The sequence below is a fragment of the Petromyzon marinus genome, unplaced genomic scaffold (assembly GCF_048934315.1).
Source record: "Petromyzon marinus isolate PM22_M1 ecotype Great Lakes invasive population unplaced genomic scaffold, UKy_Petmar_22M1.pri1.0 PM_Scaffold_15, whole genome shotgun sequence".
NCBI lineage: Eukaryota > Metazoa > Chordata > Hyperoartia > Petromyzontiformes > Petromyzontidae > Petromyzon > Petromyzon marinus.
The window spans coordinates 85,519-157,607 of NW_027423113.1; positions in this window are offsets into that span (position 1 = coordinate 85,519).

Genomic DNA, 72,089 nt, shown 5'->3' on the forward strand with positions numbered 1-72,089 from the left:
TGTGACTCGGTATTTTGTCTCCAAGCATTGTTTTAACAGTAAAAGTATTAAAGGTGAAAATCATTTGATAGCGAATTATTGGATAATAATTCACTGATGTATCTGGTGGCCTGGTCTTGATTGGAGTGAGCGCGAGGACCGCTAACTTTAGCTAATTCTTGTTATTGCATTTTAAATTTGAACCGTTGTTTTAAAAAAAAAATAGTTTAACCCGTGGGCGTCCTCATTTCTGGCTTGCGGAGGGCTTCCCTCTGCGTGACCTCCCTTAGGGCACATCAAACTCTTGTTCATCTGGAGATTTTCGCCGATAGCTGTTACATCCTCGCCTTGAGAGTTTTATTATTTCTTTATATATATGGCCTGTTTATGACCGACATCTGGTTTTTCGTGTATCTGGCTTACGGGTTTGATTCATTACAAAAATATATATATTGTTTGTCACGAAAGAAAGGAAAAAGAAATCTAGGTGTATGCATCCGTAAATATTCTTATGGATATTAATTGTGGAAAAAGGGCCGTATACAACAGCAGTACCACAACCATTCAATTCGTGGTTACGTCTGCTATGTGGTGGACATGTGCAGTACAGGCCAACACAGTAGGCCAGCAGTTGCCGCTGTCAGACGTCACCCGCGCATTCGACGCAGTTGTGAGTCGATGGTGCTGCGGTGTCCTGGCGTTAGTGCCAAGCGCGGTTGGCTGCAATGAAGCCGTGAAGACACCGCACAGTGCCACTGCTGCTGTTAGCGCGCCAGGCACTGCAGTTGTACCATGTGACCACACGGTGGCGATACAGCACCATGTTGGTTAAGTTATTTAGCGAGTGTCCATAATGGTTAGGTTATTTAGCGAGTGTACATGTTGGTTAAGTTGTTTTAGCGAGTGTCCATGTTGGGTAGGTTATTTAGCGAGTGTCCATGTTGGTTAGGTTATTTAGCGAGTGTCTGGTGGCCTGGTCTTGATTGGAGTGAGCGCGAGGACCGCTAACTTTAGCTAATTCTTGTTATTGCATTTTAAATTTGAACCGTTGTTTTAAAAAAAAAATAGTTTAACCCGTGGGCGTCCTCATTTCTGGCTTGCGGAGGGCTTCCCTCTGCGTGACCTCCCTTAGGGCACATCAAACTCTTGTTCATCTGGAGATTTTCGCCGATAGCTGTTACATCCTCGCCTTGAGAGTTTTATTATTTCTTTATATATATATGGCCTGTTTATGACCGACATCTGGTTTTTCGTGTTTCTGGCTTACGGGTTTGATTCATTAAAAAAAAATATATATATTGTTTGTCACGAAAGAAAGGAAAAAGAAATCTAGGTGTATGCATCCGTAAATATTCTTATGGATATTAATTGTGGAAAAAGGGCCGTATACAACAGCAGTACCACAACCATTCAATTCGTGGTTACGTCTGCTATGTGGTGGACATGTGCAGTACAGGCCAACACAGTAGGCCAGCAGTTGCCGCTGTCAGACGTCACCCGCGCATTCGACGCAGTTGTGAGTCGATGGTGCTGCGGTGTCCTGGCGTTAGTGCCAAGCGCGGTTGGCTGCAATGAAGCCGTGAAGACACCGCACAGTGCCACTGCTGCTGTTAGCGCGCCAGGCACTGCAGTTGTACCATGTGACCACACGGTGGCGATACAGCACCATGTTGGTTAAGTTGTTTAGCGAGTGTCCATAATGGTTAGGTTATTTAGCGAGTGTACATGTTGGTTAAGTTGTTTTAGCGAGTGTCCATGTTGGTTAGGTTATTTAGCGAGTGTCCATGTTGGTTAGGTTATTTAGCGAGTGTCCATGTTGGTCAGGTTATTTAGCGAGTGTCCATGTTGGTTAGGTTATTTAGCGAGTGTCCATGTTGGTTAGGTTATTTAGCGAGTGTCCATGTTGGTTAGGTTATTTAGTGAGTCTCCATGTTGGTTAGGTTATTTATTGAGTGTCCATGATGGTGAGGTTATTTAGCGAGTGTCCATGATGGTGAGGTCATTAAGCGAGTGTCCATGTTGGTTAGGTTATTTAGCGAGTTTCCATGTTGGTTAGGTTATTTAGCGAGTGTCCGTGATGGTTAGGTTTTTTAGCGAGTGTCCATGTTGGTGTGTATGTTGAACTTCTTTCAAACCGTACAGAGCCAACTATGCTCATCGAAGGACAACTTACTAAGCTCAAAAAGCAGTTCTAAAGAAAATTTATTTTCAATATAGATTTTAAAAATGCGTAGCTCCAGTGACTTCCTAATATAGGAAGGAAAAACATTCCAGATGGATGCAAAAGTGCATCTGAAAGCGTGCAATGCAGAGACCGTCTTTATTCGATGACTAGCCAAAAGGTGCCGCGAGGATGACCAGAGTTTGCGTGATAATGTCAGCAAGGTATTGAGGTTCATTTGTGGCAAGCGCTTTGTATGTAATGAGTGCAACCTTATAATTCATAATAAAGGCTTTTGGGTTAGATCGCGTTATTTATAAATGTGTCGTAACCCTCCACCACCCGACACGGCCAATCAGCAAAAAAGTGTCACGTTGACAAAAGACAAATAGTTCACTACTATAGCAAACCGGTATGTTGAAGAGTGAATCCACAAGATCTACAGTTTTAGTACGACGTTTCACTGGTAATTACATCCAGCATCAGTCGATGCTGGGTGTGATTGTTGCCGATTTGTAGCGCACTGTTTGGGAATGCAGCGCGTTTCACTACTTCAGCACCGATGTTCACCAAATATTCAACAGAGGAAACGTATGGGACAGCTTGGTATGTCAATGCAGTAGTTTGTTACTTGAAAATCCGTGAAAAAAATTAAGAATTGCAGTGCAAATCGGCCAGTTTCGTTTTTATTACCGGCGCTTGACGTGTTACTTGTGCCCTCTGGTGGACAAGTGCAGTACCACAAGCATTCAATTAGTGGTTACGTCTGCTATGTGGTGGACATGTGCAGTACAGGCCAACACAGTAGGCCAGCAGTTGCCGCTGTCAGGCGTCACCCGCGCATTCCCCGCAGTTGTGAGTCGCTGGTGCTGCGGTGTCCTGGCGTTAGTGCCAAGCGCGGTTGGCTGCAATGAAACTGTGAAGACACCGCACAGTGCCACTGCTGCTGTTACCGCGCCGAGGCACTGCAGTTGTACCATATGCCCACACGGTGGCGATACAGTACCATGTTGGTTAAATTGTTTAGCGAGCGTCCATAATGGTTAGGTTATTTAGCGAGTGTCCATATTGGTTAAGTTGTTTTAGCAAGTGTCCATGATAGGTTATTTAGCGAGTGTCCATGATGGTTAGGTTATTTAGCGAGTGTCCATGATGGTTAGGTTATTTAGCGAGTGTCCATGATGGTTAGGTTATTTAGCGAGTGTCCATGATAGTTAGTTTATTTAGCGAGTGTCCATGATGAATCCTTGCAGTCACGAAAGCTTTAAATCGAAATTTAACCGCCTCTACGGGGAGGGATTCCGCACAACCTTAAGATCATTCAACAGACTCCGGGATAAGAAGGCTCAACTAATCGAGTCTCTCACCTTTCTGAAGAGATGCCGCGACTCTAAGGTAATACCAACCGCATTTACACTAACCTCTGCTGCTGCAACTTCTCTCAATGCAAAACAAATTCTAGCTAGAACTAGCTTCGCTCTTATCTCGGAAAAAATCAGACTTACACGCACCGAACTCGATCAGTTAGACAAGACACTCTACAAATCACACTTAACATTGACAGCAACAATGTCTACATCGGATTGGGAACATGTAGACAATATGACTACCTCTTCGGCTGCCACTATGTCGACCAAATGTAGGGACAATTTGATTTCCAAATTCAATCACCTCTCCAACAAAAAATCGGATCCACACACCGAAAAGATAGATGTCAACAAAGTCGTAATTAATCGCAGTAACAGTTTCATTTCTGATGGTCTGAAATCCGTTTTAGCTAAAGGTCTAAACTTTGCTGTCACACCGAGACACTTAACGGTTAATTATATAATTTCCCATGTCGACGTTGCACTCAAGGACTTGAGTCACATCTCTGCAGACGTAGCAAGATCTGCAATCGCTGCAACCCTCAAAAACGCTAAGTTGCCACCCAGCAACATCAGCAAAGACGAACGTTTTGAATTATCTCAATTAAAAAAGAGAGATGATATTGTCGTCCTCTCAGCCGACAAGGGCAATGCCACTGTCATCATGGACAAAACAGAATATAACAACAAAATTCAAGAACTACTCAACGATGGCAGCTATACAAAAATAAAAAGAGATCCCACCAACAGCCTGGTTACCAAAACGAACAAAATCATCTCTGATTCAACAGCATTAATTGATGAGACCAAACAGTTCTCGTTGAAACCCTCTGCTGCCAGACCACCAAGATTATATGGCCTTCCAGATACACAAAGAAGATACACCCCTTCATCCCATCGTCTCTACTATCAACTCCCCCACCTATAAACTGGCACGTTTTCTTGCTGATATACTGCGACCTTTCACTGGAAAAAACACCTCTGCGGTACTAAATTCTACTCACCTGGTATCGACAATCACAGGCATTTCCCTGTCTCCAGACGACCTGCTTGTCAGTTTTGATGTGCTGTCCTTGTTCACCAAAGTCCCGGTACCTGACACCTTCGCTATCATTGAAGACCTGGTTCATCAAGGACTGCATACTGATGTACCCCCCCTGGTGAGACACTTAACCAACACATTCTTCACCTGGAATGGAACTTTCTACAAACAAACTGAGGGCACCCCAATGGGCTCCCCCCTATCTCCGGTTGTAGCCAACGTATTCATGGAAAAATTTGAAACTGACACCATCCAGACTGCCACTCTACGCCCGACCTTATGGAAGAGGTACGTGGATGACACCTTTGTCATCTGGCCACATGGCCAGCCTGCTCTAGACCAATTCCGCGACCACATCAATTCCATACACCCAGCCATCAGATTTACCATGGAGGTCGAAAAAGATGGCAAACTACCCTTTTTGGATGTCTTAATTAAAAGGAGACATGATGGTTCAATGAGCCACTCTGTCTACAGGAAAGCTACCCATACAGATGCTTACTTGAAACCGGATTCCCACCACCATCCATCCCAGAAGAATTCCCTCATCAAGACTCTATACCATAGAGCCCAATGCATTTCCGACCAGGAACACATTACCAGTGAACTCAAGCACGTACACCAGGCTCTCAGGGCTAATGGTTACTCTGACTACATTCCGCAAAGCCATCACTCCAGTCATAAAGAAGGATCCTCTTGTGGAGCCACTCAAAACCATCACCTTACCCTACATTGCAGGGGTCACTAAAAGATCTCCAAAATCCTGAATAAACACAAGATCCAGGTCCGATTCAACACAGTACATAAAATCCGTGATCTAGTTCCATCTGTAAAAGATGCTGTTCCAGACATACAGTACCCAGGCGTTTACAAACTAATGTGCCTCTGTGGTAGTAGCTACATTGGAGAAACCAAACGACATATCCCGGACCGCATCTGCGAACGTAAAGCAGACTTGAAACATGGTAGAACGAACTCCTCTGCCGTGGCAGATCACTGTTATAATTCAGTGGGCTCACATGACATTGACTTCTCCAAGGCGGAGGTTCTTTGCAAACCAACCGGCTACCATGAGAGATTCGTTCATGAGGCCATTCACATATACAAGCACAGAGACAATTTCAACCGAGAAGATGGATTCTGGCTTAGTAACCATTGGAAAGATGTTTTAAACCATTTCCATTCTTAATTAATTGTATTTTACGATGACCTTCAGACCGCAGCTCTTTCGCTGGCATTGACTCTTAATACCTCTCACACCACGGTTAATGGTATGGTTTACAACATGGAGTATAACAGCGCCTCGCAGCTGTCTCTCTCCCCCTCCTCTGTTCCGACCATGGATGAACTCGTCCGTCTGATCGGGGCCCGTTAGCTATCCGTGTTGCTAAAGTTGAGGGTAAGAATCCACCCATTTTTTCGCCATATAGCATTGTGATATATAACGACTTATTGTTGGTAGCTTAGCTGATTGGAGAATATATAGAGTTTATTGATAACATTGAGGTAATTTATATTTTAGTTTTTTATTGTTTTTTATTGGTTCACTATATAGTATTCATTATATATTGTAGTGTATACCCAGTTACTGTGAATAGCTCAGATGTGTAGGCCTTGACTTCAACATAGCCATTTCTGAGACCAGTCACAAGCTAATCACTCAGTTATTTCAATGCTAAATTCGCCTAAATATTTCAATGCTAAATTATCCTGTTTGATTTGTACAAGGTGCCTCTGTGAATGTGTAAGCTCTGACTTTAACATAGCTATTTCTGTGACCAGTTACAAGCTAATCACTCAGCTATTTCAATGCTAAATTCTATGCTAATTCCTTTGTCAAGGGGTGCCTCTGCGGATGTGTATGCTTTAACTTAGCTATTTCAATGCTAAATTCTATGCTAATTCCTTTGTCAAGGGGTGCCTCTGCGGATGTGTATGCTTTAACTTTAACATAGCCATTTCTGTGACCAGTCACAAGCTAATCACTCAGCCATTTCAATGTTAAATTCAATGCTAATTCCTTTGTCAAGGCGCTTTGTTTCTTCTCGCACAGCTTAAAGGTCGCGATCTGAGCGTGGCTTTTTCACTCCAATGCTGTCCTCCAGACAGTCTCGTCCCTTCACCTGATGAAGGCCGCTTGTGTTGTGGCCGAAACGTCGTGAGAATATTATTGTGTTATTTTATTTTATCAATTTATTATTTTATTCTCATTCTACGTGACTTTACCGAAAGAACCAAAGAAGACGAATCCTTGCAGTCACGAAAGCTTTAAATCGAAATTTAATCTGAATTCTGTCAACATCCATCCCTGGATTTTTCATTCAAAGTGACGCCGAAACCCCCGGTAGAGGAAAAGCCAACAAAGCCAGCTCCTGAAGAGAGTGGCGCTCCGCCTCAAGAACCAACTGCACCGAAGGACAAGACACCCCCACCTCCAACCTCCGGCAACAAGGAGCCAGAACCTTCACCCTCAGGAGGGCCAGGTGTGTTTCGTTTGCAAGTTTTTTTAATGTACATATGTTTATACCGGCCATATAGTTCTTATGAACAAAATAGCGCAGAATGCGCGTATATTTCTCAGATCTCAGAAATGAAATAGGGTTGTCCTGGAAGTCAGGAATGGTTGCCCACATCCGTAATATGCGTTATAGATTGCATGTTATAGGCTGCAGAGGGCAGGATACCACATTTCTTTATTTTGCTGTACTTACATGTCCCCAAGTCAATGCAATGTACATTCTGTGAACACCCAATGCCTGGCTTTTCTTTCAAAAAAACACCGAAACCTCCGGTAGAGGAAAAGCCAACAAAGTGATCTCCTGAAGAGAGTGGCGCTCCGCCTCAAGAACCAACTGCACCGAAGGACAAGACACCCCCACCTCCAACCTTTGGCAACAAGGAGCCAGAACCCTCACCCTCAGGAGGGCCAGGTGTGTTCATGTTGTTAGATTACATATATGCAGGAAGTATACTGCTTAGGATCAAAGCAAATAATGTGACTTAATTGGTTAGATTCCATCAACTAATTAGACTTGCGCCTGGATGAGATTTAGATGGGGGACAATCTGTTTAACATGCCATCGGCTGCATATTTATAATGTGGACTACAGAGGGAAGAATGCCACACCTCTTTATTGTGATGTACTTCCATGCTCCCTCATCCCACGTTCACTAAACCGCACTGAAGAGCATGATGAAGGATGGGGAAACAACCCCCCCAACCCAGACACCGTTGGGAGGCTTTAATTAATCAGTGTATTGGCAAAGAGCTTGACGTTATTTAGTCTCACCTTTCAGTAACTTATTTGTAATGCAGATTGAAAGTATTGTCTGAAGGTTGCTTACAACATTTTACAAGGTTCAACTGGAAATGTATGAGTAATCTGAATTCTGTCAACATCCATCCCTTGCCATTTCTTTCAAAGTGACACCGAAACCCCCAGGAGAGGAAAAGCCAACAAAGCCAGCTCCGGCTGAGAGTGGCGCTCCTCCTCAAGAACCAACTGGACCGAAGGACAAGACACCCCCACCTCCAACCTCCAGCGGCAAGGAGCCAGAACCATCACCCCCAGAAGGGCCAGGTGTGTTCATTTTATAAGATTATATATACAGGAAGTATACTGCTTATGATCAAATCAAACAATGTGACTTAATTTGTTAGATCTTAGAAACTAATTAGGACTTGCTTATGGATAGGTGTTGGATAGCTGACAATCTGTGCAACAGATGTCATAGGCTGAATATTTACAACATAGACTTCACAGAGCAGAATGCCACACCTCTTAATTGTGATGTACTTCCATGCTCCCTCATCGGACGTTCAATAAACTCCAATGAATAGCATGATGAAGGATGGTAAAATAACCCCCCCCCCAGCGCAGACACCGTGAGGAGGATTTAATTGAGCAGTGTATTGGGAAACAGCTATACATGATTTAGTATAACTTTCAAGTAAATTATTCGAAATGCCAATTGAAAATATCGACTGAAGGTTGCTTACAACATTTTACAAGGTTCAACTGAAAATTCAAGAGCAATCTAAATTCTGTCAACATCCATCCCTTGCTTTTCTTTAAAAGTGACACCCAAACCCCCGGTTGAGGAAAAGCCAACAAAGCCAGCTCCTGAAGAGAGTGGTGCTCCTCCTCAAGAACCAACTGGAGCGAAGGACAAGACACACCCACCTCCAACCTCCAGCAACATGGCGCCAGAACCATCACCCCCAACACCAGGCCCAGGTATCATATTGGAATTAGTTGCAAAAACAAATATGGATAATATATTAAATGCAATCAAATGTTCAATTCAAGCAACCATATGCTCTGGTAGGGTCGGGACATTGCCGGTTACAAAAATCTATCGAAGGGTCCTGAATAATTGTAAAAGTGTGATTTTGTCCTGCTTTATAGTCTTCTGGTCCCATACTTGGCTCATTATACTGGAACAGGGTGGGACTAATGAACTCTAGGCTGGGTTCGTAGCGGAATAGGAGTAAATTACTGAGCAGTAGGTCAGCTTGTTTCCGCGTGAAACTACCAACGATGTGGGCAGTGCTGGTGATTAAGGCAGCGTATCTATTTAAAAGTGGGTCATGCTAACAGAAGGAGTTGGCAGCTCACTATTCTTTAGCTTTGAGCCTCCACAACATTCTAAAGGTTTACGTGCGGTTAATTCAGGATGAAGAGACTCATTGTATACTTCCTGTGCAAAGTTTTTTGTACGCTCATAGCAATGGAGCATTCATAGTTTTGAAAAAAAAATTAGCTTTCAGAACATTATCGTGGAGAAACAGGAGTTGATATATATTGTTATCGTTTGAAGACTGATTAAGAATGTATCTTTGCAGAAGACTGTACTCCAGGCTGGTCTGACTGGTACCATGAGCAATATCCTGATGAAGAAAATGGCGGAGATGAGGAATCTTACCAGAAGGTCATAGCCTCAGGGAAAGTGGTTTGTCTGCCTGACTCACCGGTGCAAAACATTGAATGCAAAGCCGAGAGATTCCCCAATACCCCATGGCAGGAATTGGGCCAGACAATAACTTGTGACAAGAGTAAAGGACTGAAATGTGTCAATGAGGATCAAGGAGGACTGCCATGTTACAACTACAAGATCAGATTCTGCTGCTCCACAGCAGGTGGACCCCCTGCACCAACTCCATCTAAAGCAAGCCCAGGTACCATTCTGGAATTAGTTGCAAAATCACATGGATAATATATTAAATGCCATCATTTTTTTTGTTGGATCAGGTAAATGTGTACTTAAATGCACCACCACCTGGCACAGCCAATCAGTGAGGTTTGCACTCTTCCTACAGAACCAACTGCATCGAAGGACAAGACACCCCCACCTCCAACCTCCGGCATCAATGAGCCAGAACCATCACCTCCAGAAGGGCCAGGTGTGTTCATTTTGTAAGATTATATATATACTAGCGGTAAGTACCCGGCGTAGCCCGGGTAAAAAAATCTATTTCAAAACTTCTCTTTAAAACCGTACATTTACATACACAGATAGTAAGCTGTTATGAAAGCCCTGTGGGCCGTTTGTCCATTTCTGCACCAACGAAATTATAAGAAGCTTGCACAAGTCCAGAAAGTTATAGAAAGTGGGGGGTAAATAGTTTATCTAAAAGGTTTCTGAAAATTGTCGACCCCCCCCTCAAAAATATCTTTACCCCTGCGTAGGTATATATACCCTACATAAAACAGAGGAAGTAGTATCTGTTGACTCTGTAGTTGTATCTAATGACTGTATCTACTGAGCCAGTAGTAGCTACTGACTGTGTAGTAGTATTTAGTGACTGTAATAACTACTGACCGTAGCAGTATTTACTGGGCCTACAGTAGTATCTACCAACTCTACAGCAGTAACGACTGTCTAGTAGTATCTGCTGACTCTATAGTAGTATCCACTGACTATAGTAGTAACTACTAACTCTAAAGCAGTATCTACTAAATGTATAGGAGTAACAATTGACTCTATAGCAGTAGTTACTGACCGTAGTAGTATCTACTGACTGTGTAGTAGTATTTGCTAACTGTAGCAGTATTTAATGACTGTAGTGGTATATACCGACTGTTTTAGTATCTACTAACTCGATATAGCAGTATCTACCAACTCGATAGCAGTATCTACTATCACTACAGCACTGCATACTGTGGTGCTACCTGCTATGATTACAGCAGTGCATACCGACTGGTGGTACCTGCTATTATTATAGCAGTGCATACTGCTGTGGTGGTACCTGCTATGATTACAGCAGTGCATACTCCTGTTGTGGTACCTGCTATAATTACAGCACTGCATACTGCTGTTGTGGTACCTGCTATGATTTCAGCAGTGCATACTGCTGTGGTGGCACCTGCTATGATTACAGCAGTGCATACTGCTGTGGTGGTACCTGCTATTACAGCATTGCATACTGCTGTGGTGGTACCTGCTATGACTACAGCATTGCATGCTGACTGTAGTGGTATCCTGCTATGACTACAGCAGTGCATACCGACTATGGTGGTTCCTGCTATGATTACAGCTTTCACTACACTAGTACATGCTGACTCTATCTATCTTATATATGAAAGGAAAAGTTGTGAATATGTGTCTGTTCGAAATGTCTGTTCCTTTCACCTGAAGACGGCCGCTTGCATTGTGGCCGAAACGTCGTGAGAATTTTATCGTGTTATTTTATTATTTTATTCTCATTCTACATGACTTTACCGAAAGAACCAAAGAAGATGTTTAGCATACTTGCCGACAACATAGGGTTAATCTATCTTATGGTTGGTATTGTTTCACTTGCATCACACTGGGATTTGAGCATACAGCGTTGTAATACTTTTTTTAAGATTTGCTGGTTTATCCATTATGTGATCTCTGTGATCTCACTGTGATCTCTACATTGGGTCAAACTTAACATCTCTTAATGTTCGATGGCTTGTGCACCAGATCTTATTTATTCACGATGTACTTACAAAAAATTCCGCAGACTACCTACTGGATCTCCTCTCTGTTTCAAAGAACAAATTTGACCTCAGGTCTTCGCTCATTTACCAGCTTCACATTCACTATTGCCGTACAAAAACTGGAGGAAGGGCCTTTGCTATTGATGCCCCCAGGGTCTGGAATGTTATTGCCAATAAACTGCAACTTGAATCACTACCTATGAGATCTTCACTCAAAACTGCTCTAGAGGAGTTGTACAACCCTAGCTGCCACTGCTATTCAGTGGCCTAAAATATGGCTCTAGATTTTGGTGTTATAATTTATTTATGTAGTTTATTGTTAAAAATTCGGTCACAGTCCCTATGATCACTGTTTCATTGGATTTATGGCTTTTATTTTGGTGATTTCGAAAAGTTTTTTTTTTGGCCATGTTTTTGTTTATTGTAGTACGGAGTTAGACTGATGGCCTTAATCTTAGTTGTCTTGTGGTTGTTGTTGTTATTTGACTTGCATCCCACTGGGATTTTTGCACACAGCGTTGGTGTACGGTGCTATTTCAGGAATATTTTGATATTTTTTTCCTGTATTTTCTGTTTTCACAGTCACATAATCACTTTAAGATGTTTTCTTGTTCATGTTTTTTGTTTGTTGCGGTTGCACCCGATTCAAGAGCCGAATGGCTCACAGGGCTATACCAAATAAATGAACTATGAACTATGATATTCTTAGTTTTTACGGTAAAGTCACGTTGAAGAGAAACAACAAAATAACAAATTATATATAAAACAATAAAACATTCTCACGACGTTTCGACCATAACTCAAACGGTCATCATCAGGTGTGTCGGTTTGCATAAATTTATTTTTAAAACGGCACATTTATTTATTTATAAAAAACGTTGGCGTCACGCGCAGCGATTGGCAGTTTGCCCAGGACTAGTCCATCTATTTTTTTTTAAAAGAGGAGGGGGGAGACGAATTTTTTTTTTTATAATGTATGCTGTCTGAAAGCCACTGTAAGCGTGAACAATCAATCAAGAACTGAAATGATTTATCAAATCTTTCCAATGATTGCTAAGATAGAATCCATCTTCTCGGTTGAAATTGTCTCTGTGCTTGTATATGTGGATAGCCTCATGAACGAATCTCTCATGGAAGCCAGATGGCTTACAAAGAACCTCCATCTTGGAAAAGTCAATGGCATGTGAGCCTACTGAATTAGAACAATGATCTGCTACGGCCGAGGTGTTAGGTCCTACCGTGTTTAAGGTCTGCTTTATGTTCACGAATGCGGTCCGAGACATGGCGTTTGGTTTCTCCAATGTAACTACTACCACAGAGGCAACTTAGTTTGTAGACACCAGGGTATTGTATGTCCGGAATCACATCTTTTACAGATGGAACCAGATCACGGATTTTATGTAATGTGTTGAAACGGACCTGGATCTTGTGTTTATTCAAGATTTTGGAGATCTTTTTTGTGATCCCAGCAATGTAGGGTAAAGTGATGGTTTTGAAAGGCTCCTCAAGAGGGTTCTTCTTCATGGTTTGAGTGATAGCTTTGCGGATTGTATAGTCGGAGTAACCATTAGCCCTAAGAGCTTGGTGTACGTGCTTGAGTTCACTGCTTATGTGTTCCTGGTCGGATATGCATTGGGCTCTATGATACAGAGTCTTGATGAGAGAATTCTTCTGTGATGGATGGTGGTGGGAATCCGGTTTCAGATAAGCATCCGTATGGGTAGCTTTCCTGTAGACAGAGTGGTTCATTGAACCATCAGGTCTCTTTTTAATTAGGACATCCAAAAAAGGTATCTTGCCATCTATTTCGACTTCCATGGTAAATCTGATGGCTGGGTGTATGGAATTGATGTGGTCGAAGAATTGGTCTAGAGCAGGCCGGCCATGTGGCTAGATGACAAAAGTGTCATCCATGTACCTCTTCCATAAGGTTGGGCGCAGAGTGGCAGTCTGGATGGCGTCAGTCTCAAATTTCTCCATGAAAATGTTAGCTATAACTGGAGAAAGGGGGGAGCCCATTGGGGTGCCCTCAGTTTGTTTGTAGAAAGTTCCATTCCAAGTGAAGTATGTATTGGTTAAACAGTGTCTCACCAGGGGGGGTACCTCAGTGTTTAGTCCTTGATGAACCAAGTCTTCAATGATTGCAATGGTGTCAGGTACAGGAACCTTGGTGAATAAGGAAACTACATCAAAACTGACAAGCAGGTCGTCTGGGGACAGGGAAATACCCTTGATTGTTGATACCAGGTGAGTAGAATTTTGTACCGCAGAGGTGGTCTTTCCAGTGAAAGGACGCAGGATTTCAGACAAAAAACGAGCTAGTTTGTAGGTGGGGGTGCTGATAGTAGAGACTATGGGACGAAGAGGTGTATCAACTTTATGTATTTTTGGTAAGCCGTATAATCTTGGTGGCCTGGCAGCAGAAGGTTTCAACGAAAACTGTTTAGATTGATCAATTAATGCGGTTGAATCAGAAATTATTTTGTTGGTTTGTGTGACGAGGCTGTTGGTGGGATCTCTTTTTATTTTTGTATAACTACCATCGTCGAGTAATTCTTTAATTTTGTTGTTGTATTCTATTTTATCCATGATGACAGTAGCATTGCCTTTGTCAGCTGAGAGAACTACAATATCATTCCTCTTTTTTAATTTATATAATTCAAAACGCTCATCTTTGTTGAGGTTGCTAGCTGGCATCTTAGCGTTTTTGAGGGTTGCAGCGATTTCAGATCTTGCTACGTCTGCAGCGATGTGACCCAGGCCCCTGAGAGCAACGTCTACTTGGGCAATTATATCATTAACTGGTATGTGTTTAGGTGTGACTGCAAAGTTTAGACCTTTAGCTAAAACGGATTTCAGACCATCGGAAATAGAACTGTTACTGCGATTTATTACGACTTTATTAACGTCTAACTTTTTGGTGTGTGGGTCCGGTCTTTTGTTGAAGAGGAGGTTAAATTTGGAAATCAGGTTTTCCTTACATTTGGTCGACATAGTAGCAGCTGAAGAGGCAGTCATATTGTCTACATGTTCCCAATCCGATGTGGACATTATTGCCGTCAATGATAAGTGTGATTTGTAGAGTGTCTTGTCTAACTGATCTAGTTCTGTGCGTATAAGTCTGATTTTTTCTGAGATAAGAGCTAAGCTAGTTTTGAAAAGAATTCGTTTCGCATTAGAAGAAGTTACAGCAGCAGAGATCAGTGTAAATGCGATTGGTATTACCCCAGAGTCGCGGCATCTCTTCAGGAAGGTGAGAGACTCGATCAGCTGAGCTTTTTTATCCCGGAGTTTGTTGAAGGATCTTAAAGTTATGTGAAAACCATCCCCGTAGAGGTGATTAAATTTTGATTTAAAGCTTTCGTGACTGCAGTAATTCATATTCTTAGTTTTTTCGGTAAAGTCACGTTGAAGAGAAACAACAAAATAACAAATTATATATAAAACAATAAAAAATTCTCACGACGTTTCGACCATAACTCAAACGGTCATCATCAGGTGTGTCGGTTTGCATAAATTTATTTTTAAAACGGCACATTTATTTATTTATAAAAAAACGTTGGCGTCACGCGCAGCGATTGGCAGTTTGCCCAGGACTAGTCCATCTATTTTTTTGAAAAGAGGAGGGGGGAGACGAAATTTTTTTTTTATAATGTATGCTGTCTGAAAGCCACTGTAAGCGTGAACAATCAATCAAGAACTGAAATGATTTATCAAATCTTTCCAATGATTGCTAAGATAGAATCCATCTTCTCGGTTGAAATTGTCTCTGTGCTTGTATATGTGGATAGCCTCATGAACGAATCTCTCATGGAAGCCAGATGGCTTACAAAGAACCTCCGTCTTGGAAAAGTCAATGGCATGTGAGCCTACTGAATTAGAACAATGATCTGCTACGGCCGAGGTGTTGGTCCTACCGTGTTTAAGGTCTGCTTTATGTTCACGAATGCGGTCCGAGACATGGCGTTTGGTTTCTCCAATGTAACTACTACCACAGAGGCAACTTAGTTTGTAGACACCAGGGTATTGTATGTCCGGAATCACATCTTTTACAGATGGAACCAGATCACGGATTTTATGTAATGTGTTGAAACGGACCTGGATCTTGTGTTTATTCAAGATTTTGGAGATCTTTTTTGTGATCCCAGCAATGTAGGGTAAAGTGATGGTTTTGAAAGGCTCCTCAAGAGGGTTCTTCTTCATGGTTTGAGTGATAGCTTTGCGGATTGTATAGTCGGAGTAACCATTAGCCCTAAGAGCTTGGTGTACGTGCTTGAGTTCACTGCTTATGTGTTCCTGGTCGGATATGCATTGGGCTCTATGATACAGAGTCTTGATGAGAGAATTCTTCTGTGATGGATGGTGGTGGGAATCCGGTTTCAGATAAGCATCCGTATGGGTAGCTTTCCTGTAGACAGAGTGGCTCATTGAACCATCAGGTCTCTTTTTAATTAGGACATCCAAAAAAGGTATCTTGCCATCTATTTCGACTTCCATGGTAAATCTGATGGCTGGGTGTATGGAATTGATGTGGTCGAAGAATTGGTCTAGAGCAGGCCGGCCATGTGGCCAGATGACAAAAGTGTCATCCACGTACCTCTTCCATAAGGTTGGGCGCAGAGTGGCAGTCTGGATGGCGTCAGTCTCAAATTTCTCCATGAAAATGTTAGCTATAACTGGAGAAAGGGGGGAGCCCATTGGGGTGCCCTCAGTTTGTTTGTAGAAAGTTCCATTCCAAGTGAAGTATGTATTGGTTAAACAGTGTCTCACCAGGGGGGGTACCTCAGTGTTTAGTCCTTGATGAACCAAGTCTTCAATGATTGCAATGGTGTCAGGTACAGGAACCTTGGTGAATAAGGAAACTACATCAAAACTGACAAGCAGGTCGTCTGGGGACAGGGAAATACCCTTGATTGTTGATACCAGGTGAGTAGAATTTTGTACCGCAGAGGTGGTCTTTCCAGTGAAAGGACGCAGGATTTCAGACAAAAAACGAGCTAGTTTGTAGGTGGGGGAGCTGATAGTAGAGACTATGGGACGAAGAGGTGTATCAACTTTATGTATTTTTGGTAAGCCGTATAATCTTGGTGGCCTGGCAGCAGAAGGTTTCAACGAAAACTGTTTAGATTGATCAATTAATGCAGTTGAATCAGAAATTATTTTGTTGGTTTGTGTGACGAGGCTGTTGGTGGGATCTCTTTTTATTTTTGTATAACTACCATCGTCGAGTAATTCTTTAATTTTGTTGTTGTATTCTATTTTATCCATGATGACAGTAGCATTGCCTTTGTCAGCTGAGAGAACTACAATATCATTCCTCTTTTTTAATTTATATAATTCAAAACGCTCATCTTTGTTGAGGTTGCTAGCTGGCATCTTAGCGTTTTTGAGGGTTGCAGCGATTTCAGATCTTGCTACGTCTGCAGCGATGTGACCCAAGCCCCTGAGAGCAACGTCTACTTGGGCAATTATATCATTAACTGGTATGTGTTTAGGTGTGACTGCAAAGTTTAGACCTTTAGCTAAAACGGATTTCAGACCATCGGAAATAGAACTGTTACTGCGATTTATTACGACTTTATTAACGTCTAACTTTTTGGTGTGTGGGTCCGGTCTTTTGTTGAAGAGGAGGTTAAATTTGGAAATCAGGTTTTCCTTACATTTGGTCGACATAGTAGCAGCTGAAGAGGCAGTCATATTGTCTACATGTTCCCAATCCGATGTGGACATTATTGCCGTCAATGATAAATGTGATTTGTAGAGTGTCTTGTCTAACTGATCTAGTTCTGTGCATATAAGTCTGATTTTTTCTGAGATAAGAGCTAAGCTAGTTTTGAAAAGAATTCGTTTCGCATTAGAAGAAGTTACAGCAGCAGAGGTCAGTGTAAATGCGATTGGTATTACCCCAGAGTCGCGGCATCTCTTCAGGAAGGTGAGAGACTCGATCAGCTGAGCTTTCTTATCCCGGAGTTTGTTGAAGGATCTTAAAGTTATGTGAAAACCATCCCCGTAGAGGCAATTAAATTTTGATTTAAAGCTTTCGTGACTGCAGTAATTCATATTCTTAGTTTTTTCGGTAAAGTCACGTTGAAGAGAAACAACAATTGTCGACCCCCCCCTCAAAAATATCTTTACCCCTGCGTAGGTATATATACCCTACATAAAACAGAGGAAGTAGTATCTGTTGACTCTGTAGTTGTATCTAATGACTGTATCTACTGAGCCAGTAGTAGCTACTGACTGTGTAGTAGTATTTAGTGACTGTAATAACTACTGACCGTAGCAGTATTTACTGGGCCTACAGTAGTATCTACCAACTCTACAGCAGTAACGACTGTCTAGTAGTATCTGCTGACTCTATAGTAGTATCCACTGACTATAGTAGTAACTACTAACTCTAAAGCAGTATCTACTAAATGTATAGGAGTAACAATTGACTCTATAGCAGTAGTTACTGACCGTAGTAGTATCTACTGACTGTGTAGTAGTATTTGCTAACTGTAGCAGTATTTAATGACTGTAGTGGTATATACCGACTGTTTTAGTATCTACTAACTCGATATAGCAGTATCTACCAACTCGATAGCAGTATCTACTATCACTACAGCACTGCATACTGTGGTGCTACCTGCTATGATTACAGCAGTGCATACCGACTGGTGGTACCTGCTATTATTATAGCAGTGCATACTGCTGTGGTGGTACCTGCTATGATTACAGCAGTGCATACTCCTGTTGTGGTACCTGCTATAATTACAGCACTGCATACTGCTGTTGTGGTACCTGCTATGATTTCAGCAGTGCATACTGCTGTGGTGGCACCTGCTATGATTACAGCAGTGCATACTGCTGTGGTGGTACCTGCTATTACAGCATTGCATACTGCTGTGGTGGTACCTGCTATGACTACAGCATTGCATCCTGACTGTGGTGGTATCCTGCTATGACTACAGCAGTGCATACCGACTATGGTGGTTCCTGCTATGATTACAGCTTTCACTACACTAGTACATGCTGACTCTATCTATTTTATATATGAAAGGAAAAGTTGTGAATATGTGTCTGTTCGAAATGTCTGTTCCTTTCACCTGAAGACGGCCGCTTGCATTGTGGCCGAAACGTCGTGAGAATTTTATCGTGTTATTTTATTATTTTATTCTCATTCTACATGACTTTACCGAAAGAACCAAAGAAGATGTTTAGCATACTTGCCGACAACATAGGGTTAATCTATCTTATGGTTGGTATTGTTTCACTTGCATCACACTGGGATTTGAGCATACAGCGTTGTAATACTTTTTTTAAGATTTGCTGGTTTATCCATTATGTGATCTCTGTGATCTCACTGTGATCTCTACATTGGGTCAAACTTAACATCTCTTAATGTTCGATGGCTTGTGCACCAGATCTTATTTATTCACGATGTACTTACAAAAAATTCCGCAGACTACCTACTGGATCTCCTCTCTGTTTCAAAGAACAAATTTGACCTCAGGTCTTCGCTCATTTACCAGCTTCACATTCACTATTGCCGTACAAAAACTGGAGGAAGGGCCTTTGCTATTGATGCCCCCAGGGTCTGGAATGTTATTGCCAATAAACTGCAACTTGAATCACTACCTATGAGATCTTCACTCAAAACTGCTCTAGAGGAGTTGTACAACCCTAGCTGCCACTGCTATTCAGTGGCCTAAAATATGGCTCTAGATTTTGGTGTTATAATTTATTTATGTAGTTTATTGTTAAAAATTCGGTCACAGTCCCTATGATCACTGTTTCATTGGATTTATGGCTTTTATTTTGGTGATTTCGAAAAGTTTTTTTTTTGGCCATGTTTTTGTTTATTGTAGTACGGAGTTAGACTGATGGCCTTAATCTTAGTTGTCTTGTGGTTGTTGTTGTTATTTGACTTGCATCCCACTGGGATTTTTGCACACAGCGTTGGTGTACGGTGCTATTTCAGGAATATTTTGATATTTTTTTCCTGTATTTTCTGTTTTCACAGTCACATAATCACTTTAAGATGTTTTCTTGTTCATGTTTTTTGTTTGTTGCAGTTGCACCCGATTCAAGAGCCGAATGGCTCACAGGGCTATACCAAATAAATGAACTATGAACTATGATATTCTTAGTTTTTACGGTAAAGTCACGTTGAAGAGAAACAACAAAATAACAAATTATATATAAAACAATAAAACATTCTCACGACGTTTCGACCATAACTCAAACGGTCATCATCAGGTGTGTCGGTTTGCATAAATTTATTTTTAAAACGGCACATTTATTTATTTATAAAAAACGTTGGCGTCACGCGCAGCGATTGGCAGTTTGCCCAGGACTAGTCCATCTATTTTTTTTTAAAAGAGGAGGGGGGAGACGAATTTTTTTTTTATATATATAATGTATGCTGTCTGAAAGCCACTGTAAGCGTGAACAATCAATCAAGAACTGAAATGATTTATCAAATCTTTCCAATGATTGCTAAGATAGAATCCATCTTCTCGGTTGAAATTGTCTCTGTGCTGGAAATCAGGTTTTCCTTACATTTGGTCGACATAGTAGCAGCTGAAGAGGCAGTCATATTGTCTACATGTTCCCAATCCGATGTGGACATTATTGCCGTCAATGATAAGTGTGATTTGTAGAGTGTCTTGTCTAACTGATCTAGTTCTGTGCGTATAAGTCTGATTTTTTCTGAGATAAGAGCTAAGCTAGTTTTGAAAAGAATTCGTTTCGCATTAGAAGAAGTTACAGCAGCAGAGGTCAGTGTAAATGCGATTGGTATTACCCCAGAGTCGCGGCATCTCTTCAGGAAGGTGAGAGACTCGATCAGCTGAGCTTTCTTATCCCGGAGTTTGTTGAAGGATCTTAAAGTTATGTGAAAACCCTCCCCGTAGAGGCGATTAAATTTTGATTTAAAGCTTTCGTGACTGCAGTAATTCTTTGCAGTCACACCTAAACACATACCAGTTAATGATATAATTGCCCAAGTAGACGTTGCTCTCAGGGGCTTGGGTCACATCGCTGCAGACGTAGCAAGATCTGAAATCGCTGCAACCCTCAAAAACGCTAAGATGCCAGCTAGCAACCTCAACAAAGATGAGCGTTTTGAATTATATAAATTAAAAAAGAGGAATGATATTGTAGTTCTCTCAGCTGACAAAGGCAATGCTACTGTCATCATGGATAAAATAGAATACAACAACAAAATTAAAGAATTACTCGACGATGGTAGTTATACAAAAATAAAAAGAGATCCCACCAACAGCCTCGTCACACAAACCAACAAAATAATTTCTGATTCAACCGCATTAATTGATCAATCTAAACAGTTTTCGTTGAAACCTTCTGCTGCCAGGCCACCAAGATTATACGGCTTACCAAAAATTACATAAAGTTGATACACCTCTTCGTCCCATAGTCTCTACTATCAGCTCCCCCACCTACAAACTAGCTCGTTTTTTGTCTGAAATCCTGCGTCCTTTCACTGGAAAGACCACCTCTGCGGTACAAAATTCTACTCACCTGGTATCAACAATCAAGGGTATTTCCCTGTCCCCAGACGACCTGCTTGTCAGTTTTGATGTAGTTTCCTTATTCACCAAGGTTCCTGTACCTGACACCATTGCAATCATTGAAGACTTGGTTCATCAAGGACTAAACACTGAGGTACCCCCCCTGGTGAGACACTGTTTAACCAATACATACTTCACTTGGAATGGAACTTTCTACAAACAAACTGAGGGCACCCCAATGGGCTCCCCCCTTTCTCCAGTTATAGCTAACATTTTCATGGAGAAATTTGAGACTGACGCCATCCAGACTGCCACTCTGCGCCCAACCTTATGGAAGAGGTACGTGGATGACACTTTTGTCATCTGGCCACATGGCCGGCCTGCTCTAGACCAATTCTTCGACCACATCAATTCCATACACCCAGCCATCAGATTTACCATGGAAGTCGAAATAGATGGCAAGATACCTTTTTTGGATGTCCTAATTAAAAAGAGACCTGATGGTTCAATGAGCCACTCTGTCTACAGGAAAGCTACCCATACGGATGCTTATCTGAAACCGGATTCCCACCACCATCCATCACAGAAGAATTCTCTCATCAAGACTCTGTATCATAGAGCCCAATGCATATCCGACCAGGAACACATAAGCAGTGAACTCAAGCACGTACACCAAGCTCTTAGGGCTAATGGTTACTCCGACTATACAATCCGCAAAGCTATCACTCAAACCATGAAGAAGAACCCTCTTGAGGAGCCTTTCAAAACCATCACTTTACCCTACATTGCTGGGATCACAAAAAAGATCTCCAAAATCTTGAATAAACACAAGATCCAGGTCCGTTTCAACACATTACATAAAATCCGTGATCTGGTTCCATCTGTAAAAGATGTGATTCCGGACATACAATACCCTGGTGTCTACAAACTAAGTTGCCTCTGTGGTAGTAGTTACATTGGAGAAACCAAACGCCATGTCTCGGACCGCATTCGTGAACATAAAGCAGACCTTAAACACGGTAGGACCAACACCTCGGCCGTAGCAGATCATTGTTCTAATTCAGTAGGCTCACATGCCATTGACTTTTCCAAGACGGAGGTTCTTTGTAAGCCATCTGGCTTCCATGAGAGATTCGTTCATGAGGCTATCCACATATACAAGCACAGAGACAATTTCAACCGAGAAGATGGATTCTATCTTAGCAATCATTGGAAAGATTTGATAAATCATTTCAGTTCTTGATTGATTGTTCACGCTTACAGTGGCTTTCAGACAGCATACATTATAAAAAAAAAAATTCGTCTCCCCCCTCCTCTTTTCAAAAAAATAGATGGACTAGTCCTGGGCAAACTGCCAATCGCTGCGCGTGACGCCAACGTTTTTTTATAAATAAATAAATGTGCCGTTTTAAAAATAAATTTATGCAAACCGACACACCTGATGATGACCGTTTGAGTTATGGTCGAAACGTCGTGAGAATTTTTTATTGTTTTATATATAATTTGTTATTTTGTTGTTTCTCTTCAACGTGACTTTACCGAAAAAACTAAGAATATGAATTACTGCAGTCACGAAAGCTTTAAATCAAAATTTAATCGCCTCTACGGGGAGGGTTTTCACATAACTTTAAGATCCTTCAACAAACTCCGGGATAAAAAAGCTCAGCTGATCGAGTCTCTCACCTTCCTGAAGAGATGCCGCGACTCTGGGGTAATACCAATCGCATTTACACTGATCTCTGCTGCTGTAACTTCTTCTAATGCGAAACGAATTCTTTTCAAAACTAGCTTAGCTCTTATCTCAGAAAAAATCAGACTTATACGCACAGAACTAGATCAGTTAGACAAGACACTCTACAAATCACACTTATCATTGACGGCAATAATGTCCACATCGGATTGGGAACATGTAGACAATATGACTGCCTCTTCAGCTGCTACTATGTCGACCAAATGTAAGGAAAACCTGATTTCCAAATTTAACCTCCTCTTCAACAAAAGACCGGACCCACACACCAAAAAGTTAGACGTTAATAAAGTCGTAATTAATCGCAGTAACAGTTCTATTTCCGATGGTCTGAAATCCGTTTTAGCTAAAGGTCTAAACTTTGCAGTCACACCTAAACACATACCAGTTAATGATATAATTGCCCAAGTAGACGTTGCTCTCAGGGGCCTGGGTCACATCGCTGCAGACGTAGCAAGATCTGAAATCGCTGCAACCCTCAAAAACGCTAAGATGCCAGCTAGCAACCTCAACAAAGATGAGCGTTTTGAATTATATAAATTAAAAAAGAGGAATGATATTGTAGTTCTCTCAGCTGACAAAGGCAATGCTACTGTCATCATGGATAAAATAGAATACAACAACAAAATTAAAGAATTACTCGACGATGGTAGTTATACAAAAATAAAAAGAGATCCCACCAACAGCCTCGTCACACAAACCAACAAAATAATTTCTGATTCAACTGCATTAATTGATCAATCTAAACAGTTTTCGTTGAAACCTTCTGCTGCCAGGCCACCAAGATTATACGGCTTACCAAAAATACATAAAGTTGATACACCTCTTCGTCCCATAGTCTCTACTATCAGCTCCCCCACCTACAAACTAGCTCGTTTTTTGTCTGAAATCCTGCGTCCTTTCACTGGAAAGACCACCTCTGCGGTACAAAATTCTACTCACCTGGTATCAACAATCAAGGGTATTTCCCTGTCCCCAGACGACCTGCTTGTCAGTTTTGATGTAGTTTCCTTATTCACCAAGGTTCCTGTACCTGACACCATTGCAATCATTGAAGACTTGGTTCATCAAGGACTAAACACTGAGGTACCCCCCCTGGTGAGACACTGTTTAACCAATACATACTTCACTTGGAATGGAACTTTCTACAAACAAACTGAGGGCACCCCAATGGGCTCCCCCCTTTCTCCAGTTATAGCTAACATTTTCATGGAGAAATTTGAGACTGACGCCATCCAGACTGCCACTCTGCGCCCAACCTTATGGAAGAGGTACGTGGATGACACTTTTGTCATCTGGCCACATGGCCGGCCTGCTCTAGACCAATTCTTCGACCACATCAATTCCATACACCCAGCCATCAGATTTACCATGGAAGTCGAAATAGATGGCAAGATACCTTTTTTGGATGTCCTAATTAAAAAGAGACCTGATGGTTCAATGAGCCACTCTGTCTACAGGAAAGCTACCCATACGGATGCTTATCTGAAACCGGATTCCCACCACCATCCATCACAGAAGAATTCTCTCATCAAGACTCTGTATCATAGAGCCCAATGCATATCCGACCAGGAACACATAAGCAGTGAACTCAAGCACGTACACCAAGCTCTTAGGGCTAATGGTTACTCCGACTATACAATCCGCAAAGCTATCACTCAAACCATGAAGAAGAACCCTCTTGAGGAGCCTTTCAAAACCATCACTTTACCCTACATTGCTGGGATCACAAAAAAGATCTCCAAAATCTTGAATAAACACAAGATCCAGGTCCGTTTCAACACATTACATAAAATCCGTGATCTGGTTCCATCTGTAAAAGATGTGATTCCGGACATACAATACCCTGGTGTCTACAAACTAAGTTGCCTCTGTGGTAGTAGTTACATTGGAGAAACCAAACGCCATGTCTCGGACCGCATTCGTGAACATAAAGCAGACCTTAAACACGGTAGGACCAACACCTCGGCCGTAGCAGATCATTGTTCTAATTCAGTAGGCTCACATGCCATTGACTTTTCCAAGACGGAGGTTCTTTGTAAGCCATCTGGCTTCCATGAGAGATTCGTTCATGAGGCTATCCACATATACAAGCACAGAGACAATTTCAACCGAGAAGATGGATTCTATCTTAGCAATCATTGGAAAGATTTGATAAATCATTTCAGTTCTTGATTGATTGTTCACGCTTACAGTGGCTTTCAGACAGCATACATTATAAAAAAAAAATTTCGTCTCCCCCCTCCTCTTTTCAAAAAAATAGATGGACTAGTCCTGGGCAAACTGCCAATCGCTGCGCGTGACGCCAACGTTTTTTATAAATAAATAAATGTGCCGTTTTAAAAATAAATTTATGCAAACCGACACACCTGATGATGACCGTTTGAGTTATGGTCGAAACGTCGTGAGAATTTTTTATTGTTTTATATATAATTTGTTATTTTGTTGTTTCTCTTCAACATGACTTTACCGAAAAAACTAAGAATATGAATTACTGCAGTCACGAAAGCTTTAAATCAAAATTTAATCGCCTCTACGGGGAGGGTTTTCACATAACTTTAAGATCCTTCAACAAACTCCGGGATAAAAAAGCTCAGCTGATCGAGTCTCTCACCTTCCTGAAGAGATGCCGCGACTCTGGGGTAATACCAATCGCATTTACACTGATCTCTGCTGCTGTAACTTCTTCTAATGCGAAACGAATTCTTTTCAAAACTAGCTTAGCTCTTATCTCAGAAAAAATCAGACTTATACGCACAGAACTAGATCAGTTAGACAAGACACTCTACAAATCACACTTATCATTGACGGCAATAATGTCCACATCGGATTGGGAACATGTAGACAATATGACTGCCTCTTCAGCTGCTACTATGTCGACCAAATGTAAGGAAAACCTGATTTCCAAATTTAACCTCCTCTTCAACAAAAGACCGGACCCACACACCAAAAAGTTAGACGTTAATAAAGTCGTAATTAATCGCAGTAACAGTTCTATTTCCGATGGTCTGAAATCCGTTTTAGCTAAAGGTCTAAACTTTGCAGTCACACCTAAACACATACCAGTTAATGATATAATTGCCCAAGTAGACGTTGCTCTCAGGGGCCTGGGTCACATCGCTGCAGACGTAGCAAGATCTGAAATCGCTGCAACCCTCAAAAACGCTAAGATGCCAGCTAGCAACCTCAACAAAGATGAGCGTTTTGAATTATATAAATTAAAAAAGAGGAATGATATTGTAGTTCTCTCAGCTGACAAAGGCAATGCTACTGTCATCATGGATAAAATAGAATACAACAACAAAATTAAAGAATTACTCGACGATGGTAGTTATACAAAAATAAAAAGAGATCCCACCAACAGCCTCGTCACACAAACCAACAAAATAATTTCTGATTCAACCGCATTAATTGATCAATCTAAACAGTTTTCGTTGAAACCTTCTGCTGCCAGGCCACCAAGATTATACGGCTTACCAAAAATACATAAAGTTGATACACCTCTTCGTCCCATAGTCTCTACTATCAGCTCCCCCACCTACAAACTAGCTCGTTTTTTGTCTGAAATCCTGCGTCCTTTCACTGGAAAGACCACCTCTGCGGTACAAAATTCTACTCACCTGGTATCAACAATCAAGGGTATTTCCCTGTCCCCAGACGACCTGCTTGTCAGTTTTGATGTAGTTTCCTTATTCACCAAGGTTCCTGTACCTGACACCATTGCAATCATTGAAGACTTGGTTCATCAAGGACTAAACACTGAGGTACCCCCCCTGGTGAGACACTGTTTAACCAATACATACTTCACTTGGAATGGAACTTTCTACAAACAAACTGAGGGCACCCCAATGGGCTCCCCCCTTTCTCCAGTTATAGCTAACATTTTCATGGAGAAATTTGAGACTGACGCCATCCAGACTGCCACTCTGCGCCCAACCTTATGGAAGAGGTACGTGGATGACACTTTTGTCATCTGGCCACATGGCCGGCCTGCTCTAGACCAATTCTTCGACCACATCAATTCCATACACCCAGCCATCAGATTTACCATGGAAGTCGAAATAGATGGCAAGATACCTTTTTTGGATGTCCTAATTAAAAAGAGACCTGATGGTTCAATGAACCACTCTGTCTACAGGAAAGCTACCCATACGGATGCTTATCTGAAACCGGATTCCCACCACCATCCATCACAGAAGAATTCTCTCATCAAGACTCTGTATCATAGAGCCCAATGCATATCCGACCAGGAACACATAAGCAGTGAACTCAAGCACGTACACCAAGCTCTTAGGGCTAATGGTTACTCCGACTATACAATCCGCAAAGCTATCACTCAAACCATGAAGAAGAACCCTCTTGAGGAGCCTTTCAAAACCATCACTTTACCCTACATTGCTGGGATCACAAAAAAGATCTCCAAAATCTTGAATAAACACAAGATCCAGGTCCGTTTCAACACATTACATAAAATCCGTGATCTGGTTCCATCTGTAAAAGATGTGATTCCGGACATACAATACCCTGGTGTCTACAAACTAAGTTGCCTCTGTGGTAGTAGTTACATTGGAGAAACCAAACGCCATGTCTCGGACCGCATTCGTGAACATAAAGCAGACCTTAAACACGGTAGGACCAACACCTCGGCCGTAGCAGATCATTGTTCTAATTCAGTAGGCTCACATGCCATTGACTTTTCCAAGATGGAGGTTCTTTGTAAGCCATCTGGCTTCCATGAGAGATTCGTTCATGAGGCTATCCACATATACAAGCACAGAGACAATTTCAACCGAGAAGATGGATTCTATCTTAGCAATCATTGGAAAGATTTGATAAATCATTTCAGTTCTTGATTGATTGTTCACGCTTACAGTGGCTTTCAGACAGCATACATTATAAAAAAAAATTTCGTCTCCCAACTCCTCTTTTCAAAAAAATAGATGGACTAGTCCTGGGCAAACTGCCAATCGCTGCGCGTGACGCCAACGTTTTTTATAAATAAATAAATGTGCGTTTTAAAAATAAATTTATGCAAACCGACACACCTGATGATGACCGTTTGAGTTATGGTCGAAACGTCGTGAGAATTTTTTATTGTTTTATATATAATTTGTTATTTTGTTGTTTCTCTTCAACGTGACTTTACCGAAAAAACTAAGAATATGAATTACTGCAGTCACGAAAGCTTTAAATCAAAATTTAATCGCCTCTACGGGGATGGTTTTCACATAACTTTAAGATCCTTCAACAAACTCCGGGATAAGAAAGCTCAGCTGATCGAGTCTCTCACCTTCCTGAAGAGATGCCGCGACTCTGGGGTAATACCAATCGCATTTACACTGACCTCTGCTGCTGTAACTTCTTCTAATGCGAAACGAATTCTTTTCAAAACTAGCTTAGCTCTTATCTCAGAAAAAATCAGACTTATATGCACAGAACTAGATCAGTTAGACAAGACACTCTACAAATCACATTTATCATTGACGGCAATAATGTCCACATCGGATTGGGAACATGTAGACAATATGACTGCCTCTTCAGCTGCTACTATGTCGACCAAATGTAAGGAAAACCTGATTTCCAAATTTAACCTCCTCTTCAACAAAAGACCGGACCCACACACCAAAAAGTTAGACGTTAATAAAGTCGTAATAAATCGCAGTAACAGTTCTATTTCCGATGGTCTGAAATCCGTTTTAGCTAAAGGTCTAAACTTTGCAGTCACACCTAAACACATACCAGTTAATGATATAATTGCCCAAGTAGACGTTGCTCTCAGGGGCCTGGGTCACATCGCTGCAGACGTAGCAAGATCTGAAATCGCTGCAACCCTCAAAAACGCTAAGATGCCAGCTAGCAACCTCAACAAACATGAGCGTTTTGAATTATATAAATTAAAAAAGAGGAATGATATTGTAGTTCTCTCAGCTGACAAAGGCAATGCTACTGTCATCATGGATAAAATAGAATACAACAACAAAATTAAAGAATTACTCGACGATGGTAGTTATACAAAAATAAAAAGAGATCCCACCAACAGCCTCGTCACACAAACCAACAAAATAATTTCTGATTCAACCGCATTAATTGATCAATCTAAACAGTTTTCGTTGAAACCTTCTGCTGCCAGGCCACCAAGATTATACGGCTTACCAAAAATACATAAAGTTGATACACCTCTTCGTCCCATAGTCTCTACTATCAGCTCCCCCACCTACAAACTAGCTCGTTTTTTGTCTGAAATCGTGCGTCCTTTCACTGGAAAGACCACCTCTGCGGTACAAAATTCTACTCACCTGGTATCAACAATCAAGGATATTTCCCTGTCCCCAGACGACCTGCTTGTCAGTTTTGATGTAGTTTCCTTATTCACCAAGGTTCCTGTACCTGACACCATTGCAATCATTGAAGACTTGGTTCATCAAGGACTATACACTGAGGTACCCCCCCCTGGTGAGACACTGTTTAACCAATACATACTTCACTTGGAATGGAACTTTCTACAAACAAACTGAGGGCACCCCAATGGGCTCCCCCCTTTCTCCAGTTATAGCTAACATTTTCATGGAGAAATTTGAGACTGACGCCATCCAGACTGCCACTCTGCGCCCAACCTTATGGAAGAGGTACGTGGATGACACTTTTGTCATCTGGCCACATGGCCAGCCTGCTCTAGACCAATTCTTCGACCACATCAATTCCATACACCCAGCCATCAGATTTACCATGGAAGTCAAAATAGATGGCAAGATACCTTTTTTGGATGTCCTAATTAAAAAGAGACCTGATGGTTCAATGAGCCACTCTGTCTACAGGAAAGCTACCCATACGGATGCTTATCTGAAACCGGATTCCCACCACCATCCATCACAGAAGAATTCTCTCATCAAGACTCTGTATCATAGAGCCCAATGCATATCCGACCAGGAACACATAAGCAGTGAACTCAAGCACGTACACCAAGCTCTTAGGGCTAATGGTTACTCCGACTATACAATCCGCAAAGCTATCACTCAAACCATGAAGAAGAACCCTCTTGAGGAGCCTTTCAAAACCATCACTTTACCCTACATTGCTGGGATCACAAAAAAGATCTCCAAAATCTTGAATAAACACAAGATCCAGGTCCGTTTCAACACATTACATAAAATCCGTGATCTGGTTCCGTCTGTAAAAGATGTGATTCCGGACATACAATACCCTGGTGTCTACAAACTAAGTTGCCTCTGTGGTAGTAGTTACATTGGAGAAACCAAACGCCATGTCTCGGACCGCATTCGTGAACATAAAGCAGACCTTAAACACGGTAGGACCAACACCTCGGCCGTAGCAGATCATTGTTCTAATTCAGTAGGCTCACATGCCATTGACTTTTCCAAGACGGAGGTTCTTTGTAAGCCATCTGGCTTCCATGAGAGATTCGTTCATGAGGCTATCCACATATACAAGCACAGAGACAATTTCAACCGAGAAGATGGATTCTATCTTAGCAATCATTGGAAAGATTTGATAAATCATTTCAGTTCTTGATTGATTGTTCACGCTTACAGTGGCTTTCAGACAGCATACATTATAAAAAAAAAAATTCGTCTCCCCCCTCCTCTTTTCAAAAAAATAGATGGACTAGTCCTGGGCAAACTGCCAATCGCTGCGCGTGACGCCAACGTTTTTTATAAATAAATAAATGTGCCGTTTTAAAAATAAATTTATGCAAACCGACACACCTGATGATGACCGTTTGAGTTATGGTCGAAACGTCGTGAGAATTTTGTATTGTTTTATATATAATTTGTTATTTTGTTGTTTCTCTTCAACGTGACTTTACCGAAAAAACTAAGAATATGAATTACTGCAGTCACGAAAGCTTTAAATCAAAATTTAATCGCCTCTACGGGGATGGTTTTCACATAACTTTAAGATCCTTCAACAAACTCCGGGATAAGAAAGCTCAGCTGATCGAGTCTCTCACCTTCCTGAAGAGATGCCGCGACTCTGGGGTAATACCAATCGCATTTACACTGACCTCTGCTGCTGTAACTTCTTCTAATGCGAAACAAATTCTTTTCAAAACTAGCTTAGCTCTTATCTCAGAAAAAATCAGACTTATACGCACAGAACTAGATCAGTTAGACAAGACACTCTACAAATCACACTTATCATTGACGGCAATAATGTCCACATCGGATTGGGAACATGTAGACAATATGACTGCCTCTTCAGCTGCTACTATGTCGACCAAATGTAAGGAAAACCTGATTTCCAAATTTAACCTCCTCTTCAACAAAAGACCGGACCCACACACCAAAAAGTTAGACGTTAATAAAGTCGTAATTAATCGCAGTAACAGTTCTATTTCCGATGGTCTGAAATCCGTTTTAGCTAAAGGTCTAAACTTTGCAGTCACACCTAAACACATACCAGTTAATGATATAATTGCCCAAGTAGACGTTGCTCTCAGGGGCCTGGGTCACATCGCTGCAGACGTAGCAAGATCTGAAATCGCTGCAACCCTCAAAAACGCTAAGATGCCAGCTAGCAACCTCAACAAAGATGAGCGTTTTGAATTATATAAATTTAAAAAGAGGAATGATATTGTAGTTCTCTCAGCTGACAAAGGCAATGCTACTGTCATCATGGATAAAATAGAATACAACAACAAAATTAAAGAATTACTCGACGATGGTAGTTATACAAAAATAAAAAGAGATCCCACCAACAGCCTCGTCACACAAACCAACAAAATAATTTCTGATTCAACCGCATTAATTGATCAATCTAAACGGTTTTCGTTGAAACCTTCTGCTGCCAGGCCACCAAGATTATACGGCTTACCAAAAATACATAAAGTTGATACACCTCTTCGTCCCATAGTCTCTACTATCAGCTCCCCCACCTACAAACTAGCTCGTTTTTTGTCTGAAATCCTGCGTCCTTTCACTGGAAAGACCACCTCTGCGGTACAAAATTCTACTCACCTGGTATCAACAATCAAGGGTATTTCGCTGTCCCCAGACGACCTGCTTGTCAGTTTTGATGTAGTTTCCTTGTTCACCAAGGTTCCTGTACCTGACACCATTGCAATCATTGAAGACTTGGTTCATCAAGGACTAAACGCTGAGGTACCCCCCCTGGTGAGACACTGTTTAACCAATACATACTTCACTTGGAATGGAACTTTCTACAAACAAACTGAGGGCACCCCAATGGGCTCCCCCCTTTCTCCAGTTATAGCTAACATTTTCATGGAAAAATTTGAGACTGACGCCATCCAGACTGCCACTCTGCGCCCAACCGTGTGGAAGAGGTACGTGGATGACACTTTTGTCATCTGGCCACATGGCCGGCCTGCTCTAGACCAATTCTTCGACCACATCAATTCCATACACCCAACCATCAGATTTACCATGGAAGTCGAAATAGATGGCAAGATACCTTTTTTGGATGTCCTAATTAAAAAGAGACCTGATGGCTCAATGAGCCACTCTGTCTACAGGAAAGCTACCCATACGGATGCTTATCTGAAATCGGATTCCCACCACCATCCATCACAGAAGAATTCTCTCATCAAGACTCTGTATCATAGAGCCCAATGCATATCCGACCAGGAACACATAAGCAGTGAACTCAAGCACGTACACCAGGCTCTTAGGGCTAATGGTTACTCCGACTATACAATCCGCAAAGCTATCACTCAAACCATGAAGAAGAACCCTCTTGAGGAGCCTTTCAAAACCATCACTTTACCCTACATTGCTGGGATCACAAAAAAGATCTCCAAAATCTTGAATAAACACAAGATCCAGGTCCGTTTCAACACATTACATAAAATCCGTGATCTGGTTCCGTCTGTAAAAGATGTGATTCCGGACATACAATACCCTGGTGTCTACAAACTAAGTTGCCTCTGTGGTAGTAGTTACATTGGAGAAACCAAACGTCATATCTCGGACCGCATTCGTGAACATAAAGCAGACCTTAAACACGGTAGGACCAACACCTCGGCCGTAGCAGATCATTGTTCTAATTCAGTAGGCTCACATGCCATTGACTTTTCCAAGACGGAGGTTCTTTGTAAGCCATCTGGCTTCCATGAGAGATTCGTTCATGAGGCTATCCACATATACAAACACAGAGACAATTTCAACCGAGAAGATGGATTCTATCTTAGCAATCATTGGAAAGATTTGATAAATCATTTCAGTTCTTGATTGATTGTTCACGCTTACAGTGCCTTTCAGACAGCATACATAAAAAACAAATTTCGTCTCCCCCCTCCTCTTTTCAAAAAATAGATGGACTAGTCCTGGCAAACAGCCAATCGTTGCGCGTGACGCAAACGTTATTTTTTTATATAAATAAATAAATATGCCGTTTTCAAAATAAATTTATGCAAACCGACACACCTGATGATGACCGTTTGAGTTATGGTCGAAACGTCGTGAGAATTTTTTATTGTTTTATATATATTTTGTTATTTTGTTGTTTCTCTTCAACGTGACTTTACCGAAAAAACTAAGAATATGAATTACTGCAGTCACGAAAGCTTTAAATCAAAACTATGATGTCTGTTGCGCGTCGTCGCTTCAAGACGATTCCAAAGGAATCTACAACCTTCGATTTCTTTGCGCGATTTAAAGAATCGATTATTGGCGCGATCGGGTTATATTTGATTTTAAATTAATGAGTTATCTTTTCATTTGTATGTTGTTTTTAAGTTTTCAGACGTTTTTAAATATATTTCCCCGCTAGTAGCAATATATATTTATCGACTCTTTAGCACAAAGTACTCACCTGACAGATTGCCGTGACGAGGCCTAGTCCCGTGCAGAGCCCCCGGCCTCGCCTAGATTGCACGGCCGGCCGAGGCTGGGGGCTGGGCCGCTATCCACCGCCCCCCCGCGCTACAATAATACTATTTAATCGCTGTGCGTTGCCAGGGGCAACTCGCGTTAGCGTTTCGCGCATGCGCAGCAGCGAGCCGGTCGGAATAAATAAATAAATATAGATAAATCGCACCAAAACGCGATTTTAACCACTTTAAAGTTTAGGGATGGAAAAACGGAATAGCCTATTCCCACCGCGGGGCCTGGGGCGTGCCGCCCGGCAAATTTTTTTTCTACGCGATCCCCACGGTCCGAGAGCCAAATCCCCCGCAAGCCAGCGTACGCAGACGGACGGACAGACAAAAAATGCCTTTTATAGGTTAGAAGAAGATATGCAGGCTGTATACTACTTAGGATCATATTACACAATGCGACTTCATGTGTTAGATCTCATAATCGAATTAGACTTGCACCTGGATGACGTTGGGATGGGTGAATACTTGTGTAATAGATATCATAGGCTAATGTTTAACGATGTGGCTGGAGAGGGCAGAATGCCACGTACCTTTATTGTTCTGTATTTCCATGCTCCCACGTCTAAACAATCTACATTATGTCAACGTCCATCCCTTGCTTTTCTTTCAAAGTGACACCGAAACCCCCGGTAGAGGAAAAGCCAACAAAGCCAGCTCCTGAAGAGAGTGGCGCTCCTCCTCCAGAGCCAACTGGATCGAAGGACAAGACACCCCCACCTCCAACCTCCAGCAGCAAGGAGCCAGAACCATCACCCCCAACTCCAGGCCCAGGTACCATGGTGGAATTAGTTGCAACATCACATGTGGATAATATTTTACATACAATCACATGTTCAGTCAAAACAACCATATGTTCTGGTTGTGCCGGGACATTCCCAGTTTCAAAAAGGCTATGCTAGTGTCCTGAAGCATTTTAAATGTGGGCTTTTGTCCTACTTTACAGTGTTCTGGTCCCAAACTTGGCTTATTTACTGGAACAGGGTATGACTCACAGACTCTAGGCTGGGTTGGTAGCAGAATAGGAGGAACTTACGGAGCAGTAGATCAGCCTGTGTCAGAGTAATTGAGCGACCGTATCTTCCTAAAAGTAGGGGGTGCTAACAGAAGGGGTATGGCAGCTCACCAGGATTTCGGGTTGATACTCAACGAAAATTCAGTAACTCTATGTACAGTCCATTCATGATGAAGACTCACTGTATGCTTGCTGTACGTAAATACATATTTCACTATACATTCCTACAAACTGCACATTAATAGGTATGATGCATTTTATAGCTGTCAGAACATTATCTTATAGAAATGTAGTTGATATATACATAGTAACCGTTTGAAGACTGATTAAGAATGTATCTTTGCAGAAGACTGTACTCCAGGCTGGTCTGACTGGTACCATGAGCAATATCCTGATGAAGAAAATGGCGGAGATGAGGAATCTTACCAGAAGGTCATAGCCTCAGGGAAAGTGGTTTGTCTGCCTGACTCACCGGTGCAAAACATTGAATGCAAAGCCGAGAGATTCCCCAATACCCCATGGCAGATATTGGGCCAGACAATAACTTGTGACAAGAATAAAGGACTGAAATGTGTCAATGAGGATCAAGGAGGACTGCCATGTTACAACTACAAGGTCAGATTCTGCTGCTCCACAGCAGGTGGACCCCCTGCACCAACTCCATCTAAAGCAAGCCCAGGTACCATTCTGGAATTAGTTGCAAAATCACATGGATAATATATTAAATGCCATCATTTTTTTTGTTGGATCAGGTAAATGTGTACTTAAATGCACCACCACCTGGCACAGCTAATCAGTGAGGTTTGCACTCTTCCTACAGAACCAACTGCATCGAAGGACAAGACACCCCCACCTCCAACCTCCGGCATCAATGAGCCAGAACCATCACCTCCAGAAGGGCCAGGTGTGTTCATTTTGTAAGATTATATATATACTAGCGGTAAGTACCCGGCGTAGCCCGGGCAAAAAAATCTATTTCAAAACTTCTCTTTAAAACCGTACATTTACATACACAGATAGTAAGCTGTTATGAAAGCCCTGTGGGCCGTTTGTCCATTTCTCCACCAACGAAATTATAAGTAAGTACCCGGCATAGCCCGGGTAAAAAAATCTATTTCAAAACTTCTCTTTAAAACCGTACATTTACATACACAGATAGTAAGCTGTTATGAAAGCCCTGTGGGCCGTTTGTCCATTTCTCCACCAACGAAATGATAAGAAGCTTGCACAAGTCCAGAAAGTTATAGAAAGTGGGGGGTAAATAGTTTATCTAATAGTTTATCTAAAGGTTTCTGAAAATTGTCGACCCCCCCCTCAAAAATATCTTTACCCCTGCGTAGGTATATATACCCTACATAAAACAGAGGAAGTAGTATCTGTTGACTCTGTAGTTGTATCTAATGACTGTATCTACTGAGCCAGTAGTAGCTACTGACTGTGTAGTAGTATTTAGTGACTGTAATAACTACTGACCGTAGCAGTATTTACTGGGCCTACAGTAGTATCTACCGACTCTACAGTAGTAACAACTGTCTAGTAGTATCTGCTGACTCTATAGTAGTATCCACTGACTATAGTAGTAACTACTAACTCTAAAGCAGTATCTACTAAATGTATAGCAGTAACTACGGACTCTATAGCAGTAGTTACTGACCGTAGTAGTATCTACTGACTGTGTAGTAGTATTTGCTAACTGTAGCAGTATTTAATGACTGTAGTGGTATATACCGACTGTTTTAGTATCTACTAACTCGATATAGCAGTATCTACCAACTCGATAGCAGTATCTACTATCACTACAGCACTGGATACTGTGGTGCTACCTGCTATGATTACAGCAGTGCATACTGACTGGTGGCACCTGCTATTATTATAGCAGTGCATACTGATTGTGGTGGTACCTGCTATGATTACAGCAGTGCATACTGATTGTGGTGGTACCTGCTATGATTACAGCAGTGCATACTGATTGTGGTGGTACCTGCTATTATTACAGCAGTGCATATTGTGATGGTACCTGCTATGATTACAGCAGTGCATACTGACTGTGGTGGTACCTGCTATGAATACACCGTGCTGTGGTGGTACCTGCTGTGATTACAGCAGTGCATACTGCTGTGGTGGTACCTGCTATGATTACAGCAGTGCATACTCCTGTTGTGGTACCTGCTATGATTACATCAGTGCATACTGCTGTGGTGGTACCTGCTATGATTACAGCACTGCATACTGCTGTGGTGGTACCTGCTATGATTACAGCAGTGCATACTGCTGTGGTGGTACCTGCTATGATTACAGCAGTGCATACTCCTGTTGTGGTACCTGCTGTGATTACAGCAGTGCATACTGCTGTGGTGGTACCTGCTATGATTACAGCACTGCATACTGCTGTTGTGGTACCTGCTATGATTTCAGCAGTGCATACTGCTGTGGTGGCACCTGCTATGATTACAGCAGTGCATACTGCTGTGGTGGTACCTGCTATTACAGCATTGCATACTGCTGTGGTGGTACCTGCTATGACTACAGCATTGCATGCTGACTGTGGTGGTATCCTGCTATGACTACAGCAGTGCATACCGACTATGGTGGTTCCTGCTATGATTACAGCTTTCACTACAATAGTACATGCTGACTCTATCTATCTTATATATGAAAGTAAAAGTTGTGAATATGTGTCTGTTCGAAATGTCTGTTCCTTTCACCTGAAGACGGCCGCTTGCATTGTGGCCGAAACGTCGTGAGAATTTTATCGTGTTATTTTATTATTTTATTCTCATTCTACGTGACTTTACCGAAAGAACCAAAGAAGATGTGTAGCATACTTGCCGACATGCAACCAAATTATATTATCATACACTCACTCACACAACCACTGACCCATTCACTCATCATACACTCACTCATCATGCGCTGACTCACACATCATACACTGGGAGTGGCATGCTGCCAACTATGGCTGCTAGTTTGGTCGTACATGCTATTTATATCGTTTATTGTTAAATGAGAATCGCAGTTCCTATGATTACTGTTGTAAAATTGTTTTTGAAGCTTTTTTTGGTGATTTCGAAAACATAGGGTTAATCTATCTTATGGTTGGTATTGTTTCACTTGCATCACACTGGGATTTGAGCATACAGCGTTGTAATACTTTTTTTAAGATTTGCTGGTTTATCCATTATGTGATCTCTGTGATCTCACTGTGATATCTACATTGGGTCAAACTTAACATCTCTTAATGTTCGATGGCTTGTGCACCAGATCTTATTTATTCACGATGTACTTACAAAAAATTCCGCAGACTACCTACTGGATCTCCTCTCTGTTTCAAAGAACAAATTTGACCTCAGGTCTTCGCTCATTTACCAGCTTCACATTCCCTATTGCCGTACAAAAACTGGAGGAAGGGCCTTTGCTATTGATGCCCCCAGGGTCTGGAATGCTATTGCCAATAAACTGCAACTTGAATCACTACCTATGAGATCTTCACTCAAAACTGCTCTAGAGGAGTTGTACAACCCTAGCTGCCACTGCTATTCAGTGGCCTAAAATATGGCTCTAGATTTTGGTGTTATAATTTATTTATGTAGTTTATTGTTAAAAATTCGGTCACAGTCCCTATGATCACTGTTACATTGGATTTATGGCTTTTATTTTGGTGATTTCGAAAAGTTTTTTTTTGTTTTGGCCATGTTTTTGTTTATTGTAGTACGGAGTTAGACTGATGGCCTTAATCTTAGTTGTCTTGTGGTTGTTGTTGTTATTTGACTTGCATCCCACTGGGATTTTTGCACACAGCGTTGGTGTACGGTGCTATTTCAGGAATATTTTGATATTTTTTTCCTGTATTTTCTGTTTGCACAGTCACATAATCACTTTAAGATGTTTTCTTGTTCATGTTTTTTGTTTGTTGTGGTTGCACCCGATTCAAGAGCCGAATGGCTCACAGGGCTATACCAAATAAATGAACTATGAACTATGATGTCTGTTGCGTGTCGTCGCTTCAAGACGATTCCAAAGGAATCTACAACCTTCGATTTCTTTGCGCGATTTAAAGAATCGATTATTGGCGCGATCGGGTTATATTTGATTTTAAATTAATGAGTTATCTTTTCATTTGTATGTTATGTTTTTAAGTTTTCAGACGTTTTTAAATATATTTCCCCGCTAGTAGCAATATATATTTATCGACTCTTTAGCACAAAGTACTCACCTGACAGATTGCCGTGACGAGGCCTAGTCCCGTGCAGAGCCCCCGGCCTCGCCTAGATTGCACGGCCGGCCGAGGCTGGGGGCTGGGCCGCTATCCACCGCCCCCCCGCGCTACAATAATACTATTTAATCGCTGTGCGTTGCCAGGGGCAACTCGCGTTAGCGTTTCGCGCATGCGCAGCAGCGAGCCGGTCGGCATAAATAAATAAATATAGATAAATCGCACCAAAACGCGATTTTAACCACTTTAAAGTTTAGGGATGGAAAAACGGAATAGCCTATTCCCACCGCGGGGCCTGGGGCGTGCCGCCCGGCAAATTTTTTTTCTACGCGATCCCCACGGTCCGAGAGCCAAATCCCCCGCAAGCGAGCGTACGCAGACGGACGGACAGACATACGGACAGACAAAAAATGCCTTTTATAGGTTAGAAGAAGATATGCAGGCTGTATACTACTTAGGATCATATTACACAATGCGACGTCATGTGTTAGATCTCATAATCGAATTAGACTTGCACCTGGATGAGGTTGGGATGGGTGACTACTTGTGTAACAGATATCATAGGCTAATGTTTAACGATGTGGCTGGAGAGGGCAGAATGCCACGTACCTTTATTGTTCTGTATGTCCATGCTCCCACGTCTAAACAATCTACATTATTTAACACGTAGGCTTTCGCTTAGTGCGGCCTGGAAGCGTATTATTAAATAATACACATTACATTTTGATTTAAAGAATTACTAATCTACAACTCATTGCTAATCATAACCAATGACTGAGTACTAATCGATTATATAATTACAATACCCCCCCCTCCGCCTCTAATCACTGCACCTGATATGAGTTAAGTGATGACGTCACCCTGCTGCTCTATATAAAACCGGGAGCAAGCGAGGGCTTTACCATTCTGGCGAATTGCCCGATGATTCTGGATGTATTTACCAGCGAAACGTCGTACTCAAACTGTAAATGTTGTGGATTCACTCTTCAACACACCGGTGGGCTAAAGTAGTGAATTATTTGTCTTTTGTCAACGTGACACTTTTTTTGCTGATTGGCCGTGTCGGGTGGTGGAGGGTTACGACACATTTATAAATAAACGCGATCTAACCCAAAAACCTTTATTATGAATCTACATTATGTCAACGCCCATCCCTTGCTTTTCTTTCAAAGTGACACCGAAACCCCCGGTAGAGGAAAAGCCAACAAAGCCAGCTCCTGAAGAGAGTGGCGCTCCTCCTCCAGAGCCAACTGGATCGAAGGACAAGACACCCCCACCTCCAACCTCCAGCAGCAAGGAGCCAGAACCATCACCCCCAACTCCAGGCCCAGGTACCATGGTGGAATTAGTTGTAACATCACATGTGGATAATATTTTACATACAATCACATGTTCAGTCAAAACAACCATGTGTTCTGGTTGTGCCGGGACATTCCCGGTTTCAAAAAGGCTATGCTAGTGTCCTGAAGCATTTTAAATGTGGGCTTTTGTCCTACTTTACAGTGTTCTGGTCCCAAACTTGGCTGATTTACTGGAACAGGGTATGACTCACAGACTCTAGGCTGGGTTGGTAGCAGAATAGGAGGAACTTACGGAGCAGTAGATCAGCCTGTGTCAGAGTAATTGAGCGACCGTATCTTCCTAAAAGTAGGGGGTGCTAACAGAAGGGGTATGGCAGCTCACCAGGATTTCGGGTTGATACTCAACGAAAATTCAGTAACTCTATGTACAGTCCATTCATGATGAAGACTCAATGTATGCTTGCTGTACGTAAATACATATTTCGTTATACATTCCTACGAACTGCACATTAATAGGTATGATGCATTTTATAGCTGTCAGAACATTATCTTATAGAAATGTAGTCGATATATACATAGTAACCGTTTGAAGACTGATTAAGAATGTATCTTTGCAGAAGACTGTACTCCAGGCTGGTCTGACTGGTACCATGAGCAATATCCTGATGAAGAAAATGGCGGAGATGAGGAATCTTACCAGAAGGTCATAGCCTCAGGGAAAGTGGTTTGTCTGCCTGACTCACCGGTGCAAAACATTGAATGCAAAGCCGAGAGATTCCCCAATACCCCATGGCAGGAATTGGGCCAGACAATAACTTGTGACAAGAATAAAGGACTGAAATGGTCAATGAGGATCAAAGAGGACTGCCATGTTACAACTACAAGGTCAGATTCTGCTGCTCCACAGCAGGTGGACCCCCTGCACCAACTCCATCTAAAGCAAGCCCAGGTACCATTCTGGAATTAGTTGCAAAATCACATGGATAATATATTAAATGCCGTCATTTTTTTTGTTGGATCAGGTAAATGTGTACTTAAATGCACCACCACCTGGCACAGCCAATCAGTGAGGTTTGCACTCTTCCTACAGAACCAACTGCATCGAAGGACAAGACACCCCCACCTCCAACCTCCGGCATCAATGAGCCAGAACCATCACCTCCAGAAGGGCCAGGTGTGTTCATTTTGTAAGATTATATATATACTAGCGGTAAGTACCCGGTGTAGCCCGGGCAAAAAAATCTATTTCAAAACTTCTCTTTAAAACCGTACATTTACATACACAGATAGTAAGCTGTTATGAAAGCCCTGTGGGCCGTTTGTCCATTTCTCCACCAACGAAATGATAAGAAGCTTGCACAAGTCCAGAAAGTTATAGAAAGTGGGGGGTAAATAGTTTATCTAATAGTTTATCTAAAGGTTTCTGAAAATTGTCGACCCCCCCCTCAAAAATATCTTTACCCCTGCGTAGGTATATATACCCTACATAAAACAGAGGAAGTAGTATCTGTTGACTCTGTAGTTGTATCTAATGACTGTATCTACTGAGCCAGTAGTAGCTACTGACTGTGTAGTAGTATTTAGTGACTGTAATAACTACTGACCGTAGCAGTATTTACTGGGCCTACAGTAGTATCTACCGACTCTACAGTAGTAACAACTGTCTAGTAGTATCTGCTGACTCTATAGTAGTATCCACTGACTATAGTAGTAACTACTAACTCTAAAGCAGTATCTACTAAATGTATAGCAGTAACTACGGACTCTATAGCAGTAGTTACTGACCGTAGTAGTATCTACTGACTGTGTAGTAGTATTTGCTAACTGTAGCAGTATTTAATGACTGTAGTGGTATATACCGACTGTTTTAGTATCTACTAACTCGATATAGCAGTATCTACCAACTCGATAGCAGTATCTACTATCACTACAGCACTGGATACTGTGGTGCTACCTGCTATGATTACAGCAGTGCATACTGACTGGTGGCACCTGCTATTATTATAGCAGTGCATACTGATTGTGGTGGTACCTGCTATGATTACAGCAGTGCATACTGATTGTGGTGGTACCTGCTATGATTACAGCAGTGCATACTGATTGTGGTGGTACCTGCTATTATTACAGCAGTGCATATTGTGATGGTACCTGCTATGATTACAGCAGTGCATACTGACTGTGGTGGTACCTGCTATGAATACACCGTGCTGTGGTGGTACCTGCTGTGATTACAGCAGTGCATACTGCTGTGGTGGTACCTGCTATGATTACAGCAGTGCATACTCCTGTTGTGGTACCTGCTATGATTACATCAGTGCATACTGCTGTGGTGGTACCTGCTATGATTACAGCACTGCATACTGCTGTTGTGGTACCTGCTATGATTTCAGCAGTGCATACTGCTGTGGTGGCACCTGCTATGATTACAGCAGTGCATACTGCTGTGGTGGTACCTGCTATTACAGCATTGCATACTGCTGTGGTGGTACCTGCTATGACTACAGCATTGCATGCTGACTGTGGTGGTATCCTGCTATGACTACAGCAGTGCATACCGACTATGGTGGTTCCTGCTATGATTACAGCTTTCACTACAATAGTACATGCTGACTCTATCTATCTTATATATGAAAGTAAAAGTTGTGAATATGTGTCTGTTCGAAATGTCTGTTCCTTTCACCTGAAGACGGCCGCTTGCATTGTGGCCGAAACGTCGTGAGAATTTTATCGTGTTATTTTATTATTTTATTCTCATTCTACGTGACTTTACCGAAAGAACCAAAGAAGATGTGTAGCATACTTGCCGACATGCAACCAAATTATATTATCATACACTCACTCACACAACCACTGACCCATTCACTCATCATACACTCACTCATCATGCGCTGACTCACACATCATACACTGGGAGTGGCATGCTGCCAACTATGGCTGCTAGTTTGGTCGTACATGCTATTTATATCGTTTATTGTTAAATGAGAATCGCAGTTCCTATGATTACTGTTGTAAAATTGTTTTTGAAGCTTTTTTTGGTGATTTCGAAAACATAGGGTTAATCTATCTTATGGTTGGTATTGTTTCACTTGCATCACACTGGGATTTGAGCATACAGCGTTGTAATACTTTTTTTAAGATTTGCTGGTTTATCCATTATGTGATCTCTGTGATCTCACTGTGATCTCTACATTGGGTCAAACTTAACATCTCTTAATGTTCGATGGCTTGTGCACCAGATCTTATTTATTCACGATGTACTTACAAAAAATTCCGCAGACTACCTACTGGATCTCCTCTCTGTTTCAAAGAACAAATTTGACCTCAGGTCTTCGCTCATTTACCAGCTTCACATTCCCTATTGCCGTACAAAAACTGGAGGAAGGGCCTTTGCTATTGATGCCCCCAGGGTCTGGAATGCTATTGCCAATAAACTGCAACTTGAATCACTACCTATGAGATCTTCACTCAAAACTGCTCTAGAGGAGTTGTACAACCCTAGCTGCCACTGCTATTCAGTGGCCTAAAATATGGCTCTAGATTTTGGTGTTATAATTTATTTATGTAGTTTATTGTTAAAAATTCGGTCACAGTCCCTATGATCACTGTTACATTGGATTTATGGCTTTTATTTTGGTGATTTCGAAAAGTTTTTTTTGTTTTGGCCATGTTTTTGTTTATTGTAGTACGGAGTTAGACTGATGGCCTTAATCTTAGTTGTCTTGTGGTTGTTGTTGTTATTTGACTTGCATCCCACTGGGATTTTTGCACACAGCGTTGGTGTACGGTGCTATTTCAGGAATATTTTGATATTTTTTTCCTGTATTTTCTGTTTGCACAGTCACATAATCACTTTAAGATGTTTTCTTGTTCATGTTTTTTGTTTGTTGTGGTTGCACCCGATTCAAGAGCCGAATGGCTCACAGGGCTATACCAAATAAATGAACTATGAACTATGATGTCTGTTGCGTGTCGTCGCTTCAAGACGATTCCAAAGGAATCTACAACCTTCGATTTCTTTGCGCGATTTAAAGAATCGATTATTGGCGCGATCGGGTTATATTTGATTTTAAATTAATGAGTTATCTTTTCATTTGTATGTTATGTTTTTAAGTTTTCAGACGTTTTTAAATATATTTCCCCGCTAGTAGCAATATATATTTATCGACTCTTTAGCACAAAGTACTCACCTGACAGATTGCCGTGACGAGGCCTAGTCCCGTGCAGAGCCCCCGGCCTCGCCTAGATTGCACGGCCGGCCGAGGCTGGGGGCTGGGCCGCTATCCCCCGCCCCCCCCCGCGCTACAATAATACTATTTAATCGCTGTGCGTTGCCAGGGGCAACTCGCGTTAGAGTTTCGCGCCGGCGCAGCAGCGGGCCGGTCGGCATAAATAAATAAATATAGATAAATCGCACCGAAACGCGATTTTAACCACTTTAAAGTTTAGGGATGGAAAAACGGAATAGCCTATTCCCACCGCGGGGCCTGGGGCGTGCCGCCCGGCAAATTTTTTTTCTACGCGATCCCCACGGTCCGAGAGCCAAATCCCCCGCAAGCGAGCGTACGCAGACGGACGGACAGACATACGGACAGACAAAAAATGCCTTTTATAGGTTAGAAGAAGATATGCAGGCTGTATACTACTTAGGATCATATTACACAATGCGACTTCATGTGTTAGATCTCATAATCGAATTAGACTTGCACCTGGATGAGGTTGGGATGGGTGACTACTTGTGTAATAGATATCATAGGCTAATGTTTAACGATGTGGCTGGAGAGGGCAGAATGCCACGTACCTTTATTGTTCTGTATGTCCATGCTCCCACGTCTAAACAATCTACATTATGTCAACGTCCATCCCTTGCTTTTCTTTCAAAGTGACACCGAAACCCCCGGTAGAGGAAAAGCCAACAAAGCCAGCTCCTGAAGAGAGTGGCGCTCCTCCTCCAGAGCCAACTGGATCGAAGGACAAGACACCCCCACCTCCAACCTCCAGCAGCAAGGAGCCAGAACCATCACTCCCAACTCCAGGCCCAGGTACCATGGTGGAATTAGTTGCAACATCACATGTGGATAATATTTTACATACAATCACATGTTCAGTCAAAGCAACCATATGTTCTGGTTGTGCCGGGACATTCCCGGTTTCAAAAAGGCTATGCTAGTGTCCTGAAGCATTTTAAATGTGGGCTTTTGTCCTACTTTACAGTGTTCTGGTCCCAAACTTGGCTTATTTACTGGAACAGGGTATGACTCACAGACTCTAGGCTGGGTTGGTAGCAGAATAGGAGGAACTTACGGAGCAGTAGATCAGCCTGTGTCAGAGTAATTGAGCGACCGTATCTTCCTAAAAGTAGGGGGTGCTAACAGAAGGGGTATGGCAGCTCACCAGGATTTCGGGTTGATACTCAACGAAAATTCAGTAACTCTATGTACAGTCCATTCATGATGAAGACTCAATGTATGCTTGCTGTACGTAAATACATATTTCGTTATACATTCCTACGAACTGCACATTAATAGGTATGATGCATTTTATAGCTGTCAGAACATTATCTTATAGAAATGTAGTCGATATATACATAGTAACCGTTTGAAGACTGATTAAGAATGTATCTTTGCAGAAGACTGTACTCCAGGCTGGTCTGACTGGTACCATGAGCAATATCCTGATGAAGAAAATGGCGGAGATGAGGAATCTTACCAGAAGGTCATAGCCTCAGGGAAAGTGGTTTGTCTGCCTGACTCACCGGTGCAAAACATTGAATGCAAAGCCGAGAGATTCCCCAATACCCCATGGCAGGAATTGGGCCAGACAATAACTTGTGACAAGAATAAAGGACTGAAATGGTCAATGAGGATCAAGGAGGACTGCCATGTTACAACTACAAGGTCAGATTCTGCTGCTCCACAGCAGGTGGACCCCCTGCACCAACTCCATCTAAAGCAAGCCCAGGTACCATTCTGGAATTAGTTGCAAAATCACATGGATAATATATTAAATGCCGTCATTTTTTTTGTTGGATCAGGTAAATGTGTACTTAAATGCACCACCACCTGGCACAGCCAATCAGTGAGGTTTGCACTCTTCCTACAGAACCAACTGCATCGAAGGACAAGACACCCCCACCTCCAACCTCCGGCATCAATGAGCCAGAACCATCACCTCCAGAAGGGCCAGGTGTGTTCATTTTGTAAGATTATATATATACTAGCGGTAAGTACCCGGTGTAGCCCGGGCAAAAAAATCTATTTCAAAACTTCTCTTTAAAACCGTACATTTACATACACAGATAGTAAGCTGTTATGAAAGCCCTGTGGGCCGTTTGTCCATTTCTCCACCAACGAAATGATAAGAAGCTTGCACAAGTCCAGAAAGTTATAGAAAGTGGGGGGTAAATAGTTTATCTAATAGTTTATCTAAAGGTTTCTGAAAATTGTCGACCCCCCCCTCAAAAATATCTTTACCCCTGCGTAGGTATATATACCCTACATAAAACAGAGGAAGTAGTATCTGTTGACTCTGTAGTTGTATCTAATGACTGTATCTACTGAGCCAGTAGTAGCTACTGACTGTGTAGTAGTATTTAGTGACTGTAATAACTACTGACCGTAGCAGTATTTACTGGGCCTACAGTAGTATCTACCGACTCTACAGTAGTAACGACTGTCTAGTAGTATCTGCTGACTCTATAGTAGTATCCACTGACTATAGTAGTAACTACTAACTCTAAAGCAGTATCTACTAAATGTATAGTAGTAACTACGGACTCTATAGCAGTAGTTACTGACCGTAGTAGTATCTACTGACTGTGTAGTAGTATTTGCTAACTGTAGCAGTATTTAATGACTGTAGTGGTATATACCGACTGTTTTAGTATCTACTAACTCAATATAGCAGTATCTACCAACTCGATAGCAGTATCTACTATCACTACAGCACTGGATACTGTGGTGCTACCTGCTATGATTACAGCAGTGCATACCGACTGGTGGCACCTGCTATTATTATAGCAGTGCATACTGATTGTGGTGGTACCTGCTATGATTACAGCAGTGCATACTGATTGTGGTGGTACCTGCTATGATTACAGCAGTGCATACTGATTGTGGTGGTACCTGCTATTATTACAGCAGTGCATATTGTGATGGTACCTGCTATGATTACAGCAGTGCATACTGACTGTGGTGGTACCTGCTATGAATACACCGTGCTGTGGTGGTACCTGCTGTGATTACAGCAGTGCATACTGCTGTGGTGGTACCTGCTATGATTACAGCAGTGCATACTCCTGTTGTGGTACCTGCTATGATTACATCAGTGCATACTGCTGTGGTGGTACCTGCTATGATTACAGCACTGCATACTGCTGTTGTGGTACCTGCTATGATTTCAGCAGTGCATACTGCTGTGGTGGCACCTGCTATGATTACAGCAGTGCATACTGCTGTGGTGGTACCTGCTATTACAGCATTGCATACTGCTGTGGTAGTACCTGCTATGACTACAGCATTGCATGCTGACTGTGGTGGTATCCTGCTATGACTACAGCAGTGCATACCGACTATGGTGGTTCCTGCTATGATTACAGCTTTCACTACAATAGTACATGCTGACTCTATCTATCTTATATATGAAAGTAAAAGTTGTGAATATGTGTCTGTTCGAAATGTCTGTTCCTTTCACCTGAAGACGGCCGCTTGCATTGTGGCCGAAACGTCGTGAGAATTTTATCGTGTTATTTTATTATTTTATTCTCATTCTACGTGACTTTACCGAAAGAACCAAAGAAGATGTTTAGCATACTTGCCGACATGCAACCAAATTATATTATCATACACTCACTCACACAACCACTGACCCATTCACTCATCATACACTCACTCATCATGCGCTGACTCACACATCATACACTGGGAGTGGCATGCTGCCAACTATGGCTGCTAGTTTGGTCGTACATGCTATTTATATCGTTTATTGTTAAATGAGAATCGCAGTTCCTATGATTACTGTTGTAAAATTGTTTTTGAAGCTTTTTTTGGTGATTTCGAAAACATAGGGTTAATCTATCTTATGGTTGGTATTGTTTCACTTGCATCACACTGGGATTTGAGCATACAGCGTTGTAATACTTTTTTAAGATTTGCTGGTTTATCCATTATGTGATCTCTGTGATCTCACTGTGATCTCTACATTGGGTCAAACTTAACATCTCTTAATGTTCGATGGCTTGTGCACCAGATCTTATTTATTCACGATGTACTTACAAAAAATTCCGCAGACTACCTACTGGATCTCCTCTCTGTTTCAAAGAACAAATTTGACCTCAGGTCTTCGCTCATTTAACAGCTTCACATTCCCTATTGCCGTACAAAAACTGGAGGAAGGGCCTTTGCTATTGATGCCCCCAGGGTCTGGAATGCTATTGCCAATAAACTGCAACTTGAATCACTACCTATGAGATCTTCACTCAAAACTGCTCTAGAGGAGTTGTACAACCCTAGCTGCCACTGCTATTCAGTGGCCTAAAATATGGCTCTAGATTTTGGTGTTATAATTTATTTATGTAGTTTATTGTTAAAAATTCGGTCACAGTCCCTATGATCACTGTTACATTGGATTTATGGCTTTTATTTTGGTGATTTCGAAAAGTTTTTTTTGTTTTGGCCATGTTTTTGTTTATTGTAGTACGGAGTTAGACTGATGGCCTTAATCTTAGTTGTCTTGTGGTTGTTGTTGTTATTTGACTTGCATCCCACTGGGATTTTTGCACACAGCGTTGGTGTACGGTGCTATTTCAGGAATATTTTGATATTTTTTTCCTGTATTTTCTGTTTGCACAGTCACATAATCACTTTAAGATGTTTTCTTGTTCATGTTTTTTGTTTGTTGTGGTTGCACCCGATTCAAGAGCCGAATGGCTCACAGGGCTATACCAAATAAATGAACTATGAACTATGATGTCTGTTGCGTGTCGTCGCTTCAAGACGATTCCAAAGGAATCTACAACCTTCGATTTCTTTGCGCGATTTAAAGAATCGATTATTGGCGCGATCGGGTTATATTTGATTTTAAATTAATGAGTTATCTTTTCATTTGTATTTTATGTTTTTAAGTTTTCAGACGTTTTTAAATATATTTCCCCGCTAGTAGCAATATATATTTATCGACTCTTTAGCACAAAGTACTCACCTGACAGATTGCCGTGACGAGGCCTAGTCCCGTGCAGAGCCCCCGGCCTCGCCTAGATTGCACGGCCGGCCGAGGCTGGGGGCTGGGCCGCTATCCCCCGCCCCCCCCGCGCTACAATAATACTATTTAATCGCTGTGCGTTGCCAGGGGCAACTCGCGTTAGAGTTTCGCGCCGGCGCAGCAGCGAGCCGGTCGGCATAAATAAATAAATATAGATAAATCGCACCGAAACGCGATTTTAACCACTTTAAAGTTTAGGGATGGAAAAACGGAATAGCCTATTCCCACCGCAGGGCCTGGGGCGTGCCGCCCGGCAATTTTTTTTTCTACGCGATCCCCACGGTCCGAGAGCCAAATCCCCCGCAAGCGAGCGTACGCAGACGGACGGACAGACATACGGACAGACAAAAAATGCCTTTTATAGGTTAGAAGAAGATATGCAGGCTGTATACTACTTAGGATCATATTACACAATGCGACTTCATGTGTTAGATCTCATAATCGAATTAGACTTGCACCTGGATGAGGTTGGGATGGGTGACTACTTGTGTAATAGATATCATAGGCTAATGTTTAACGATGTGGCTGGAGAGGGCAGAATGCCACGTACCTTTATTGTTCTGTATGTCCATGCTCCCACGTCTAAACAATCTACATTATGTCAACGTCCATCCCTTGCTTTTCTTTCAAAGTGACACCGAAACCCCCGGTAGAGGAAAAGCCAACAAAGCCAGCTCCTGAAGAGAGTGGCGCTCCTCCTCCAGAGCCAACTGGATCGAAGGACAAGACACCCCCACCTCCAACCTCCAGCAGCAAGGAGCCAGAACCATCACTCCCAACTCCAGGCCCAGGTACCATGGTGGAATTAGTTGCAACATCACATGTGGATAATATTTTACATACAATCACATGTTCAGTCAAAGCAACCATATGTTCTGGTTGTGCCGGGACATTCCCGGTTTCAAAAAGGCTATGCTAGTGTCCTGAAGCATTTTAAATGTGGGCTTTTGTCCTACTTTACAGTGTTCTGGTCCCAAACTTGGCTTATTTACTGGAACAGGGTATGACTCACAGACTCTAGGCTGGGTTGGTAGCAGAATAGGAGGAACTTACGGAGCAGTAGATCAGCCTGTGTCAGAGTAATTGAGCGACCGTATCTTCCTAAAAGTAGGGGGTGCTAACAGAAGGGGTATGGCAGCTCACCAGGATTTCAGGTTGATACTCAACGAAAATTCAGTAACTCTATGTACAGTCCATTCATGATGAAGACTCAATGTATGCTTGCTGTACGTAAATACATATTTCGTTATACATTCCTACGAACTGCACATTAATAGGTATGATGCATTTTATAGCTGTCAGAACATTATCTTATAGAAATGTAGTCGATATATACATAGTAACCGTTTGAAGACTGATTAAGAATGTATCTTTGCAGAAGACTGTACTCCAGGCTGGTCTGACTGGTACCATGAGCAATATCCTGATGAAGAAAATGGCGGAGATGAGGAATCTTACCAGAAGGTCATAGCCTCAGGGAAAGTGGTTTGTCTGCCTGACTCACCGGTGCAAAACATTGAATGCAAAGCCGAGAGATTCCCCAATACCCCATGGCAGGAATTGGGCCAGACAATAACTTGTGACAAGAATAAAGGACTGAAATGTGTCAATGAGGATCAAGGAGGACTGCCATGTTACAACTACAAGGTCAGATTCTGCTGCTCCACAGCAGGTGGACCCCCTGCACCAACTCCATCTAAAGCAAGCCCAGGTACCATTCTGGAATTAGTTGCAAAATCACATGGATAATATATTAAATGCCGTCATTTTTTTTGTTGGATCAGGTAAATGTGTACTTAAATGCACCACCACCTGGCACAGCCAATCAGTGAGGTTTGCACTCTTCCTACAGAACCAACTGCATCGAAGGACAAGACACCCCCACCTCCAACCTCCGGCATCAATGAGCCAGAACCATCACCTCCAGAAGGGCCAGGTGTGTTCATTTTGTAAGATTATATATATACTAGCGGTAAGTACCCGGTGTAGCCCGGGCAAAAAAATCTATTTCAAAACTTCTCTTTAAAACCGTACATTTACATACACAGATAGTAAGCTGTTATGAAAGCCCTGTGGGCCGTTTGTCCATTTCTCCACCAACGAAATGATAAGAAGCTTGCACAAGTCCAGAAAGTTATAGAAAGTGGGGGGTAAATAGTTTATCTAATAGTTTATCTAAAGGTTTCTGAAAATTGTCGACCCCCCCCTCAAAAATATCTTTACCCCTGCGTAGGTATATATACCCTACATAAAACAGAGGAAGTAGTATCTGTTGACTCTGTAGTTGTATCTAATGACTGTATCTACTGAGCCAGTAGTAGCTACTGACTGTGTAGTAGTATTTAGTGACTGTAATAACTACTGACCGTAGCAGTATTTACTGGGCCTACAGTAGTATCTACCGACTCTACAGTAGTAACGACTGTCTAGTAGTATCTGCTGACTCTATAGTAGTATCCACTGACTATAGTAGTAACTACTAACTCTAAAGCAGTATCTACTAAATGTATAGTAGTAACTACGGACTCTATAGCAGTAGTTACTGACCGTAGTAGTATCTACTGACTGTGTAGTAGTATTTGCTAACTGTAGCAGTATTTAATGACTGTAGTGGTATATACCGACTGTTTTAGTATCTACTAACTCAATATAGAAGTATCTACCAACTCGATAGCAGTATCTACTATCACTACAGCACTGGATACTGTGGTGCTACCTGCTATGATTACAGCAGTGCATACCGACTGGTGGCACCTGCTATTATTATAGCAGTGCATACTGATTGTGGTGGTACCTGCTATGATTACAGCAGTGCATACTGATTGTGGTGGTACCTGCTATGATTACAGCAGTGCATACTGATTGTGGTGGTACCTGCTATTATTACAGCAGTGCATATTGTGATGGTACCTGCTATGATTACAGCAGTGCATACTGACTGTGGTGGTACCTGCTATGAATACACCGTGCTGTGGTGGTACCTGCTGTGATTACAGCAGTGCATACTGCTGTGGTGGTACCTGCTATGATTACAGCAGTGCATACTCCTGTTGTGGTACCTGCTATGATTACATCAGTGCATACTGCTGTGGTGGTACCTGCTATGATTACAGCACTGCATACTGCTGTTGTGGTACCTGCTATGATTTCAGCAGTGCATACTGCTGTGGTGGCACCTGCTATGATTACAGCAGTGCATACTGCTGTGGTGGTACCTGCTATTACAGCATTGCATACTGCTGTGGTAGTACCTGCTATGACTACAGCATTGCATGCTGACTGTGGTGGTATCCTGCTATGACTACAGCAGTGCATACCGACTATGGTGGTTCCTGCTATGATTACAGCTTTCACTACAATAGTACATGCTGACTCTATCTATCTTATATATGAAAGTAAAAGTTGTGAATATGTGTCTGTTCGAAATGTCTGTTCCTTTCACCTGAAGACGGCCGCTTGCATTGTGGCCGAAACGTCGTGAGAATTTTATCGTGTTATTTTATTATTTTATTCTCATTCTACGTGACTTTACCGAAAGAACCAAAGAAGATGTTTAGCATACTTGCCGACATGCAACCAAATTATATTATCATACACTCACTCACACAACCACTGACCCATTCACTCATCATACACTCACTCATCATGCGCTGACTCACACATCATACACTGGGAGTGGCATGCTGCCAACTATGGCTGCTAGTTTGGTCGTACATGCTATTTATATCGTTTATTGTTAAATGAGAATCGCAGTTCCTATGATTACTGTTGTAAAATTGTTTTTGAAGCTTTTTTTGGTGATTTCGAAAACATAGGGTTAATCTATCTTATGGTTGGTATTGTTTCACTTGCATCACACTGGGATTTGAGCATACAGCGTTGTAATACTTTTTTTAAGATTTGCTGGTTTATCCATTATGTGATCTCTGTGATCTCACTGTGATCTCTACATTGGGTCAAACTTAACATCTCTTAATGTTCGATGGCTTGTGCACCAGATCTTATTTATTCACGATGTACTTACAAAAAATTCCGCAGACTACCTACTGGATCTCCTCTCTGTTTCAAAGAACAAATTTGACCTCAGGTCTTCGCTCATTTAACAGCTTCACATTCCCTATTGCCGTACAAAAACTGGAGGAAGGGCCTTTGCTATTGATGCCCCCAGGGTCTGGAATGCTATTGCCAATAAACTGCAACTTGAATCACTACCTATGAGATCTTCACTCAAAACTGCTCTAGAGGAGTTGTACAACCCTAGCTGCCACTGCTATTCAGTGGCCTAAAATATGGCTCTAGATTTTGGTGTTATAATTTATTTATGTAGTTTATTGTTAAAAATTCGGTCACAGTCCCTATGATCACTGTTACATTGGATTTATGGCTTTTATTTTGGTGATTTCGAAAAGTTTTTTTTGTTTTGGCCATGTTTTTGTTTATTGTAGTACGGAGTTAGACTGATGGCCTTAATCTTAGTTGTCTTGTGGTTGTTGTTGTTATTTGACTTGCATCCCACTGGGATTTTTGCACACAGCGTTGGTGTACGGTGCTATTTCAGGAATATTTTGATATTTTTTTCCTGTATTTTCTGTTTGCACAGTCACATAATCACTTTAAGATGTTTTCTTGTTCATGTTTTTTGTTTGTTGTGGTTGCACCCGATTCAAGAGCCGAATGGCTCACAGGGCTATACCAAATAAATGAACTATGAACTATGATGTCTGTTGCGTGTCGTCGCTTCAAGACGATTCCAAAGGAATCTACAACCTTCGATTTCTTTGCGCGATTTAAAGAATCGATTATTGGCGCGATCGGGTTATATTTGATTTTAAATTAATGAGTTATCTTTTCATTTGTATGTTATGTTTTTAAGTTTTCAGACGTTTTTAAATATATTTCCCCGCTAGTAGCAATATATATTTATCGACTCTTTAGCACAAAGTACTCACCTGACAGATTGCCGTGACGAGGCCTAGTCCCGTGCAGAGCCCCCGGCCTCGCCTAGATTGCACGGCCGGCCGAGGCTGGGGGCTGGGCCGCTATCCCCCGCCCCCCCCGCGCTACAATAATACTATTTAATCGCTGTGCGTTGCCAGGGGCAACTCGCGTTAGAGTTTCGCGCCGGCGCAGCAGCGAGCCGGTCGGCATAAATAAATAAATATAGATAAATCGCACCGAAACGCGATTTTAACCACTTTAAAGTTTAGGGATGGAAAAACGGAATAGCCTATTCCCACCGCGGGGCCTGGGGCGTGCCGCCCGGCAAATTTTTTTTCTACGCGATCCCCACGGTCCGAGAGCCAAATCCCCCGCAAGCGAGCGTACGCAGACGGACGGACAGACATACGGACAGACAAAAAATGCCTTTTATAGGTTAGAAGAAGATATGCAGGCTGTATACTACTTAGGATCATATTACACAATGCGACTTCATGTGTTAGATCTCATAATCGAATTAGACTTGCACCTGGATGAGGTTGGGATGGGTGACTACTTGTGTAATAGATATCATAGGCTAATGTTTAACGATGTGGCTGGAGAGGGCAGAATGCCACGTACCTTTATTGTTCTGTATGTCCATGCTCCCACGTCTAAACAATCTACATTATGTCAACGTCCATCCCTTGCTTTTCTTTCAAAGTGACACCGAAACCCCCGGTAGAGGAAAAGCCAACAAAGCCAGCTCCTGAAGAGAGTGGCGCTCCTCCTCCAGAGCCAACTGGATCGAAGGACAAGACACCCCCACCTCCAACCTCCAGCAGCAAGGAGCCAGAACCATCACTCCCAACTCCAGGCCCAGGTACCATGGTGGAATTAGTTGCAACATCACATGTGGATAATATTTTACATACAATCACATGTTCAGTCAAAGCAACCATATGTTCTGGTTGTGCCGGGACATTCCCGGTTTCAAAAAGGCTATGCTAGTGTCCTGAAGCATTTTAAATGTGGGCTTTTGTCCTACTTTACAGTGTTCTGGTCCCAAACTTGGCTTATTTACTGGAACAGGGTATGACTCACAGACTCTAGGCTGGGTTGGTAGCAGAATAGGAGGAACTTACGGAGCAGTAGATCAGCCTGTGTCAGAGTAATTGAGCGACCGTATCTTCCTAAAAGTAGGGGGTGCTAACAGAAGGGGTATGGCAGCTCACCAGGATTTCGGGTTGATACTCAACGAAAATTCAGTAACTCTATGTACAGTCCATTGATGATGAAGACTCACTGTATGCTTGCTGTACGTAAATACATATTTCGCTATACATTCCTACAAACTGCACATTAATAGGTATGATGCATTTTATAGCTGTCAGAACATTATCTTATAGAAATGTAGTTGATATATACATAGTAACCGTTTGAAGACTGATTAAGAATGTATCTTTGCAGAAGATTGTACTCCAGGCTGGTCTGACTGGTACCATGAGCAATATCCTGATGAAGAAAATGGCGGAGATGAGGAATCTTACCAGAAGGTCATAGCCTCAGGGAAAGTGGTTTGTCTGCCTGACTCACCGGTGCAAAACATTGAATGCAAAGCCGAGAGATTCCCCAATACCCCATGGCAGGAATTGGGCCAGACAATAACTTGTGACAAGAATAAAGGACTGAAATGTGTCAATGAGGATCAAGGAGGACTGCCATGTTACAACTACAAGGTCAGATTCTGCTGCTCCACAGCAGGTGGACCCCCTGCACCAACTCCATCTAAAGCAAGCCCAGGTACCATTCTGGAATTAGTTGCAAAATCACATGGATAATATATTAAATGCCGTCATTTTTTTTGTTGGATCAGGTAAATGTGTACTTAAATGCACCACCACCTGGCACAGCCAATCAGTGAGGTTTGCACTCTTCCTACAGAACCAATTGCATCGAAGGACAAGACACCCCCACCTCCAACCTCCGGCATCAATGAGCCAGAACCATCACCTCCAGAAGGGCCAGGTGTGTTCATTTTGTAAGATTATATATATACTAGCGGTAAGTACCCGGCGTAGCCCGGGCAAAAAAATCTATTTCAAATCTTCTCTTTAAAACCGTACATTTACATACACAGATAGTAAGCTGTTATGAAAGCCCTGTGGGCCGTTTGTCCATTTCTCCACCAACGAAATTATAAGAAGCTTGCACAAGTCCAGAAAGTTATAGAAAGTGGGGGGTAAATAGTTTATCTAAAAGGTTTCTGAAAATTGTCGACCCCCACCTCAAAAATATCTTTACCCCTGCGTAGGTATATATACCCTACATAAAACAGAGGAAGTAGTATCTGTTGACTCTGTAGTTGTATCTAATGACGGTATCTACTGAGCCAGTAGTAGCTACTGACTGTGTAGTAGTATTTAGTGACTGTAATAACTACTGACCGTAGCAGTATTTACTGGGCCTACAGTAGTATCTACCGACTCTACAGTAGTAACGACTGTCTAGTAGTATCTGCTGACTCTATAGTAGTATCCACTGACTATAGTAGTAACTACTAACTCTAAAGCAGTATCTACTAAATGTATAGTAGTAACTACGGACTCTATAGCAGTAGTTACTGACCGTAGTAGTATCTACTGACTGTGTAGTAGTATTTGCTAACTGTAGCAGTATTTAATGACTGTAGTGGTATATACCGACTGTTTTAGTATCTACTAACTCAATATAGCAGTATCTACCAACTCGATAGCAGTATCTACTATCACTACAGCACTGGATACTGTGGTGCTACCTGCTATGATTACAGCAGTGCATACCGACTGGTGGCACCTGCTATTATTATAGCAGTGCATACTGATTGTGGTGGTACCTGCTATGATTACAGCAGTGCATACTGATTGTGGTGGTACCTGCTATGATTACAGCAGTGCATACTGATTGTGGTGGTACCTGCTATTATTACAGCAGTGCATATTGTGATGGTACCTGCTATGATTACAGCAGTGCATACTGACTGTGGTGGTACCTGCTATGAATACACCGTGCTGTGGTGGTACCTGCTGTGATTACAGCAGTGCATACTGCTGTGGTGGTACCTGCTATGATTACAGCAGTGCATACTCCTGTTGTGGTACCTGCTATGATTACATCAGTGCATACTGCTGTGGTGGTACCTGCTATGATTACAGCACTGCATACTGCTGTTGTGGTACCTGCTATGATTTCAGCAGTGCATACTGCTGTGGTGGCACCTGCTATGATTACAGCAGTGCATACTGCTGTGGTGGTACCTGCTATTACAGCATTGCATACTGCTGTGGTAGTACCTGCTATGACTACAGCATTGCATGCTGACTGTGGTGGTATCCTGCTATGACTACAGCAGTGCATACCGACTATGGTGGTTCCTGCTATGATTACAGCTTTCACTACAATAGTACATGCTGACTCTATCTATCTTATATATGAAAGTAAAAGTTGTGAATATGTGTCTGTTCGAAATGTCTGTTCCTTTCACCTGAAGACGGCCGCTTGCATTGTGGCCGAAACGTCGTGAGAATTTTATCGTGTTATTTTATTATTTTATTCTCATTCTACGTGACTTTACCGAAAGAACCAAAGAAGATGTTTAGCATACTTGCCGACATGCAACCAAATTATATTATCATACACTCACTCACACAACCACTGACCCATTCACTCATCATACACTCACTCATCATGCGCTGACTCACACATCATACACTGGGAGTGGCATGCTGCCAACTATGGCTGCTAGTTTGGTCGTACATGCTATTTATATCGTTTATTGTTAAATGAGAATCGCAGTTCCTATGATTACTGTTGTAAAATTGTTTTTGAAGCTTTTTTTGGTGATTTCGAAAACATAGGGTTAATCTATCTTATGGTTGGTATTGTTTCACTTGCATCACACTGGGATTTGAGCATACAGCGTTGTAATACTTTTTTTAAGATTTGCTGGTTTATCCATTATGTGATCTCTGTGATCTCACTGTGATCTCTACATTGGGTCAAACTTAACATCTCTTAATGTTCGATGGCTTGTGCACCAGATCTTATTTATTCACGATGTACTTACAAAAAATTCCGCAGACTACCTACTGGATCTCCTCTCTGTTTCAAAGAACAAATTTGACCTCAGGTCTTCGCTCATTTAACAGCTTCACATTCCCTATTGCCGTACAAAAACTGGAGGAAGGGCCTTTGCTATTGATGCCCCCAGGGTCTGGAATGCTATTGCCAATAAACTGCAACTTGAATCACTACCTATGAGATCTTCACTCAAAACTGCTCTAGAGGAGTTGTACAACCCTAGCTGCCACTGCTATTCAGTGGCCTAAAATATGGCTCTAGATTTTGGTGTTATAATTTATTTATGTAGTTTATTGTTAAAAATTCGGTCACAGTCCCTATGATCACTGTTACATTGGATTTATGGCTTTTATTTTGGTGATTTCGAAAAGTTTTTTTTGTTTTGGCCATGTTTTTGTTTATTGTAGTACGGAGTTAGACTGATGGCCTTAATCTTAGTTGTCTTGTGGTTGTTGTTGTTATTTGACTTGCATCCCACTGGGATTTTTGCACACAGCGTTGGTGTACGGTGCTATTTCAGGAATATTTTGATATTTTTTTCCTGTATTTTCTGTTTGCACAGTCACATAATCACTTTAAGATGTTTTCTTGTTCATGTTTTTTGTTTGTTGTGGTTGCACCCGATTCAAGAGCCGAATGGCTCACAGGGCTATACCAAATAAATGAACTATGAACTATGATGTCTGTTGCGTGTCGTCGCTTCAAGACGATTCCAAAGGAATCTACAACCTTCGATTTCTTTGCGCGATTTAAAGAATCGATTATTGGCGCGATCGGGTTATATTTGATTTTAAATTAATGAGTTATCTTTTCATTTGTATGTTATGTTTTTAAGTTTTCAGACGTTTTTAAATATATTTCCCCGCTAGTAGCAATATATATTTATCGACTCTTTAGCACAAAGTACTCAACTGACAGATTGCCGTGACGAGGCCTAGTCCCGTGCAGAGCCCCCGGCCTCGCCTAGATTGCACGGCCGGCCGAGGCTGGGGGCTGGGCCGCTATCCCCCGCCCCACCCGCGCTACAATAATACTATTTAATCGCTGTGCGTTGCCAGGGGCAACTCGCGTTAGAGTTTCGCGCCGGCGCAGCAGCGAGCCGGTCGGCATAAATAAATAAATATAGATAAATCGCACCGAAACGCGATTTTAACCACTTTAAAGTTTAGGGATGGAAAAACGGAATAGCCTATTCCCACCGCGGGGCCTGGGGCGTGCCGCCCGGCAAATTTTTTTTCTACGCGATCCCCACGGTCCGAGAGCCAAATCCCCCGCAAGCGAGCGTACGCAGACGGACGGACAGACATACGGACAGACAAAAAATGCCTTTTATAGGTTAGAAGAAGATATGCAGGCTGTATACTACTTAGGATCATATTACACAATGCGACTTCATGTGTTAGATCTCATAATCGAATTAGACTTGCACCTGGATGAGGTTGGGATGGGTGACTACTTGTGTAATAGATATCATAGGCTAATGTTTAACGATGTGGCTGGAGAGGGCAGAATGCCACGTACCTTTATTGTTCTGTATGTCCATGCTCCCACGTCTAAACAATCTACATTATGTCAACGTCCATCCCTTGCTTTTCTTTCAAAGTGACACCGAAACCCCCGGTAGAGGAAAAGCCAACAAAGCCAGCTCCTGAAGAGAGTGGCGCTCCTCCTCCAGAGCCAACTGGATCGAAGGACAAGACACCCCCACCTCCAACCTCCAGCAGCAAGGAGCCAGAACCATCACTCCCAACTCCAGGCCCAGGTACCATGGTGGAATTAGTTGCAACATCACATGTGGATAATATTTTACATACAATCACATGTTCAGTCAAAGCAACCATATGTTCTGGTTGTGCCGGGACATTCCCGGTTTCAAAAAGGCTATGCTAGTGTCCTGAAGCATTTTAAATGTGGGCTTTTGTCCTACTTTACAGTGTTCTGGTCCCAAACTTGGCTTATTTACTGGAACAGGGTATGACTCACAGACTCTAGGCTGGGTTGGTAGCAGAATAGGAGGAACTTACGGAGCAGTAGATCAGCCTGTGTCAGAGTAATTGAGCGACCGTATCTTCCTAAAAGTAGGGGGTGCTAACAGAAGGGGTATGGCAGCTCACCAGGATTTCGGGTTGATACTCAACGAAAATTCAGTAACTCTATGTACAGTCCATTGATGATGAAGACTCACTGTATGCTTGCTGTACGTAAATACATATTTCGCTATACATTCCTACAAACTGCACATTAATAGGTATGATGCATTTTATAGCTGTCAGAACATTATCTTATAGAAATGTAGTTGATATATACATAGTAACCGTTTGAAGACTGATTAAGAATGTATCTTTGCAGAAGATTGTACTCCAGGCTGGTCTGACTGGTACCATGAGCAATATCCTGATGAAGAAAATGGCGGAGATGAGGAATCTTACCAGAAGGTCATAGCCTCAGGGAAAGTGGTTTGTCTGCCTGACTCACCGGTGCAAAACATTGAATGCAAAGCCGAGAGATTCCCCAATACCCCATGGCAGGAATTGGGCCAGACAATAACTTGTGACAAGAATAAAGGACTGAAATGTGTCAATGAGGATCAAGGAGGACTGCCATGTTACAACTACAAGGTCAGATTCTGCTGCTCCACAGCAGGTGGACCCCCTGCACCAACTCCATCTAAAGCAAGCCCAGGTACCATTCTGGAATTAGTTGCAAAATCACATGGATAATATATTAAATGCCGTCATTTTTTTTGTTGGATCAGGTAAATGTGTACTTAAATGCACCACCACCTGGCACAGCCAATCAGTGAGGTTTGCACTCTTCCTACAGAACCAATTGCATCGAAGGACAAGACACCCCCACCTCCAACCTCCGGCATCAATGAGCCAGAACCATCACCTCCAGAAGGGCCAGGTGTGTTCATTTTGTAAGATTATATATATACTAGCGGTAAGTACCCGGCGTAGCCCGGGCAAAAAAATCTATTTCAAATCTTCTCTTTAAAACCGTACATTTACATACACAGATAGTAAGCTGTTATGAAAGCCCTATGGGCCGTTTGTCCATTTCTCCACCAACGAAATTATAAGAAGCTTGCACAAGTCCAGAAAGTTATAGAAAGTGGGGGGTAAATAGTTTATCTAAAAGGTTTCTGAAAATTGTCGACCCCCACCTCAAAAATATCTTTACCCCTGCGTAGGTATATATACCCTACATAAAACAGAGGAAGTAGTATCTGTTGACTCTGTAGTTGTATCTAATGACGGTATCTACTGAGCCAGTAGTAGCTACTGACTGTGTAGTAGTATTTAGTGACTGTAATAACTACTGACCGTAGCAGTATTTACTGGGCCTACAGTAGTATCTACCGACTCTACAGTAGTAACGACTGTCTAGTAGTATCTGCTGACTCTATAGTAGTATCCACTGACTATAGTAGTAACTACTAACTCTAAAGCAGTATCTACTAAATGTATAGTAGTAACTACTGACTCTATAGCAGTAGTTACTGACCGTAGTAGTATCTACTGACTGTGTATTAGTATTTGCTAACTGTAGCAGTATTTAATGACTGTAGTGGTATATACCGACTGTTTTAGTATCTACTAACTCGATATAGCAGTATCTACCAACTCGATAGCAGTATCTACTATCACTACAGCACTGCATACTGTGGTGCTACCTGCTATGATTACAGCAGTGCATACCGACTGGTGGTACCTGCTATTATTATAGCAATGCATACTGATTGTGGTGGTACCTGCTATGATTACAGCAGTGCATACTGATTGTGGTGGTACCTGCTATGATTACAGCAGTGCATACTGATTGTGGTGGTACCTGCTATTATTACAGCAGTGCATATTGTGATGGTACCTGCTATGATTACAGCAGTGCATACTGACTGTGGTGGTACCTGCTATGAATACACCGTGCTGTGGTGGTACCTGCTATGATTACAGCAGTGCATACTGCTGTGGTGGTACCTGCTATGATTACAGCAGTGCATACTCCTGTTGTGGTACCTGCTATGATTACAGCAGTGCATACTGCTGTGGTGGTACCTGCTATGATTACAGCAGTGCATACTGCTGTTGTGGTACCTGCTATGATTTCAGCAGTGCATACTGCTGTGGTGGCACCTGCTATGATTACAGCAGTGTATACTGCTGTGGTAGTACCTGTTTTTACAGCATTGCATACTGCTGTGGTGGTACCTGCTATGACTACAGCATTGCATGCTGACTGTGGTGGTATCCTGCTATGATTACAGCTTTCACTACAATAGTACATGCTGACTCTATCTATCTTATATATGAAAGGAAAAGTTGTGAATATGTGTCTGTTCGAAATGTCTGTTCCTTTCACCTGAAGACGGCCGCTTGCATTGTGGCCGAAACGTCGTGAGAATTTTATCGTGTTATTTTATTATTTTATTCTCATTCTACGTGACTTTACCGAAAGAACCAAAGAAGATGTTTAGCATACTTGCCGACATGCAACCAAATTATATTATCATACACTCACTCACACAACCACTGACCCATTCACTCATCATACACTCACTCATCATGCGCTGACTCACACATCATACACTGGGAGTGGCATGCTGCCAGCTATGGCTGCTAGTTTGGTCGTACATGCTATTTATATCGTTTATTGTTAAATGAGAATCGCAGTTCCTATGATTACTGTTGTAAAATTGTTTTTGAAGCTTTTTTGGTGATTTCGAAAACATAGGGTTAATCTATCTTATGGTTGGTATTGTTTCACTTGCATCACACTGGGATTTGAGCATACAGCATTGTAATACTTTTTTAAGATTTGCTGGTTTATCCATTGTGATCTCTGTGATCTCACTGTGATCTCTACATTGGGTCAAACTTAACATCTCTTAATGTTCGATGGCTTGTGCACCAGATCTTATTTATTCACGATGTACTTAAAAAAAAATCCGCAGACTACCTACTGGATCTCCTCTCTGTTTCAAAGAACAAATTTGACCTCAGGTCTTCGCTCATTTACCAGCTTCACATTCCCTATTGCCGTACAAAAACTGGAGGAAGGGCCTTTGCTATTGATGCCCCCAGGGTCTGGAATGTTATTGCCAATAAACTGCAACTTGAATCACTACCTATGAGATCTTCACTCAAAACTGCTCTAGAGGAGTTGTACAACCCTAGCTGCCACTGCTATTCAGTGGCTTAAAATATGGCTCTAGATTTTGGTGTTATAATTTATTTATGTAGTTTATTGTAAAAAATTCGGCCACAGTCCCTATGATCACTGTTACATTGGATTTATGGCTTTTATTTTGGTGATTTCGAAAAGTTTTTTTTGTTTTGGCCATGTTTTTGTTTATTGTAGTACGGAGTTAGACTGATGGCCTTAATCTTAGTTGTCTTGTGGTTGTTGTTGTTGTTATTTGACTTGCATCCCACTGGGATTTTTGCACACAGCGTTGGTGTACGGTGCTATTTCAGGAATATTTTGATATTTTTTTCCTGTATTTTCTGTTTGCACAGTCACATAATCACTTTAAGATGTTTTCTTGTTCATGTTTTTTGTTTGTTGTGGTTGCACCCGATTCAAGAGCCGAATGGCTCACAGGGCTATACCAAATAAATGAACTATGAACTGATGTCTGTTGCGTGTCGTCGCTTCAAGACGATTCCAAAGGAATCTACAACCTTCGATTTCTTTGCGCGATTTAAAGAATCGATTATTGGCGCGATCGGGTTATATTTGATTTTAAATTAATGAGTTATCTTTTCATTTGTATGTTATGTTTTTAAGTTTTCAGACGTTTTTAAATATATTTCCCCGCTAGTAGCAATATATATTTATCGACTCTTTAGCACAAAGTACTCACCTGACAGATTGCCGTGACGAGGCCTAGTCCCGTGCAGAGCCCCCGGCCTCGCCTAGATTGCACGGCCGGCCGAGGCTGGGGGCTGGGCCGCTATCCCCCGCCCCCCCCCCGCGCTACAATAATACTATTTAATCGCTGTGCGTTGCCAGGGGCAACTCGCGTTAGAGTTTCGCGCCGGCGCAGCAGCGAGCCGGTCGGCATAAATAAATAAATATAGATAAATCGCACCAAAACGCGATTTTAACCACTTTAAAGTTTAGGGATGGAAAAACGGAATAGCCTATTCCCACCGCAGGGCCTGGGGCGTGCCGCCCGGCAAATTTTTTTTCTACGCGATCCCCACGGTCCGAGAGCCAAATCCCCCGCAAGCGAGCGTACGCAGACGGACGGACAGACATACGGACAGACAAAAAATGCCTTTTATAGGTTAGAAGAAGATATGCAGGCTGTATACTACTTAGGATCATATTACACAATGCGACTTCATGTGTTAGATCTCATAATCGAATTAGACTTGCACCTGGATGAGGTTGGGATGGGTGACTACTTGTGTAATAGATATCATAGGCTAATGTTTAACGATGTGGCTGGAGAGGGCAGAATGCCACGTACCTTTATTGTTCTGTATGTCCATGCTCCCACGTCTAAACAATCTACATTATGTCAACGTCCATCCCTTGCTTTTCTTTCAAAGTGACACCAAAACCCCCGGTAGAGGAAAAGCCAACAAAGCCAGCTCCTGAAGAGAGTGGCGCTCCTCCTCCAGAGCCAACTGGATCGAAGGACAAGACACCCCCACCTCCAACCTCCAGCAGCAAGGAGCCAGAACCATCACCCCCAACTCCAGGCCCAGGTACCATGGTGGAATTAGTTGCAACATCACATGTGGATAATATTTTACATACAATCACATGTTCAGTCAAAGCAACCATATGTTCTGGTTGTGCCGGGACATTCCCGGTTTCAAAAAGGCTATGCTAGTGTCCTGAAGCATTTTAAATGTGGGCTTTTGTCCTACTTTACAGTGTTCTGGTCCCAAACTTGGCTTATTTACTGGAACAGGGTATGACTCACAGACTCTAGGCTGGGTTGGTAGCAGAATAGGAGGAACTTACGGAGCAGTAGATCAGCCTGTGTCAGAGTAATTGAGCGACCGTATCTTCCTAAAAGTAGGGGGTGCTAACAGAAGGGGTATGGCAGCTCACCAGGATTTCGGGTTGATACTCAACGAAAATTCAGTAACTCTATGTACAGTCCATTCATGATGAAGACTCACTGTATGCTTGCTGTACGTAAATACATATTTCGCTATACATTCCTACAAACTGCACATTAATAGGTATGATGTATTTTATAGCTGTCAGAACATTATCTTATAGAAATGTAGTTGATATATACATAGTAACCGTTTGAAGACTGATTAAGAATGTATCTTTGCAGAAGACTGTACTCCAGGCTGGTCTGACTGGTACCATGAGCAATATCCTGATGAAGAAAATGGCGGAGATGAGGAATCTTACCAGAAGGTCATAGCCTCAGGGAAAGTGGTTTGTCTGCCTGACTCACCGGTGCAAAACATTGAATGCAAAGCCGAGAGATTCCCCAATACCCCATGGCAGATATTGGGCCAGACAATAACTTGTGACAAGAATAAAGGACTGAAATGTGTCAATGAGGATCAAGGAGGACTGCCATGTTACAACTACAAGGTCAGATTCTGCTGCTCCACAGCAGGTGGACCCCCTGCACCAACTCCATCTAAAGCAAGCCCAGGTACCATTCTGGAATTAGTTGCAAAATCACATGGATAATATATTAAATGCCATCATTTTTTTTGTTGGATCAGGTAAATGTGTACTTAAATGCACCACCACCTGGCACAGCCAATCAGTGAGGTTTGCACTCTTCCTACAGAACCAACTGCATCGAAGGACAAGACACCCCCACCTCCAACCTCCGGCATCAATGAGCCAGAACCATCACCTCCAGAAGGGCCAGGTGTGTTCATTTTGTAAGATTATATATATACTAGCGGTAAGTACCCGGCGTTGCCCGGGTAAAAAAATCTATTTCAAAACTTCTCTTTAAAACCGTACATTTACATACACAGATAGTAAGCTGTTATGAAAGCCCTGTGGGCCGTTTGTCCATTTCTCCACCAACGAAATTATAAGAAGCTTGCACAAGTCCAGAAAGTTATAGAAAGTGGGGGGTAAATAGTTTATCTAAAAGGTTTCTGAAAATTGTCGACCCCCACCTCAAAAATATCTTTACCCCTGCGTAGGTATATATACCCTACATAAAACAGAGGAAGTAGTATCTGTTGACTCTGTAGTTGTATCTAATGACGGTATCTACTGAGCCAGTAGTAGCTACTGACTGTGTAGTAGTATTTAGTGACTGTAATAACTACTGACCGTAGCAGTATTTACTGGGCCTACAGTAGTATCTACCAACTCTACAGCAGTAACGACTGTCTAGTAGTATCTGCTGACTCTATAGTAGTATCCACTGACTATAGTAGTAACTACTAACTCTAAAGCAGTATCTACTAAATGTATAGGAGTAACAATTGACTCTATAGCAGTAGTTACTGACCGTAGTAGTATCTACTGACTGTGTAGTAGTATTTGCTAACTGTAGCAGTATTTAATGACTGTAGTGGTATATACCGACTGTTTTAGTATCTACTAACTCGATATAGCAGTATCTACCAACTCGATAGCAGTATCTACTATCACTACAGCACTGCATACTGTGGTGCTACCTGCTATGATTACAGCAGTGCATACCGACTGGTGGTACCTGCTATTATTATAGCAATGCATACTGATTGTGGTGGTACCTGCTATGATTACAGCAGTGCATACTGATTGTGGTGGTACCTGCTATGATTACAGCAGTGCATACTGATTGTGGTGGTACCTGCTATTATTACAGCAGTGCATATTGTGATGGTACCTGCTATGATTACAGCAGTGCATACTGACTGTGGTGGTACCTGCTATGAATACACCGTGCTGTGGTGGTACCTGCTATGATTACAGCAGTGCATACTGCTGTGGTGGTACCTGCTATGATTACAGCAGTGCATACTCCTGTTGTGGTACCTGCTATGATTACAGCAGTGCATACTGCTGTGGTGGTACCTGCTATGATTACAGCAGTGCATACTGCTGTTGTGGTACCTGCTATGATTTCAGCAGTGCATACTGCTGTGGTGGCACCTGCTATGATTACAGCAGTGTATACTGCTGTGGTAGTACCTGTTTTTACAGCATTGCATACTGCTGTGGTGGTACCTGCTATGACTACAGCATTGCATGCTGACTGTGGTGGTATCCTGCTATGACTACAGCAGTGCATACCGACTATGGTGGTTCCTGCTATGATTACAGCTTTCACTACAATAGTACATGCTGACTCTATCTATCTTATATATGAAAGGAAAAGTTGTGAATATGTGTCTGTTCGAAATGTCTGTTCCTTTCACCTGAAGACGGCCGCTTGCATTGTGGCCGAAACGTCGTGAGAATTTTATCGTGTTATTTTATTATTTTATTCTCATTCTACGTGACTTTACCGAAAGAACCAAAGAAGATGTTTAGCATACTTGCCGACATGCAACCAAATTATATTATCATACACTCACTCACACAACCACTGACCCATTCACTCATCATACACTCACTCATCATGCGCTGACTCACACATCATACACTGGGAGTGGCATGCTGCCAGCTATGGCTGCTAGTTTGGTCGTACATGCTATTTATATCGTTTATTGTTAAATGAGAATCGCAGTTCCTATGATTACTGTTGTAAAATTGTTTTTGAAGCTTTTTTGGTGATTTCGAAAACATAGGGTTAATCTATCTTATGGTTGGTATTGTTTCACTTGCATCACACTGGGATTTGAGCATACAGCATTGTAATACTTTTTTAAGATTTGCTGGTTTATCCATTGTGATCTCTGTGATCTCACTGTGATCTCTACATTGGGTCAAACTTAACATCTCTTAATGTTCGATGGCTTGTGCACCAGATCTTATTTATTCACGATGTACTTACAAAAAAATCCGCAGACTACCTACTGGATCTCCTCTCTGTTTCAAAGAACAAATTTGACCTCAGGTCTTCGCTCATTTACCAGCTTCACATTCCCTATTGCCGTACAAAAACTGGAGGAAGGGCCTTTGCTATTGATGCCCCCAGGGTCTGGAATGTTATTGCCAATAAACTGCAACTTGAATCACTACCTATGAGATCTTCACTCAAAACTGCTCTAGAGGAGTTGTACAACCCTAGCTGCCACTGCTATTCAGTGGCCTAAAATATGGCTCTAGATTTTGGTGTTATAATTTATTTATGTAGTTTATTGTTAAAAATTCGGCCACAGTCCCTATGATCACTGTTACATTGGATTTATGGCTTTTATTTTGGTGATTTCGAAAAGTTTTTTTTGTTTTGGCCATGTTTTTGTTTATTGTAGTACGGAGTTAGACTGATGGCCTTAATCTTAGTTGTCTTGTGGTTGTTGTTGTTGTTATTTGACTTGCATCCCACTGGGATTTTTGCACACAGCGTTGGTGTACGGTGCTATTTCAGGAATATTTTGATATTTTTTTCCTGTATTTTCTGTTTGCACAGTCACATAATCACTTTAAGATGTTTTCTTGTTCATGTTTTTTGTTTGTTGTGGTTGCACCCGATTCAAGAGCCGAATGGCTCACAGGGCTATACCAAATAAATGAACTATGAACTATGATGTCTGTTGCGTGTCGTCGCTTCAAGACGATTCCAAAGGAATCTACAACCTTCGATTTCTTTGCGCGATTTAAAGAATCGATTATTGGCGCGATCGGGTTATATTTGATTTTAAATTAATGAGTTATCTTTTCATTTGTATGTTATGTTTTTAAGTTTTCAGACGTTTTTAAATATATTTCCCCGCTAGTAGCAATATATATTTATCGACTCTTTAGCACAAAGTACTCACCTGACAGATTGCCGTGACGAGGCCTAGTCCCGTGCAGAGCCCCCGGCCTCGCCTAGATTGCACGGCCGGCCGAGGCTGGGGGCTGGGCCGCTATCCCCCGCCCCCCCCCCGCGCTACAATAATACTATTTAATCGCTGTGCGTTGCCAGGGGCAACTCGCGTTAGAGTTTCGCGCCGGCGCAGCAGCGAGCCGGTCGGCATAAATAAATAAATATAGATAAATCGCACCAAAACGCGATTTTAACCACTTTAAAGTTTAGGGATGGAAAAACGGAATAGCCTATTCCCACCGCAGGGCCTGGGGCGTGCCGCCCGGCAAATTTTTTTTCTACGCGATCCCCACGGTCCGAGAGCCAAATCCCCCGCAAGCGAGCGTACGCAGACGGACGGACAGACATACGGACAGACAAAAAATGCCTTTTATAGGTTAGAAGAAGATATGCAGGCTGTATACTACTTAGGATCATATTACACAATGCGACTTCATGTGTTAGATCTCATAATCGAATTAGACTTGCACCTGGATGAGGTTGGGATGGGTGACTACTTGTGTAATAGATATCATAGGCTAATGTTTAACGATGTGGCTGGAGAGGGCAGAATGCCACGTACCTTTATTGTTCTGTATGTCCATGCTCCCACGTCTAAACAATCTACATTATGTCAACGTCCATCCCTTGCTTTTCTTTCAAAGTGACACCAAAACCCCCGGTAGAGGAAAAGCCAACAAAGCCAGCTCCTGAAGAGAGTGGCGCTCCTCCTCCAGAGCCAACTGGATCGAAGGACAAGACACCCCCACCTCCAACCTCCAGCAGCAAGGAGCCAGAACCATCACCCCCAACTCCAGGCCCAGGTACCATGGTGGAATTAGTTGCAACATCACATGTGGATAATATTTTACATACAATCACATGTTCAGTCAAAGCAACCATATGTTCTGGTTGTGCCGGGACATTCCCGGTTTCAAAAAGGCTATGCTAGTGTCCTGAAGCATTTTAAATGTGGGCTTTTGTCCTACTTTACAGTGTTCTGGTCCCAAACTTGGCTTATTTACTGGAACAGGGTATGACTCACAGACTCTAGGCTGGGTTGGTAGCAGAATAGGAGGAACTTACGGAGCAGTAGATCAGCCTGTGTCAGAGTAATTGAGCGACCGTATCTTCCTAAAAGTAGGGGGTGCTAACAGAAGGGGTATGGCAGCTCACCAGGATTTCGGGTTGATACTCAACGAAAATTCAGTAACTCTATGTACAGTCCATTCATGATGAAGACTCACTGTATGCTTGCTGAACGTAAATACATATTTCGCTATACATTCCTACAAACTGCACATTAATAGGTATGATGCATTTTATAGCTGTCAGAACATTATCTTATAGAAATGTAGTTGATATATACATAGTAACCGTTTAAGACTGATTAAGAATGTATCTTTGCAGAAGACTGTACTCCAGGCTGGTCTGACTGGTACCATGAGCAATATCCTGATGAAGAAAATGGCGGAGATGAGGAATCTTACCAGAAGGTCATAGCCTCAGGGAAAGTGGTTTGTCTGCCTGACTCACCGGTGCAAAACATTGAATGCAAAGCCGAGAGATTCCCCAATACCCCATGTCAGGAATTGGGCCAGACAATAACTTGTGACAAGAATAAAGGACTGAAATGTGTCAATGAGGATCAAGGAGGACTGCCATGTTACAACTACAAGGTCAGATTCTGCTGCTCCACAGCAGGTGGACCCCCTGCACCAACTCCATCTAAAGCAAGCCCAGGTACCATTCTGGAATTAGTTGCAAAATCACATGGATAATATATTAAATGCCATCATTTTTTTTGTTGGATCAGGTAAATGTGTACTTAAATGCACCACCACCTGGCACAGCCAATCAGTGAGGTTTGCACTCTTCCTACAGAACCAACTGCATCGAAGGACAAGACACCCCCACCTCCAACCTCCGGCATCAATGAGCCAGAACCATCACCTCCAGAAGGGCCAGGTGTGTTCATTTTGTAAGATTATATATATACTAGCGGTAAGTACCCGGCGTAGCCCGGGTAAAAAAATCTATTTCAAAACTTCTCTTTAAAACCGTACATTTACATACACAGATAGTAAGCTGTTATGAAAGCCCTGTTGGCCGTTTGTCCATTTCTCCACCAACGAAATTATAAGAAGCTTGCACAAGTCCAGAAAGTTATAGAAAGTGGGGGGTAAATAGTTTATCTAAAAGGTTTCTGAAAATTGTCGACCCCCCCCTCAAAAATATCTTTACCCCTGCGTAGGTATATATACCCTACGTAAAACAGAGGAAGTAGTATCTGTTGACTCTGTAGTTGTATCTAATGACTGTATCTACTGAGCCAGTAGTAGCTACTGACTGTGTAGTAGTATTTAGTGACTGTAATAACTACTGACCGTAGCAGTATTTACTGGGCCTACAGTAGTATCTACCGACTCTACAGTAGTAACGACTGTCTAGTAGTATCTGCTGACTCTATAGTAGTATCCACTGACTATAGTAGTAACTACTAACTCTAAAGCAGTATCTACTAAATGTATAGTAGTAACTACTGACTCTATAGCAGTAGTTACTGACCGTAGTAGTATCTACTGACTGTGTAGTAGTATTTGCTAACTGTAGCAGTATTTAATGACTGTAGTGGTATATACCGACTGTTTTAGTATCTACTAACTCGATATAGCAGTATCTACCAACTCGATAGGAGTATCTACTATCACTACAGCACTGCATACTGTGGTGCTACCTGC